This window comes from Cheilinus undulatus, linkage group 24 (assembly GCF_018320785.1).
Source record: "Cheilinus undulatus linkage group 24, ASM1832078v1, whole genome shotgun sequence".
Lineage (NCBI taxonomy): Eukaryota > Metazoa > Chordata > Actinopteri > Labriformes > Labridae > Cheilinus > Cheilinus undulatus.
Window position 1 is genome coordinate 26508615 of NC_054888.1, and position 72089 is coordinate 26580703.

The 72089-nt window shown below is 40.8% G+C and overlaps 1 protein-coding gene across 3 annotated transcripts; it reads left to right on the forward strand.

The window, feature by feature from the left end:
• Nucleotides 1-33176: 33176 nt before the first annotated feature.
• spry2 (sprouty RTK signaling antagonist 2) lies at nt 33177-48143 on the forward strand. 3 transcript variants are annotated; one of them, XM_041781506.1, is made up of 2 exons: nt 33177-34091; nt 46319-48143. In XM_041781506.1, exon 2 carries the CDS (start codon nt 46367-46369, stop codon nt 47408-47410), a length of 1044 nt encoding a protein of 347 aa, XP_041637440.1. In that variant the 5' UTR covers nt 33177-34091; nt 46319-46366; the 3' UTR covers nt 47411-48143. The 3 variants fall into 3 exon arrangements, with proteins under 3 accessions (XP_041637440.1, XP_041637439.1, XP_041637441.1); XM_041781505.1 differs by having other exon boundaries at nt 33177-33680; XM_041781507.1 differs by lacking the exon at nt 33177-34091 and adding an exon at nt 34099-34620.
• The last annotated feature ends 23946 nt before the right edge of the window (nt 48144-72089 follow it).

The following is a 72089-nucleotide window of genomic DNA, read 5'->3' on the forward strand; positions in this document are numbered from 1 at the left end:
CAGGCTTTCATTATCTTTAAACTGTTTAGCAATTTAATGAGTTAGAAGAACTCGATGATCAGCCATGCAAAGAGCATATCTAGACATAAACCAGCCTTTATGCTGCAGCAGGATGAGTGTGGACAACCTCAGAGAAGACTACTGCATGTGTAACAGGACAGATGAGGAGGAGGAGTTGGGATTGGATCCTCTGTTAATGCTTTCATAAAACAAAGTCACATACACATCAATGCAGCGCCTCCATAATGAGAGGATGAGAGAACTCCATTCATTCATGCAGCTTGTTTGAATAGGATGCAGCTCAGCTGGAAAAGGCTGAGATAATGGCCAGCACATCTGTGCATCAGTAACAATTAGGCAGCATTCAATTAAGAACTCATGAGTAGATATTGTTGGGCTAAATGGATATCAGCTAAGTGAAGGTCATCTCGAAGTCTGGTTTGCTGGGATTACAGCCACAGTTCTGAAAAAGTTGGTACGAAAAGGCTGGAAAAGTAAGTGAAAAGAGCTGGAAGAGCATTTCACAACTAATGAGGTTAATTTTCAACAGGTCAGTCACATGACTGGGTATAAAAGGAGCATTTTAGAGAGGAGCAGTCTCTCAGATGTAAAGATGGGAAGAGGATAAACAATCAGTGAAAAACTGTGCCAAAAATTTAGAACAATTTCAGAAAAATGTTCCTTAATGTAAAAAATCTCCCTCCATCTACAGTCGGTAATATCATCAACAGATAGAGAATCTGGAGAAATCTCTGAGAGCAAGGGACACGGCTGAAGGGGCCCTCCTGTTGAAAACTGTTCTGTGGTCAGACGAAACATGGAAAACTGTTCTGTGGTCAGAGGAAAACTGTTCTGTGGTCAGAGGAAAACTGTTCTGTGGTCAGAGGAAACATGGAAAACTGTTCTGTGGTCAGAGGAAAACTGTTCTGTGGTCAGAGGAAAACTGTTCTGTGGTCAGAGGAAACATGGAAAACTGTTCTGTGGTCAGAGGAAAACTGTTCTGTGGTCAGAGGAAAACTGTTCTGTGGTCAGAGGAAACATGGAAAACTGTTCTGTGGTCAGAGGAAACATGGAAAACTGTTCTGTGGTCAGAGGAAACATGGAAAACTGTTCTGTGGTCAGAGGAATGGAAAACTGTTCTGTGGTCAGAGGAATGGAAAACTGTTCTGTGGTCAGATGAAAACTGTTCTGTGGTCAGAGGAAAACTGTTCTGTGGTCAGAGGAAAACTGTTCTGTGGTCAGAGGAAAACTGTTCTGTGGTCAGAGGAAAACTGTTCTGTGGTCAGAGGAATGGAAAACTGTTCTGTGGTCAGAGGAAACATGGAAAACTGTTCTGTGGTCAGAGGAATCAAATGTGAAATTGCTTTGGAAACTACAGATACCATGTCCCGTGTACTTTTTTTGTGAATAAGTCCAGCAAAGAAGAACTAAGATTGTTGAAGAAGGAAGAATGGGACAACAGTCCTCCCCCTGCACCTGGTCTCCTCCCTATCCCAGACGTTTATTATTAAAGAAGGGTTAGTCTGCTGTCCTCTTTTGTCTTTTTGCTGAAATAAAGGGTCATTCTGTGAATTCCTGAGTCAGACTGATGTCTGTTTCTCTAAAAAGAGTTTTCCCGTCTGGAAAAAGAAATCCAACCAGGGAACTAGATTCATTAGAACAAACAAGGAGGCAAGATGTTTGTGTAGCAAAAGCAGAGTTCAGAGAAAAATGAGAGGAAGGAGACGGGTGAAAGTGGAAGAGACAGGGAAGACGTGATGAAGAGTAAATTCATGGAGAAGCACATCAACGCTGGGGGAGCGGGGAGAAACAGAAATGGAGGGAGACAAATAAATGGCAAGAGAACTAATGCAGCATAAAAAGCCAATTTCCTAAAGCTCTGAAGCCCCCTCCTGGGTGGAAACAATTACTGCTGACAGGGAGACACTTATGATTAAACAAGTGAACGCCTTGACAGAGGAGATAAACTTTAGAGAGGATGGGCTGACAGGGAATACGGTAGCTAATGCGGCACCGCTGAGCAGCGCCTGCAGTGAGGGAAGCAACATGCTATATGACAGATCACAACCCACTCACTCATGCAGCTCTGTACACACAACAGCCAGCGCTGAACTCAGGATGACTTCCTGCCCTTATCAGGGATGGCGCCGTCCCTCATAGAAACAAAAATGACGTTAATTGTGTTTATTTGAGTGCTGTGAAATGCGGCGTGGATTACTTACGCAAAACTCATTTGAAGGAGAGGACGAGGCTTCAGATCAAATTAGGCGTGATGGGTTGAGAGTTCTGAGCCTCTGCTGAATATCTCCATCCTCATTATCAGATTAGACAACCAGAGATTGATAAGACGGGGTTTCTAAAACTGTTAGCTGAATTAATGTAGTCAAAATGGATTGAAGCTCAGGAGAGCAGGGGGCCGCTCTGGTGGCACTGAGAGACCAGGACTGTCATAAAAACATCATGTTTGTGCAGAAAATCACCATAAAACCAGGCAGGGTTCTCTCATGGCAGTGGGTTCTCCATCATAATGAGACATGCAGGGTTCAGTTTGGCCTGGTGGACAAGTCTGCAAAACCAGGACTACTTACAGCAACCATCAAAAGTTTTACACTTTTACTGATTTTATAAATCAGTCAAGGTCAATAAAATTTGGCTTTATTGACAGAAAAATTTACAAAAAAACATCTCTTTAATATAAATAGATAAAAATATGTAATGCAAAATAAATGACTGCATAAATACAATAATAACACAATAACTTTATTTATCCATGCAGGGAAAGTCAATAAAAAGTGATAATAAATAAATAAATAATTTAAAATAATAAAGCTATGAAAAAAAAAATATATAATATATATATAATATTCTTATTAATTATTATTTATTAATTTAATTATTATATTTTATTTTTATATTATTATTATTATTTATTATTATATTTTATTATTATTTTATATTGTTAATTGAATTATTAATTATGTAATAATATATAATAATAAAATATTTAATAAATAATAATGTTTATAAAAATAAATTTAAATAATAAACATGTAAGAAAATAAAATAAAAAATATGCACCTAATTCAACAGGGGTCCAGCTAATTTTAGTGAATGTATAATATAAGTAAGTATCCCTGGCTACCATTACACCATGAAGACAAAAGAACACTCTAGAGTCAGTCAGGGGATGGAATCAAAAAATTTGTCACTGGACTGAACATCCACCAGAATTCAGTTCCATCCCTCCTGTGATGCTTGGTGGCAGCATCACGCTGTGGGGATGCTTCTCAGCAGCATCATGCTGTGTGGATGTTTCTCAGCAGCATCGTGCTGTGGGGATGCTTCTCAGCAGCATCGTGCTGTGGGGATGTTTCTCAGCAGCATCGTGCTGTAGGGATGCTTCTCAGCAGCATCGTGCTGTGGGGATGCTTCTCAGCAGCATCGTGCTGTGGGGATGCTTCTCAGCAGCATCGTGCTGTGGGGATGCTTCTCTGCAGCATCGTGCTGTGGGGATGCTTCTCTGCAGCCTGCCCTGGAAGGCTCGTAAAGGTAGAGGGTAAAATGAATGCAATGATTGCAGCCAAAGACAATTCTTCTCAATATTCACTTTAAATGGGGTGAATGTTTATGCAGTCTCTTATTTTACATCAAAGTCTTATTTAATTGACATTACTTTGTAGAAATCTGATTTCACGCTGACATTAAAGAGGGTGTTTTTAAAAATATGTTGACCATGATTGATTTATTAAATCAGTGAAACTGTCAAACATCCGAGGGTGTGCGTATGTTCTCTGTCTTCCAGACAGCGTTTAGGGCTGGCTCTATGGTCTGTTATGTTAGGAGAGTCTCCAACAACAACTCCTAAGTGTCTTCTCCTCCTCAGTCCTCCTGGTCTCTCGCTCTCTATAGATAGATTTAAAAGCTCGTCTCGTCTCCATCCAAATGTGCACCCTCTCTGTTTTCGGATGTGGAATTACATGTTGAGCAGGGAAGACGGTTGAGAAGGAAGTGGATGCTGGATTTCTGCTACTTTAAATGGAGGTCTATAAGCAGCAGCAGAGGGCAGGGAGGGGGGCAACCATTTCTGGAGCAGGATCGCAGCCTTTGGCTCTGAACTCATTACCGCTGAAATCAAAAGGATGTGGGGAAAAAGAGCCTGCTGCTGTCACTGAAATCTCTGCTCTCCTTTTAGAACGCAGCTCCTCTCTTCACCCCGACTCCAGCGCCACCACCTTCCTCCCCTTCCTTCCCTCGTCTGATCATAACAGGCAGCCAGACTTCACACGGTCGGGGAAACTGGGTCAGTAACAGACGGAGAGTGAGAGGGGAAGGAGAAGAAAGAGAGGAGCAGGCTGGGTGCTGCTCTAGTTTTGTGATGTGAATAATAAGAAGTGTAAGGAGGGTGATCTATCACATCGTTTGTTTTAATTGTTGCTCTCTCCTGCTGTGTGGGTGGACCAACAATAGGTCTGCTTCATAAACGTGCTCTTTAGCTCTGGTAGACGAGGAAGAGTCATGGCAGGGCTCCCTCTGCTGTCAGATCAGGCGAGTTAAATTTGCATTGTCACAGAGATTGGAGTGCAGGTGATGCTGCAGGATTAGCTCATGTATTCCTGCTAAAGACGAGGTTTTTAAACCATCCAAGCCTGGCCAGGGTGACTCTGTGGCTGCTGAGTGGTTAATCTTTGAACGGGAACCTCAGAGATCAACATCAAAATGCTGAACACCTTCTTTTCTCTTAGCTTAGGAGTCAGAATCAGATAAATTTGCACCCTGTCACTGTGGTGATGTTTCTATCATTCAGAACTTTTTGGACTTTAACTTCCATCAGTCCTAAATAATTCCACCTTAAATGCACCCCACATCAAAACCAGGTCTCTCTCCTTCCAGTCTATCACCACAGTCCCAGACTTTATCCTCCACCAGCAGCAGCAGCAGTGAAAGATGATAAATCAGTCATTTCAAGGACTCATTAACTAAAAACAAATGTGCATTTTTTTGGGTTAAACAAAACACAAAACAGCTCAGGTCAGACCTGCATAACCAGCAGGGTTATGTTGTCCTAATATATGCATAAACTCCCCCACAGTTAATTGAGGTGCCGGGCTGAACGCTGCACAACAAACACGTCGTTTGAAGTGAGCATTTGACGAGGAGGCGTGGGCGTCCTTTTGTGTTTACTGTTGTCTGCAGCCCGCTCTCCAAATGCTCACCTGTCAGCCGGGAAGGCACAGAGAGTATCGAACTTTTAGTCTGTGCAGGTCTTAGTCGTCGAAAATCAGAGGTTGAGGACAGGAAGGGGGGGCAGCAAGAACCCGCCGCTCCTCTGACAACTAGAGAAGATGACATCTCTGCAGGAGAACTCCTATCAGGCCTTTTAACCTGGATGGAGACAGAACCTCCTCTGACACCCCTGATAAACAGTCAATAGACAAGACTGAACATCAGAGCGGCCCCCTTCTGTCTCTGATAGAGCTCTAATAGAGGCACTGACACACTCAGGGGGGGTCGGGGGGGGTGACTGCCCTCTAAGTAGACTAAACTGGACCAAGTTCTTTCTTTAACCCTACAGAACCCAGCGTAACGCCAGCGCTGTGATTAGCATATCCATTTTTGATTGTGCAATTGTGACAGTTGTGCAATTTCTGTATTTTGAAATATATTTGAAAAAAAAACAAAACGAGTTTCATTTTTTTAGGTTTATTGCACTTTTAAGCAATTTATTGTAGTAGTTAAGACATCGGTTAATACATATTATTAAAACTTGGGATATAAGAGTTATATTGATGTAAGGCAGATGAAAATACTCCCAAAAATGTCACTACAGTGTGTAAAAATGTAAACATATGTCCTGTGGACTTACACAATAGTAGGTTTTAAAGGGTTCAGACTTTGACAGAAATCCTGTTTCCCTGTAAGTAGACAAAATATCAGACAAGGCCTCCTCTGATATCTGATGAACAAACATGCTCTCTTTAAAGCCGGACTGATTTAACGGACTATTGATGTTCATGTAAGCCCCGCCCACAGATCTGATAATTGGACATTTTGTGCCATTTGTCTCCATTTTTTGTCTCTTTTTGCTCATCTTTGGCACTTAAAACCAACTTTACTTACATTTAACCTCTTTGAGTCATTTAATTTCTGCCCATTTTTACTATTTTTATCTCTTAGGGCTCAACGGTCACACCAGCGTGATTTCATCATGCACTACTTTTGTTACAGCATGAAAACAAAGCCACACTGTGCATTACAATCATTTGTGCAGAAAGAATGATTTTTAAGCTTTCTGTCAGTTTTTGTTTGCTGTCAATAGGCCGAGTAAAACAGGAAATATGACCATTTTAATTTGATATAAAAATTAATGGGCAGTGGACCTCGCTGGACATGTAATTTCAGCATATTGTAATTTCTTTTAAAAAATAACAAACTGTTGTAAGTAACAATTTTTAAAATCAAGTTTTGTGGGGTATTTTGTTTTTTTGGAGGCCAAATATCTAATGCAGTAAATCAACCTTAAAAAATAGTTTTCTAATAATTAATAGTTTTATAAAGTTTAGGTAGTGCTGACAAAGATTAGACCAAACATGAGCACGGTTTACATTTTCTGAGCGCTTTATTTTGTCAAAAGAAAATTAACAAAACGGCAGACTAGCCAGTGGACCTCTAAGGGTTAAATTCTATTTCACCACCTTTTCCACCATTTTTGCCTCTTTTTTTCTCGCTTTTTTGTACATGTTTGTCCCTTTTGATGCATTTTTCGCAGCCCATCTGTTTACTGTAAACCCTTTTCATCATTGTTAAACCCATTTTTTGCCAGTTTGAACAAATTTTGCTGTTTTGTTTTGGCCGATTTTGCCACTTTGAACATGTCGTCGCCAATTTTAACCAGTTTTGCTATTTTTAAAATCACATTTCATCACCTTTTACGCAAATCTCACCACTTTAAACACATTTTTGCCTCTTTAACCCTTTAGGCGCCAGAGTTTTTTCAAGAAAATGTTCAATTGTGATATTGAGATTTCAAAAGGCTGTAGCTTGAAGGTGGTTAGCGATAAAGGCATACTGTAGATGAGAAAAATCTTCAGTATGACCCAAAGTTTGTGATGGGAGTAAATTCACTCATCCAATTTGCATATTCTGACATCACCAGGCAGCCTCCACAGCCATTGGCTGTGCGTTTTCTCCCATGGCTTCGACCACGTCTGTTGCTACTTCCATCACTATTTGCAGTGTTTTGACCATCCCTTCTACCCCCCCACCACCACGTCCCCTCCTCGGCATTCGCGGATTACTCCCACCCCAGCCACGATGAGGCAAAGCATCAGCTTTGGTATGTGCGCTGCTCACAGACACACCGTCAGTTTCAGTCTCACCGGATGACTGAACGTCATCGCCAGAGGGTAATAATATTCCTCTTCGGTGAATATATCTCAGCGGTGAGCAGACCTCCCGGCACTGTGAGTATTCTCGCTACAATTCACTCTCTTTCTCTGTTCACGCTCCGACTACAACCAACCACCGCTTCCTCGTCTCCTCGACCAGGGGTGCGTCTTTCAAACTCTATAAACTCCAAAACTTTGAATAGAAACACACCCACAAATGCTGCTGGGATTGAAGTTACTCATGTCCGCCACCTCCTGGTGGAAAGTAGCAACAACATTAGGTACCATATTTGCAGCTAGAGCCTGTTTAATTCAGCAACGTTGCTTGTCGCAATTTTTTTCCCCGTGTTCTTTTACCTTTGTTATCCAATTTTTGTCATTTTTAACCAGTTTTGCTGCTTTTAAACTATATTTCTCCACCTTTCCTGCACATTTCTGCCACTTTATACACATTACTGCTGCTTTCTAATCCCATTTCACCACATTTACCTGTTTGTTTTGCCTGTTTTTGCTACTTTTAACCCATTTGAAATCTGTTTTTTTTTTTTTTAAGAAATGGGATTCATACTTTTAAGAAGGCTTTATATTTTGGGACAAATGAATTTAAAAAAAATGTGTTTTGCCTTGATCAGAGTGGTTATTATAAGATTGTTAACACAGCATGTCTTTAAAGGGGTCATTCTGGCCTCCATGGCCCCCAGGTTTTCTGATGCTGGTCTCCATGGCCCCCAGGTTTTCTGATGCTGGCCTCCATGGCCCCCAGGTTTTCTGATGCTGGCCTCCATGGCCCCCAGGTTATCTGGGCCCCTGAGCTTTCTCCCCCCTTGTGTGCGGCCCTGCTGCGTGCCCTCAGAGACCTGATGAGGACCGTGCGCTCTGGTATTTTTGACAGGAATGGGAGAAGTGAGACCGGCCTGTTGTTTTGACCCCCTGCTGGGTTAAGGTGGGTTTTTCTGAGCGTTTGCGTGCAGCGGGGAAACAGAGAGGAGCTGATGATGTGTGCTACTGCAGGGTTAAGTGAGGGCCAATCAGCCTGCAGGAGATGAAAATAAAAATCTTTCCACTAAACTCTTTCAGCTTCAACATGAGAGCTGGTCTGAGAGAGCTAGATTTCCCCCTGTCTTTAATTATGAGGAGCTTGCTCTTCATGAACTCTCAGGTTCATCCAGGGACCCATCCTCAATGACCTCTGACCCCATTAGCCCCTCACTCTGGGGCCACACGGATGGCAGGTGTTCATGGGTCCTTAATGATGTCTGTCCCAGCTGTTGGAACTTTCCCGCTCTCACATTTTCACTACAATGACTCACACAGTCCTGTTTATTACATTTTAACTGCAAATAGATGCCAGGTCACTTTCTCCACCTCTGGCTGTCTGCAGGAACGACGACAGACTCATCACTGAGTGTCAGCTCTGCAGGATGAGCTGTCACAGCTGGGGCTGCTGTTTCTGATAATGAGGTATTACTTTAATAAGTCCTGATGTTATCTACAGTTCTGTTCTGGGGTTCCTCAGAAGAGAGAGAGTGTTTCTGCACCGTCTCTTTGGTAGTTAGTGCTCTTTTTTTTCTTTCTAAAAACGCCTTTGACCTCCTGTAGAAGATACTTAATGCAGAACTGTCCATTTCCTGGCTTTAAAATATCAGGTACAACAAATTTAACAAGTTTCAAATATGCAGTCAGCAGTAGAAACATCAAACATGTAGTCAGCTGTTGTTCTGGAAACGTGCACGTCAGTCAAACTGGACTTAGTTAGACCTGAGAGAGGCTGAGATCTGTCTGAGCCAACCTGGACCCCTAAAACAACTTCAGTTTTACTTTATTTACCTTAAAACCCCACAACAAGATGACAATTTTCCCAATAATTAATAGTAGCGATAAGGGGATTTGGTGGTGATTAGTGTTATGGATGTGTCAAAGATCAAGAACACATTTTTGAAGCAGAGCCAAATACTCCCTCTGGTCACCTTCATGGCCAAACATGCCTCATTGACTTAACCACATGTTTTAATCTCACTGCCATTACAGTATAAAACCATGCATTCTGTAATGTCAGCATTACATTTTGAATTTTTTTTATTATTATTTGTAATAAAAGTGAGTGTGTATGCAGCAGTAGACATCCTATTTTATTTGATCTATTTTTAGCTATTGATTTTTGTTTTCATCATCCTGGATGCACAGAATATGGCTGTTCTTTTTGTGCAATGACAATAAAGGTTGCATTGATTGAACTGAAATAATCACACTGGAATTTAGAGGGTCGAAATCCTCAAAATTATTTAATGTTTAGTACTCTTGAGCAAGTTTGAACTTGTGCAAGTGGTTTATGTTTTTGGTATGTGTAATTTGTTTTTCTCGAAGGTGTTTAAAGGTTGCAAAAGTCAAGTATAACTGATGTGTAAGAGTAAAAGACTCTAGATTTAGAAATAATACGAAAAAGAAAAGTCCATCCATCCATCCATTTTCTAAAGCGCTAATCCCGTTCGGGGTCGCGGGGTGGCTGGAGCCTATCCCAGCTGTCATTGGGCGAGAGGCGGGGTAAACCCTGGACAGGTGGCCAGTCAATCACAGGGCTGACATATAGAGACAGACGACCAGGCACGCTCACACTCACACCTACAGCCAATTTAGAGTCACCAGTTAACCTAACGAGCGTGTTTTTGGTGGTGGGAGGAAGCCGGAGTACCCGGCGAGAACCCATGCGTGCACGGGGAGAACATGCAAACTCTGCACAGAAAGGCGAAGAAGGAACCTTCTTGCTGTGAGGCAACAGCGCTAACCCCTGCACCCCCCCGCCCCCCCACCCCCAAAAGGAAAAATTCCTGCACAAAAATAGTACCACAAGCTGCAACAGCCAAAAATAACCAGATCAAATAAAGTTTAGGAAAATGTACAAAAATGCCTGGGGGGGGGGGCACAAGTGCTGTCAGACTGAATAAGATCACCCTCTAGGATTGTCCTTTAAGAGGGCCGGCTGCTGAGAAGCATCCCCACAGCACAATGCTGCTAAGAAACATCCCCACAATACGATACTGCTGAGAAGCATCCCCACAGCATGATGCTGCCACCACCGTGCTCCACAGTGGGGGTGGTGTGTTTGTGGTGATGTCGGTGTTTGGCGTCTTGTCTGATGGTCATAAAGCCCCAGTCTTACCCATCTCCAGTGTCCCTCTTTACTCTTGCTGTGCTTTTAGAACTGTATTTGTCTTTCTGCTGAGCCACAGATTCATTTTTGGATTCATCGACACAGCAAAGCTTCAAAAAGGGGTGAACTGAGCCGAGCCATGGGGACCTTCACTGTGACTGTACATATGAGGGAGAGAGACCAACATTAGGATCTCGGTCCAATCAGCCTCTCTCTGCCAGATCAGCCATACAGATGATCAATAACGTGTCTCTGCTCTGATTTAGAAAAGCATCATTATTTTTCATCCAACAGCTAATTATGAAACAGGAAATAAAAAGGCTGGTGTGCATTTGGCTGCTTAGAACTAGGAAATTACTTTACATATTAAGGATGGAGACGTTTCAAACTCTTTTATTTAGGCTGATAAATGGCCCCAGTTTCTGAGATAATAAGCATTTTGATTATGAGTGTTGGCAGAAAATTAGAAAAACACAATCCCATATTGGGCTCGGTGTGAAGTTAATGAACTGATAGTGAAAGGAAAACAGGGGAAATGATTCTCCTCCGCTCGCTCTGAATCTGGTTAACTGGGTTTCAACCAAGCTGGTGATGGATGAGGTGGAGGAAACATCCAGAATCTCAGCGCCAGAATGTCAGGATTTTGGCAGGAAGTGGAAACAACGGGCAAAGAACATCATTCAAACTCCGCCAAGAAACACGAGAACTCTTCCAAATAATTTAGAGACATCAAACTGAAGAAATATCTCATCTTTAAGGGTTTAAACGCTGAAGTCAAACCTGGAATATTCTCTTTAGAGGAGGAGTGAATCAGCAGTCCTTGGGCGTAAATACTTACTTTGTGGCTTTCTAAACAGCAGTCACGATTCGACACTTAAACGACGAGCCATCAGCTCTCCAGAGCTGCCACTTTGTTGAACAGAGTCCCAGTAGATCTGAGCGCACACAAAGATTAAGTTGTTGCCAAAGCTGAGCAGAAATAAAACAGGATTTGAGGTCACAGCAGGAAAAAAGAGCTTATTTCCAGACGGCGTGTGTACAGGAAAACACAAGTTGATTTTTAGCCTCTGCACCCTCCATTCAATCTCACAAATCTATTATTTCAGGGTCACACGAGGGGAGAGATGTGATTTTCACTTCCTGGGTGTGAATGGGCCCTGAGACGCTCGCTGCATACGAATCCCCCCCAAAAATAGCTGCGACTACATGTCTATCAGGGAGCATTATGTAAGCTCCAGTCTTCCTCTCTATGCGTCAGTCCCCCCACCTCCTGATAAATCCTCTTTCTTTGCAGCACAAAGGGGTCTATAGCGGGGCCGTCTGAGTGCAGGAAAGGTCTTAATGTTTTCAGGAAGCCCAGGATGCCTCAGACATACCCAATGTGCCATGAGCCAATGGTGGCGCTGCGTTAGAGCGGGCAGGGCGATCTGCAACGTGAGCGGACTGGTGAGCAGCGGGCTCAGAGTCAGAGACCAGCCTAACCGGCCGTGGATTCATATCCTAATAGTCTGGAGAAATGCTCAGCTCAGGTTGTTTTTGGAGAGGAGGAATGTTTGAATGTCGGTGCATTAACTCTTGGAACACCGGGAAGTTTTTACACTCATTCCTGGAGGAGAGGGACGAAAACACGGACAATGATCAGCAGGGCTGGGTAGATAACAGACACTTTAATGTGCAGAGAAAATAAAGAGAAATGGGGAAATTAGGGCCTTGGCTCTGTCCAACATCATGTTCTTATTATGTAAAACAATAGCCAGTATCCATGGCAACCATTACACTGCATCATGCTGTGGGGATGCTTCTCAGCAGCATCGTGCTGTGGGGATGCTTCTTAGCAGCATCGTGCTGTGGGGATGCTTCTTAGCAGCATCGTGCTGTGGGAATGCTTCTTAGCAGCATCGTGCTGTGGGGATGCTTCTTAGCAGCATCGTGCTGTGGGGATGCTTCTCTGCAGCATCGTGCTGTGGGGATGCTTCTTAGCAGCCAGCCCTGGAGGGCTTGTAAAAGTAGTGAATCCTTGAGGACGATCTGGAGAACTACAGCCCAAGAGCAGATTTATTTTCCAGTCAGATGATGAGCTGAAGCATCCAGAGAAAGCTGCACAGAAATGGTTTAAAGACAACAAGAATGTTCTGGAGCGGCCGAGTTAAAGCCCAGACCTTAATCCAATAGAGGATTAGTGGCTGGACTTGAAAAGGGCTGTTCACACCTAGTTCCTGTGCACACCGACACTCTCATTGATCTAAATCAAATGTCGCTAATAATGTTTGCACACAGACGTAGGAATAGTAAATAGAATTTTGTCCATATCATGATTTTATAGAGGACAGCAGCAGTCAAATTCCAGCTAAGACCCACACTGTTATGACTGCAGTTATTGTGGTTGTTGTCTCATCTGTTCGGGACCATGGTTAATTGCTCTGTCTTGATTTGACATATTCTACTAAACTGTTTCCATGGGACAGTGTGGGCATGAAGCCCTAAAGTGTGAGCAGGTTAATGAAGGCTGAGTCATTCAGAGGGATTATTGAGGCCAGACCATGAAGTCATTACGCTTAAACGAAATGTCTTTATAATATAATATTCTTTTTGGGTTTGCAGCACAGCCCCCGTGGTGCAGAGTCCATCTTTATTAGGAGACAGTATTTAAAAAGAGGGGGATAAAAAAGTCTAGTGGTGGTTTGAGTTTCTGTAAGAACCACTGACAGACTGGGCTCTGACTTTAGGAAGAAGAAACACCTGGTGATGATTGAGTTCAGGTGTTTCAGTCAGACCCACAGGTGTTTAAATCCTCTCCTAACCCTGCAGTCTCAAACCTCTGTGGTCCTAAACGGGTCGTCCTGAAGAGCTCAGAGACTTCCAGAGGGTTCTGTGATGATTTCATCTTTGAATCAGACGGTTGGTGAGATTTCATCCCATTAGGAAAGTAATGTTAGACTCAAAGCTAGGCCACAGATGTCAGGACACCAGGTAATAAAACAGAAAAACTGAGAATACTGCAGTGGAAAATCTGTGAAAAGAGGCAAAGAAAAGGCAAATAGAAAGACAAAAATCAGCAAAATGGATAAAAACTGGTAAAAACAGGTGGATTAAATTAGTGAAAAGCTACTTAGATGAGCAAAGATGGGATATGACACAAAGAGGTGAGTAGAACGGGCATGGAGCATCAAAACAGCAGAAAACAGGCAGAATGTGGGACAACGAGGGCGAAAGAGGCAACAGAGAAACATCAAGAATGGGTCAGAGCAGTGATAACGCCTGGCTCTTCAGCCACATGGGGCTCTTTCTCATGATTTGTGGCTCTTTTATGTCTTCATCTGAAACATTATTCCCCCAGAAAACCTCAGAAATCATCAACTGTAATTCACGTTTGTTTCCCACACTTACACTGTAGCTTTAACTGTCAGCCTTTATTTTTGTCTGTATATTTCCACTGCTCTTATTTGGAGCCTTTGCCCCTTTTTTCCATTTTTTTTTCACCACTTTTATTTCATTTTTGCCACTTTCATCCTGCTTTTTGCAAATCTTTCTTTTTGCCATTTTTTGCCACTTTTTCTCCATTTTTGGCACTCTCGGCTGCCTTTTGCTCCCTTTTCCCACCTTTTTGCTACTTTTTGACCAATTTTCCCACCTGTAACTCATATTTTGCCACTTCTCACCCCATTTTTAACATTTTCTGCCTATTATGTCCATTTTCCCCTGCTTTTGGCTATTTTTGCTACCTTTAACTCATTCTTAGTGCATCTTTAACTTTATTTTTGCCACTTTTCACCACTTAGATTGTGACTCTTTGGTTGAGCAGAGTTGAGTAACTCTGGGTTAGAGGTGTAAAATGGTTAAAATTTAGTGTAGAGTTTCAAAAATGAGTAACAATGGGGAAAACAGGAAAAAAATGTAAGGTGGCAAAAATGGGAAATACATGACAAAAGGAGCTGAATAACATGTAGGCACAAACTGACATAAAGTTAGAGAAATTAGTTAAAACTCACATGGGCCAAAAAGGAAAAGAAGAAATTAGTAAAATGTTGCAAAGCGGCTCCAAGAATTAGTGTATGTGGGGAAAATGAGTTCAAATCACCCAAAATAGGTTAGAATTGTCAAAAATGGGCCACAAAGTTTTGAAAAGGGTTAAAAGGCAGCATGAAAAAATATTTCCAACATTAGAACCCAGTAAGAGTTCACTCTTCAGGTCCAGAATGAGGGAACTGTTAGCATAAATGCTACTGATCAGAGCTGGGGAGGGGCCAGCTCCGTCATGAAGTACATGTATTTGTCATCACTGTCCCTGTTGTAGTGATGGTGAGGTGGCTGAATACTTTTGTCCATGTTCTGTCTGTGTGCCATAGTAATGCCCCGTTTACCCGACAACATTTTCAAGTGAAGACGCAAAAGTTTTGTAGCGTTTTGGCGTCCGTTTACATGGCAACGGCGTTTTGGTGCCTGAAAACTGAACTTTTAGGAAATGGGCTCCAGAGTGGACGTTTTTCAAAACGTCTCCGTGTAAACAGGGAAACCGGCACTTCCTGAAAACGAGCATGCACACTGCGGCTGCAGTAAATATCCATGTGCGAGTAGTCTTATAACGCATGCACGGACGGGAAGCCCAAAACAAAGATGGCTGACACCAGCGTACTGTTGGTGCTCCTCACTCTTTTGAATTTAACCGTACTGATTTACTTCACCTTCACTTGGATCAGCCGAGACGTATTTCGTGCCTGCACCAGATTCTGACTCGACCCATACGCCGTCGAAGGGCGCCAGAATCTGGTGCAGGCTCGAAAATCACACCGCCATCTACTGGCCTGGCAGGTGTACTACATCGTTTTTGGTGTTTCCCGCAGTCTCGTGTGAACGGAGATCGTTTTGGAAACGTTGCCGTCTGAACATGGAACTTTCTGGGAACGAAAAATGGAAAACGAAGCAAACGTTGTCGTATAAACGAGGCCTGAATCAGACCTTGTCCCCGTTGTTTTCCTCCTATAGAGTCCAGTCAGACTGTAGACCTGGTCCTGGATTAAGGATCGTTGAGGTGGAGGGAACTAAAAGCAGACACTCTTCGTCTCTTTGTTCTGGAACATTCTCCGTCCGGCACGCTGAGCCCCTGGAGTCCTGTGATACTTTATCTAAAGTTGAGTAAACAATCTCCAGCCTATGCATACAGGCACAGACCCCCCCTCAGCTGTGGCTGCAGAGAATAAAGTTCTGTGATGGACACCTGGCAGGGGATTATTCTGCCTCTCCATCCGTCCGCTCATTTCTTCTAGACATTTCTGTACCACCTGGCCTCCATCCAAATGACTCAGTGACGGCGCTGCAGCGTTCGTGGCTTTGCCTGAGGGAAAATATCTATTACCCCCCCCCATTCCTTGTTTTTCTTGCCTGGTGGAGGAATAACCGCTCCACGATTCAGGGCTTTCACCTCTACTCTGATAAAGGTTATCTTGGCAATTTAGTGCCGACGATATCGCATTATGGAGAGAGTTATGAGGCGGAAATCAAATTGTGCTGGCAGTGAGTGTGAGGAGAGGGAAGATGAAAGGTGTATAGGACTGCACGGTAATGATATGGAGGAGTGTTTATGTGTGTATCAGAGAGCAGGAGTGTGTTTGCTTCTCTACACTCCTCCATGAGAGTTAAAGCTGCACTTCCTCTATAGTGGAAAGGCTTTTAGCTTGGTAATTACCTCATTCCTCTGCAGGCTCGTATTAAACATGAAAGAACATCATGGGTAGCTCCATAGCTTTATGCTAATCAGTGCTAGCTGGGTTTAGCAGCTCTGCCTGTGCAGACGTTAGCAGACCGGGTCAGTTTTAGTTCCAATTTCTGCTCTTTAGATGCATGGTCAGAGGAAGACTGAGGCTGCAGTTTCAGTCAGACAGAAGGTTATTTCTGAGCTATTCTGCAGACAAAAACAGACTCGACACTTATTTTTAGATTTAGCGTGACTCACGCTTTCTAGGGATATCATTAGCTCTGATACGTTCATGCAGATTAACATCCAGACAGCTGGTCTGCTCAGGAACCTTCAAACTCTCTCTCAGTGTTTAAGATTTCAGCTGCAAGAAATCAGAGATCGCAACCCCACAATCCTCTATCTCCTACAAGACAGGGAGGTCAGTAGGTTAGCAGGGCAGGGAACTATAGAGCTATTCAGATGTTTGACCCTCGACTGATTTTATTGATCTGACATAGTCAACAAATCAACAGTGGGCTACAAGCAGCAGAACAGTGGCTAAAAGAAATAAAAAGTTTAAAAACATTGGCAAAAAAAAAATCACAAATGGGTGTAAAGTAGCAAAACATTGGCAAAAAAATCACAAATGGTTTAAAGTTGAAAAACAGTTACAAAAAATATCACAAATGGGTGTAAAGTTGCAAAACATTGGCAATCAATATAAAAAATGGGTTTAAAGTTGCAAAACAGTAACAAAAAATATCAAAAATGGGTTTGAAGTTGAAAAACATTGGCAAAAAATATTGACAATAGGTTTGAAGTTGCAAAACATTGGAAAAAAAAAATCAAAAATGGGTGTAAAGTTGCAAAACATTGGCAAAAAATGTCAAAAATTTGTTAAAAGTGCAGTGGGCATGCTCCTGAGCAGCATCGTGCTGTGGGGATGCTTCTCAGCAGCCCTGGGAGGCCTGTAAAGGTAGAGGGGAAATGAATGCAGAAAAATGAAGTAAAACATAGCTGCATCTTCTAAATCCTGACTTATAGGCGTGAATATTTTTGCAGTCGATTATTTTACATTACTGATTTTTTATTTTATTGACATTTTTGTAGAAATTTGTTTTCACTTTAACATTTAAAAGGATTTTCAAGCCAAATTATTTTGACCTGATTTATAAAATTCAATAAAAGAGTAAAACATCCTGGGGGTCCATCCTTCTTGTGGGCACTGTTTAAGTAAGAACCAGACTAGAGATGACATTTAGATTCTTTATCACCCATTTTTTTCTATTTTGAAGCATGAGGTGCAGAAACTCTCTGCCCATGTGAGTCTAAAACAGGGCTCTTTGGGGAGTCGGCGCCGTGTCCATTTAGTCGTCTGCAGCCTCTGAAAGAGCGTGGCCTCGTGGATGTAGAGTGCAGCGTTATTTTGTGTATCCCTCTTTTTTTACCACGCTGGTCTGAGAGAAATAAAAGCATTCTGGTTCTTTCCCTGCTGTCTGAAAGCCCTGAGTGTAGAGATAAGTAGAGTAGCACCTCCTCCACTGTTGAAGGAAGAGGAAATTAGAGAAACACATTATTGTCAGGGTAAACCTACAGAGCTTATCACACCTCCTGCATTTGTCACATGCATTATCACATTAATACGTTCACAGTTTAGCCGACTCCCTGAAGAGCACAGAAATATGCTGTAACAAGGCTGCTGCTGCCAAAAAGGTTGCCATGACAGTGAGCTTTCACTCTCTTCCTCTTAGTGTCGGTGAATTTAACCCTTCTCCTAATGCAGACTGTTAGAATATCTCCGTTCCCCCTGTGGGCCGCTGTGTTTAAGGGAAGAGAATTCTAGAAAAAGCTCCCACTGTCACACCTGGACGCTTGCTGTCCCACACTAAATTGGTTATGTGGTTGTGATGGTGTTCCTCCCACTGTCGGGGATAAAAATACTTTTCAGCAAAGCTGGGGAACATTTTTTAAGTTGCACAGCCTGGAGAGCTGCGAGGACACCATGGAGCGGGAAGGAGAGACAGAACGGTCCAGAATGTAGGTCAGAGGCAGGACCTCAACGGCCGGTTTAAAAACACGCCATCTATCTGTAAGAGGAGCTCTGCGGTTATAACAAACTTTATCAGCTACAACCTGAGCCTGACTCAGGAAAATCCAAGATTCACTTATTTTACCCAGAAGACGTCTGAAACTGAAGAACCAGACTTACTCAATTTATTCAAGATTTTTAATGATTTCAGTGTAAAATTTATATATTAACCATAAGGTGTATTACATTTAGAATACCAAATCTGAAGATGTGTAGACATGGCCGGTACGGTGGCCTGGAGGGCAAAAAGAGTTTAGTGCAGTAGATGATACTGTTGACCACTATGTAGAGCTGCAGTCCTCATCTCTGCAAACAAAGCCTGATTAAAACTCTGAACAACTGCAGACACTTAAAGACATCAGTGTTCACATCCCAGCAGATGTTTCATACAAACTCAGACTTTTATTTTGACTTCCTGTGCGGTCAATGGGGGTAATGGAGGCCAGAAAATCATGGTCCACTGTAAAGTTAAGCCATGATAATTATAATTTATCTTTAACCTGAGAAATAAACACTCTTATCTATTTATGCTGTAGAACAATCTAGACTTTTTCATATTAAAACAGAATAATTTTTTTATCTTCAATGAGCATGAACACACCGAACTATTAGAAAAGTAATGTCAGACTATAGCTGGGCCATGTGTGCACAAATGTCAGGATACCAGAGAATAAAACAGAGAAACACAGACAGCGTTAATGGAAATATAGTGAATAATTTAATAATGTGAAAAGAGACAAAAAATGTGTGAAAGTAGTGAGAATGGGTTAAATTAGTTGCAAGTGGCATAAATGGGTAAAAACTGGTTAAAAAAAAAAAGTGGCAGACATGGGGTAAGGTGGTAAAAAGAAGGCAATGCAAAATGGTTGAAAAGCAGCAGAAATGCACAAAAAGTGGCATAAAGTAGCTAAAATAGGCACAACGGTGCAAAATTCTGTTGTAGAAGTGGGCAAAAAGGGATTGAAAAAATAGGGAGAAAAGTTGCAAACGGGATAAAAGTTGAAAAAGAAAAAGTGGCCAAAAACAGATGAAAATAGACCAAAAAAAAAGAAGCAAATCTGGCAAAGGGTGGCTAATCTAGGAAAAGTTGCTGCAGAAATGGGTGTAAAAAATAATCAAAAAAATTGCCAATAAGAAAAAAAAAAAAAAAAAAAAAAGAGGCAAAAATGGGGTAGGTGGCAAAAAAAATGATGCAGAATGGGTGAAAAGTAGCAAAACTGGATTAAATGCAGAAGAAGCAGGCAAAAATGGACAAAAAGCAGCTAAAGTAGGCAATAATGGCACAAATGGGATAAACGACAAAACAAACAATAGACAAAAAAGAGGCAAAAATAGCAAAGGAGAAAAAGCTGTAGCAGAAATGGGAAATAAACATGCAAAAATTGCATGTGAGCAAAATGTGGTAAATAAAAGTGGCACTTTGTTAAATTCTATCCACGTATAGGACACTTTAAAGGGCACTTTGATAAATTCTATCCATTTAGAGGACACTTTAAAGGGCACTATATTACATTCTATCCACTTAGAGGACACTTTAAAGGGCACTTTGATAAATTCTATCCACTCAGAGGACACTCTAAAGGGCACTTTGATAAATTCTATCCATTTAGAGGACACTTTAAAGGGCACTTTAATAAATTCTATCCACTTAGAGGACACTTTAAAGGGCACTTTGATAAATTCTATCCATTTAGAGGACACTTTAAAGGGCACTTTAATAAATTCTATCCACTTAGAGGACACTTTAAAGGGCACTTTGATAAATTCTATCCGATTAGAGGACACTTTAAAGGGCACTTTGATAAATTCTATCCACTCAGAGGACACTCTAAAGGGCACTTTGATAAATTCTATCCATTTAGAGGACACTTTAAAGGGCACTTTAATAAATTCTATCCACTTAGAGGACACTTTAAAGGGCACTTTGATAAATTCTATCCACTTAGAGGACACTTTAAAGGGCACTTTGATAAATTCTATCCACTTAGAGGACACTTTAAAGGGAACTTTGTTACATTCTATCTACTCAGAGGACACTTTAAAGGGCACTTTGATAAATTCTATCCATTTAGAGGACACTTTAAAGGGCACTTTGATAAATTCTATCTACTCAGAGGACACTTTAAAGGGCACTTTGATAAATTCTATCCACTTAGAGGACACTTTAAAGGGCACTTTTTTGAACTCTTTTCAAGATGGCTGCCATGATGTGAGCGGGTGCTACAAGCTGCAGTCTGCTGGCTCAATTATCTGTCTATTGAGGTCGCTGGGATTTATATTTCCACTCTAAACTCTGCTGATGCTGATGAACCACTTGTGGTGAGCTAATAACGTAAACTATAGCAGCCTTTTGTGTCAAATCAACGAGTTATTCTTTTTACATTGAGTGGAAAAGTTTGCTGGCCCCACAATGAGTGACGCGCAAATTACTCTTCAAAGCGTCCTGGATATGATGCAGCAAATGAAGCTTGATATGATCACACACTTGGACACTAAAATGGATCAACTAGGAGCCAGTCTGACAAAAATAGATGGCTCACTTAGTATGCTTGGAGAGCAGGTAAACGAGCTTGAGCATAGAGTGAGCTCAAACGAGGATGACATCACAGACCTGGCCAGACGTGTAAAGGTGCTTGAAAAAGAAAACACTGACCTGAAGGCATGGGTTGAAGACGCCGAGAACCGGCAGACAGGCGCTCCAACCTACACGCTTCATCGGCATCCCCGAGAAGGCCGAGGGTAACAACATCCTTGACTTCATGAGTCGTCTGATTCCGCAGCTTCTAGGTGAAGCGAATTTCTCCACTCCTCCGGTGATCGAGCGCTGTCATCGTACCGCAGTCAAGGATACCTCCAGAGCCAAGGGTCCCAGGCCGATCGTGGTAAAGCTCCACTACTTCCAGGACAAGATAAAGATAATGAAACTCTCCAGGGAGAAGAAGGAGCCCCCTCAGTACAAAGGAGCTCGAGTTTACATCTACCCGGACTTCTCCGCTGGTCTGATCCAGAGACGCCGGAGATTTGATGCAGTTAAGAAAAAGCTTCGTGACCGTGACATCAAATATGCCTTGATCTTTCCCTGCACGTTGAGAGTTGTCCATGCTGGTAAGACACTTTTTCTTCGCACTCCCGATGAAGCCGAGTCATTTCTTGGTGAACTTTTTTCCATTGACTCCTCCATTGACTCTGATATGACAGCTTAACGCTAGTGGCTAATGACTAGTGCTAACGTCAGCACACAACTTTGTTGGCTAATGAACTTTACTTATCTTTTGGTTTATTTGCCCTTTCTATTACTACTTCACCGTCAGGTGAACTCTTTTGTCTATTTCCCTCCCTGTATTTATTTTACCGCTGGACCGGCAACTTTTTGTTTGTTTGTTCTGTCTTGATTTACAATGTGTTAGTTGGGCTGCTGTGATGCCTGCTGCTTTACTATTGTTTGCCGTAAAACGTGTCGCAGCTGCCGTAAAACTGTGTAACACTAAAAGAGTTCGGCTGTTCTTTAGTTGATGGGAAAGGATAGTTCCTCACAATAATTTAACATAATTGGGGAAAACTCTGAAAGTTGAAGTTAATAAATTTTGAAGCATCTGAGGTTTCTTTTATATTGCTTTTTCCTACTATCATGTCATCAGATGACTTCATAAAGGCCTACTATATTAATTAGTATTAATAAACTTACCTCTTAATTTTTTTTTTTTTTCTCTCTTCCTTTCTTCTAATAAGAATGAGCCATGCAGACTGAGCTAGGAACATGAGCTATGTACCCACTCTTATTACTTTTTATGTGTGTGTATGGTGTGTGTGGGTGTGTGTGTATGTGTGTGTGTTGCTCTCCTGCTTCTCTCTTCACCTGTCCCTGCTCATTACATATTACTATCAGTGGTGTTGATCTGTGTGCATTTTCTCTGCCACATTACGTGAATACTTATTCTTACTTCATCTCAGAATAATTAAATCTACTAAAGGTCTGCAAGTTATTCACTTGAACATTAGGAGTTTGTCACCTAAAATTGACTTACTGAGAGCCTGGCTCATCTATAATAAACCTCATGTAATTACTCTTTCTGAAACCTGGTTAAACAGCAATATATCTGATAACGAAGTCACAATTGATAACTATGTCCTATATAGAAAAGATAGGGGTTCAAGAGGAGGGGGTCTTTTGACATATGTATCCTCAAACTTGACTGCAGAACTTATCTCACCAACTGTGAAGCCCTTGTATTTTGAATGCCTTTTTGTTAAAATTATTTTACATGAGAACAAACAACTGGTCATAGGAAATATCTATAAACCCCCAAAAGCACCTGCTGAAACAACTGAATGTATCATGTCCACTATTAATTCTTTAGACTGCACTAATGAAAAAATCATATTAGGTGATTTTAACTCCAATTGGGCAGATCATTCATCTCATAATGATCGTAATCTCTTCAACAGCATAAACTTAACCCAACTTATAAGTGAACCTACCAGAGTTGGTCCCAGTTCTTCTTCTCTGCTTGATTGGATCCTAGTTTCCCATCCCGAGACACTTATACAATCTGGGGTATTACCTGATTCTTTCAGTGACCACTCTATGGTTTTTGTGTTTGGAAAATTAGGATGCATCTTCCTCCTAAACTTATCAAAGTAAGGAAAACTAATAATATTAACTCTGATCTCTATATTCAAGATATCTTAAACATCAACTGGGAAAGATTTCAACTAATACCATTTGTTGAAGATGCCTGGAATTTCCTCTATACTGAGCTTGTTGAGATAATTAATAAACATGCTCCCTGGAAAACAATTAAAGTCAAGCGTCCACATTTACCTTGGATAAAAGGAGATCTTATACATTTATTCAAACAAAGAGACAAGGCATGGAAAAAATACCGTGCAACAAATGATTCTGCTGACTTGAATGCTTATAAAGAGCTGAGGAATAAATGTAAAAGCAATACAAGAAATGCTAAGGCAAATTTCTACAAGGACTGTCTGTCAACTACTTTTAAGAACCCAAAGCAATTTTGGAAGAGAATCAATAGTATAACCAACAAACCCACAAAAAATAATACTACTCATATCAAAATGAACAATGAAACTGTCAGTGAACCATCTTTAATTGCAGCACTCCACCATAAATTCTATCCAGTCTAGTCAGGACACTTTGTAAAGGGCACTTTGACTCAGAACAGAGGTGACAGAGGACACTCCTTCTCCTTTAGAACAATCACACCAACTGATGTCCAACAGGTCATTGATGGTATAAGCTCTGGATGCAGTGCTGGTCCAGATGGTCTGGAGATTAAGTTCCGCATGTTTTATCATTTCTGATTTATTTAACTTATCTTTTCAACTGGTAAAACTCATCCTGGAAATGTGCACTTTGAGTAATTCCTATCCATTTAAAGGGGACCCCACAGACATCAATAATTATAGACCTATCTCAATTATTAATAGCATAGCAAAAATTTTTGAAAAACTAATTTTTAATCAACTATCTAAATATCTTACTGATCATAACCTATTATCACCTCACCAATCTGGTTTTAGACCAAACTACTCGACCACCACTGCTCTCTTAAAATGTACCAATGACATACAGTCATCATCCGATAGTAATATGCCTACAGGTGCTATATTCATTGACCTTGCTAAAGCATTTGACATGGTAGATCATTATCTCCTCTTAGATAAACTACATGCTATTGGTCTCTCCACTGACTCCTTGTTATTTTTCAACTCGTTTCTTAATTATAGAAGTCAGTGTGTTTCTTTTCAGGGCAGCCAGTCAGACTTTAAGATTATTGACAAAGGTGTACCGCAAGGTTCATCTTTAGGTCCTCTTTTATTCTCCATCTTCATCAGTGACCTCCCACAAGTCTGTTCTGACTGTCAAATTCATTTATATGCGGACGATACTGTAATATACTCCTCCAGTTCGGACATTTCACAAATTCAGTATTCATTACAATCTGATTTTAATCTAGTCCAAAAATGGTTCTTTGCCAATAAGCTTCTTCTGAATAAGAAAAAATCATATTTTATGTAGTTTTGCACTCAACCAAATTCTGTTCCTTTAACAAAAAACTGGTATATTAATTTCCTGGATGGAACAGCAGTAGAAAAAGTAGATAAATTTAAATATTTAGGCCTTTGGCTAGATTCTCAGTTATCTTTCAAACCTCATATCAAAAAATATATGGTTGTCTAAAGTCACTGTTCTGTTGAATGTTTTTCCCCGCAAGTCCGGAGAAGAATCGTGACCCAGTTGTTGCTGCCAATCCTTGACTATGCCGATGTTATTTATAGTAACACCCCGGAAACAAATCTTCGTCCTCTCAATACTTTATATAATAGTCTCTGTAGATTTGTTCTCAGGTGTCCGTACAGGACCCATCACTGTTTAATGTATGAGTCTTTGAATTGGCTGGCTCCCAAAGCCAGAAGGAAATTTCATTGGTTGTTATTTACTTTTAAATGTATTTATTTTAATTTTCCGTATTTGAAGCAATTCTTAATTCCTTTCAGTTCACAGTATAGCCTAAGGAATACAGATCACTTATTTTCTTTTTACTCCAAGAATCAGAAAAGAAATTGGTCGCCGTGCATTTAAGTTTAAAGCTCCATCAGATTGGAATAATCTACCTTACTCACTTAGATCTATCACCTCTTTTCATATTTTTAAATCATCTTTACTTATTCATTGTCAAACATCCTGCTCCTGCTTTTGACTCTTTTTCTTTGTTGGATTCAGTCTGTCTGGACTGACTCTCCTCTTGTTCATGCTTGTGTACCTTATATATAGATACATTAACTGTGCTTTACAATGTATCTTGATGTTGAGTACCCTATGTGTATATGAATTGTACAGTACGTATGAATATATATGTACATGTATATTGTGTATTTGGGGGGTGGGTGGCTAGGCTTGGGGGAGCATTAAGTGTGAGTGATTGTGAGTGTGTGTGTGGAGTGGGTGTCTTTACGTTTAAATGTTTCTGTATTGTGTTTTGGATTTATCTCTAATTATGATTTTGTACTACTGATGAATGTATTTGTTTTGTAAGGACCCCCTTGAAAATGAGATGATGCATCTCAAGGGGCTATCCTTGAAATAAATAAACAAATGAACAAATAAACTTAGAGGACACTTTAAAGGGAACTTTAATAAATTCTATCCACTTAGAGGACACTTTAAAGGGCACTTTGATAAATTCTATCCACTTAGAGGACACTTTAAAGGGAACTTTGTTACATTCTATCTACTCAGAGGACACTTTAAAGGGCACTTTTATAAATTCTATCCATTTAGAGGACACTTTAAAGGGCACTTTGTTAAATTCTATCCACTTAGAGGACACTTTAAAGGGCACTTTGATAAATTCTATCCATTTAGAGGACACTTTAAAGGGCACTTTGTTAAATTCTATCTACTCAGAGGACACTTTAAAGGGCACTTTGATAAATTCTATCCATTTAGAGGACACTTAAAAGGGCACTTTAATAAATTCTATCCACTTAGAGGACACTTTAAAGGGCACTTTGATAAATTCTATCCACTTAGAGGACACTTTAAAGGGAACTTTGTTACATTCTATCTAATCAGAGGACACTTTAAAGGGCACTTTTATAAATTCTATCCACTTAGAGGACACTTGAAAGAGCACTTTAATAAATTCTATCCACTTAGAGGACACTTTAAAGGGCACTTTGTTACATTCTATCCATTTAGAGGACACTTTAAAGGGCACTTTGATAAATTCTATCCACTTACAGGACACTTTAAAGGGCACTTTGATAAATTCTATCCATTTAGAGGACACTTTAAAGGGCACTTTAATAAATTCTATCCACTTAGAGGACACTTTAAAGGGCACTTTGATCAATTCTATCCACTTAGAGGACACTTTAAAGAGCACTTTGTTACATTCTATCCGATTAGAGGACACTTTAAAGGGCACTTTAATAAATTCTATCCACTTAGAGGACACTTTAAAGGGCACTTTGATAAATTCTATCCACTTAGAGGACACTTTAAAGGGCACTTTGATAAATTCTATCCACTTAGAGGACACTTTAAAGGGCACTTTGATAAATTCTATCCACTTAGAGGACACTTTAAAGGGCACTTTGTTAAATTCTATCTACTCAGAGGACACTTTAAAGGGCACTTTGATAAATTCTATCCATTTAGAGGACACTTAAAAGGGCACTTTAATAAATTCTATCCACTTAGAGGACACTTTAAAGGGCACTTTGATAAATTCTATCCACTTAGAGGACACTTTAAAGGGCACTTTGTTAAATTCTATCCACTTAGAGGACACTTTAAAGGGCACTTTGATAAATTCTATCCACTTAGAGGACACTTGAAAGAGCACTTTAATAAATTCTATCCACTTAGAGGACACTTTAAAGGGCACTTTGTTACATTCTATCCATTTAGAGGACACTTTAAAGGGCACTTTGATAAATTCTATCCACTTACAGGACACTTTAAAGGGCACTTTGATAAATTCTATCCATTTAGAGGACACTTTAAAGGGCACTTTAATAAATTCTATCCACTTAGAGGACACTTTAAAGAGCACTTTGATAAATTCTATCCACTTAGAGGACACTTTAAAGAGCACTTTGTTACATTCTATCCACTTAGAGGACACTTTAAAGGGCACTTTAATAAATTCTATCCACTTAGAGGACACTTTAAAGGGCACTTTGATAAATTCTATCCACTTACAGGACACTTTAAAGGGCAATTTGATAAATTCTATCCACTTAGAGGACACTTTAAAGAGCACTTTGTTACATTCTATCCACTTAGAGGACACTTTAAAGGGCACTTTAATAAATTCTATCCACTTAGAGGACACTTTAAAGGGCACTTTGATCAATTCTATCCACTTACAGGACACTTTAAAGGGCAATTTGATAAATTCTATCCACTTAGAGGACACTTTAAAGGGCACTTTAATAAATTCTATCCACTTAGAGGACACTTTAAAGGGCACTTTGATAAATTCTATCCACTTACAGGACACTTTAAAGGGCACTTTGATAAATTCTATCCACCTAGAGGACACTTTAAAGGGCACTTTAATAAATTATATCCACTTAGAGGACACTTTAAAGGGCACTTTAATAAATTCTATCCACTTAGAGGACACTTTAAAGGGCACTTTGATAAATTCTATCCACTTAGAGGACACTTTAAAGGGCACTTTGATAAATTCTATCCACTTAGAGGACACTTTAAAGGGCACTTTGGTAAATTCTATCCACTTAGAGGACACTTTAAAGGGCACTTTGTTAGATTCTATCCACGTATAGGACACTTTAAAGGACTTAGAGGACACTTTAAAGGGCACTTTGGTAAATTCTATCCACGTATAGGACACTTTAAAGGGCACTTTGAAGAATGGTGTCCATCACTTTTTCAAACATTGATTAGGGACCACTGGCGGTCAGGTTTAGGGGCATGTTTGGAGGATAAACCTGTTCTTATTTCAGGTCATTCCCAGCATAGCTGTCTTTGCTTTCCTCTGTCCTTCCCTTTAGTTGTGAAGCATCTCCTTTTTTGTCTGCCTTTGCTGTGGAAAAACGTAAAATCTGTCCTGACTTGACCTTTTCTATTCTTTTCACCAGAAGGGGATCTCAGAGAAATGTCTAAAACACAAACTTAGACTGATGCCTGAGGTTTTTGGCTTTTCAAATTAAAGCACCACTGATGAATAATAACTACTATGAGCATTTGTCAGTGAATTAGTGAGCCTCTCAGAGAGCCCATGGTTGGCCAGTCCGTCACTGGAAACAGAGAGTTACAGTGATTTCATTGTTCCATTAAGATAAACATGGAACCAGTGCTGCCGCCTCTACGTCAGAATGGTGTCTAAATGAACACAGAGGCTCCGTTCTGGAGCTGACAGCTGTAAATGCCCACTCATCAGGCTACAGGATCATATCAGAGCTACACAGCAGCTCCAGCTCAGCATGTGTGCCAGCGCCCGGGGATAGCCGGCGTTCTTTTGAGACTCCGTCCTTTTACAAAGCTATTTCAAACATTTTGCTGTGTCTGCTTGGCAATCTAGACACAGTTCATCCCCCGCAGCAGAAGTGCTTTTAGGTACCATTTCAATTTTCTCCTTTTATGTCCAGGGCCGTCCGCCGCGGCTCCACGGGAGAGAGATGCACTGCTCAGGTATATTCTCCAAAAAGAAAAGAGAGGTCATTTCTCGTGGTGCAGGAGGAAAACTTTGGGAATTGCTGTCACTCAGCCATCATTAAATTCACAGTTTTTCAAACCCTGCTGGCTCCACAGTTAATGGACAATTGTCATGCTTGATTCAGCAGCCCTAGAGATAGCCCAGCATCCAAGGCCAGGTCTCCAAGCTAAATTCAATAAAGTGGTCTTTTGTTGTCAAGGTGGATGAACACACTTTCTGGGACATGATGACAACAGGAGAAGCTGGAACAGCATTCTTTTTCAGTAATACATTTAGAGGTCAGACTGGGCTGTACACACTTTTATTTCAGCTTTTTCTTATGCACAGGCATTCAGTTCAGCTCAGACAACACAGTAATCACACTCCCCAGCTTATAAAGACAGAATACAAACACTCAAGGTGTCTTCATTTCATGGTCATGAGGTATTTGTACCTCAGGGTGGAGCAGGAGTGCAGCCAATAAAGAGCCTTCAGTGTTAGACTGCTGCAGCAACACAGCTCTGATTGAAAGTTCATGTTGCACCCTAAGTAGCGAGGGAAATGAGCTGTGTCTGTCCACTTAAGTGTGAGTTTCCTGGCCAAAAATACAAACTCAGGTGTTTACGTAATCAGCAAAGTGTAAGGGTGAGTGAGAAAGAAGAGGGAAATGAGTCTAAATCTTCACCCTTCACTCACAGCTGCTTACAGCTCATCAGCAGAAGTGCGTCTGCAGGGATTACTTCCAAATGTTGTTCCACTGCATCACAGGACGACCAAGCTCACCTCATCCAGCCTGTGTAGACGACAGGCAACAAGAATGAGGGGAGGGCACTGCTGAAGCAAAGAGGGGCTGAAAACAGCTCCTCTCAGGGACCTTTATTCAGGAGGTCTGGGCTCACCTGTGGGACGACCTGGTCCATGGAGCAGGGAGCATCGTACTAACCCTTATTGGTGTTTTTTCCTTAGTTTCTATTTTGTAATTTTTAATCCCATCCCTCCTCCTTTATAGACTAAAGCTCAACCTCCTCCACCCCAGCCTCCTCCTTTATAGACTAAAGCTCAACCTCCTCCACCCCAGCCTCCTCCTTTATAGACTAAAGCTCAACCTCCTCCACCCCAGCCTCCTCCTTTATAGACTAAAGCTCCACCTCCTCCACCTCAGCCTCCTCCTTTATAGGCTAAAGCTCCACCTCCTCCACCCCAGCCTCCTCCTTTATAGACTAAAGCTCCACCTCCTCCACCCCAGCCTCCTCCTTTATAGACTAAAGCTCCACCTCCTCCATCCCAGCCTCCTCCTCTATAGACTAAAGCTCCACCTCCTCCACCCCAGCCTCCTCTTTTATAGACTAAAGCTCCACCTCCTCCATCCCAGCCTCCTCCTTTATAGACTAAAGCTCCACCTCCTCCACCCCAGCCTCCTCCTTTATAGACTAAAGCTCCACCTCCTCCACGCTAGCCTCCACCTTTATAGACTAAAGCTCCACTTCCTCCACCCCAGCCTCCTCCTTTATAGACTAAAGCTCCACTTCCTCCACCCCAGCCTCCTCCTTTATAGACTAAAGCTCCACCTCCTCCACCCCAGCCTCCTCCTTTATAGACTAAAGCTTCACCTTCGTTATTGGTTTTATTTTCCTCTGGAATAAAGAGGATAAATACATTTTATTAAATTTTAACACCATGAACAATAAGGTGAATAAACAGCAGCGCATGTGCTTGGAAAGAAAAGGTAAGAAGTTAATCTAATGATTCACATGCAAGGTTGAATGAACCGACTGCCTCCAGTCGTGACTCTGTATGTGATTCTGTTTTAGAGGACAAATGAGAGCTCTATTTATGAAGGTCTTCTCTTCATTAGTGTTGCTAATAAACCAAACACATGATAATTGGTCTTTTCAGAACTTGTAGACAAGGTTTAGTTGAGCAAAGACGCTGTTTTTCTGTGAATATGTGAGAGACAGCCCGAACTTTTCACTGACTTCTTCAGTCTAATTAAACTTTCCCTCATTTTAGTTACCCTTCTGCAGTTTCTCAATCTTTGACTCTATCTGAATATCTTTATTTTAGCTTTTCTGCCAAAAGTTTGAGAAAAGGCCATTTCATCTCAGGTAATAAAAATATTAATTTTTGTCATAATTTATTTATTTATTTTTCATTTAAATCAGAATTATGTGTTTGACAGCATCAGGTGGAAAAGCATGTGAGCTGTAGTACCACATAAAGTCCACTGGGGGGTGCTGCTCCTCCACTGTTATTCATAACAGCTGGCAGAGACTGTAAACAACATGAACCTGCTTTTGCACTGACTGCTTCAGTTTTATCGTCCCCTGAGGGAAATGCACTTCCCGGTCAGGTAGAGCTCTGAAACAGAGAAAACACAATCACACCGACATTTAAACATTCACAGAGAGGATTCAGAGCCTCTTCACTTTACTCAGTGTTCTTCTGTTTCAGCCTGACGCTGCAGTAAAAAAAAAGATCATCTTTTTATTCTCATGAATCTACACTCAGTACTCCATCATGGCAACGGGGAAAAAAGAATTTTACAAATGTTGGAAAATTCATGAAAGTAAAAAGCTGTTAGTATTCAGAGCCTTTACAACAGCACAGTAAATTTAGGGAAGTCCTCCAGGAAATAACATTTAATGTTTAATCTCTGATATTGTGTTGGTTAGAATAGAGCAGAGGTTCCCAAACTTTTCAGCCCACGACCCCTAAAATAATGGTGACGAAAACTGGGGACCCCCACTGTCCTGAAGATTGGTTGTGGCACAGTTGAACACAGCCATGCACATCTAAGAACCGTCATGTGCAGGAGTTTTTTTTTTTTTTTTTTTAAATCATTGCTTGGATTTCAGCATAAATTTCAACAAATACCCCCCCCAAAAAAATATTTTTGTTTTAAATTGAACCTTTTTTATGCATATATTTTGTAGAAGTGTGCAAAAGATACAATTTTAACCCATTTAAAAATTCTCTCTGTTTCTTGGGAGGCATCTAACGACCCCCATTCAGTGTCTCACGACCCCCCAGGGGGTCCGGACCCCAAGTTAGGGAACTACTGGAATAGAGGATGGTTTACTGCTTGTGTCTGTTTTAAAATACATCAGGTAAAGAATTTGAACATTAATTGTATGTCAAATCACAAATGCAATATGTGATATTAACAGAGGCCTTAATAGGGAAACGAAAAGTGGGTTAAAAGTGGCAACAAGAAAGTTAATGGCCAGATAAGGAAGTAAAAGGGTTTAAAAAAAATGTGGTAAAATGGATTTAGTAAATTCAAAAACTGGTGGAAAATGTTTTTTAAAACAGTTGTTAAAAAGGGGCGAAAAAATGTTTCAGTAGCAAAAATTGAAAAAAGGGGAAATTGGTCAGAAAGACAAAAAAAAGCAAAAATGTGAGGTAATAAACAGTCGTTAAAAACTGAAAAACTTCTAAAACGTGGCAAAAATGGCTTTCAAAATGCAAAATGGGTGGAAACTGTGAGAAGCAGTTTAAAAGAGGAGGAAAAAATATAAAAAAGTAGCAAAAATGTGCAAAGAATGGCAAAAAATTGGCCCAAAAAAATAGAGTAAGAAAGGGTTAAAAAGTGATAACGTATTAAAAATGGAGTTAAAAACTTCAAAAATGTATTACAAAAATTTAAAATGTATTACAAAAATTCAAAAATGTGTAATAAATATTTTAAAATGTATTACAAAAATTCAAAAATGTATTACAAAAATTTAAAATGTATTACAAAAATTCAAAAATGTATTACAAAAATTTAAAATGTATTACAAAAATTTAAAATGTATTACAAAAATTCAAAAATGTATTACAAAAAATTTAAAATGTATTACAAAAATTCAAAAATGTATTATAAAAAATTTAAAATGTATTACAAAAATTCAAAAATGTGTTACAAAAAATTTAAAATGTATTACAAAAATTCAAAAATGTGTTACAAAAAAATTAAAATGTATTACAAAAATTCAAAAATGTATTACAAAAATTCAAAAAAATATTACAAAAATTTTTAAATGTATTACAAAAATTCAAAAATGTGTTACAAATATTTAAAAATGTCATACAAAATTTCAAAAATGTATTAAAAAAATTTAAAAATGTACCACAAAAATTTAAAAATCTATTTCAAAAATTCAAAAATGTATTACAAAAAAATGGGGAAAGCAGCTAAAAAGCGATGACAAAAATTGTTGATTAGCCACAAACTTGGGTTAAAAATGCAAAAATGGGCCATTAAAAAATTGGGTTAAAGGTGGAAAAAGTAGCTAAAAGTTTCCAGATAATAATGAGGGGTGAAAAAGAAGTAAAAATGTGGAAAAATGGAGGTAAAAAGCAGGGGCCATTCTCTGTGTTTATCAGGAAGTCCTCAGGAGGACCCCTGACCCCAGCAGCAGGGTCCATCCCCTTTAAAACCCCTTGAACATCACTTTATCAAGCAGTTTCCTGGTAAATACATGTAGAAACACAAATGCATGATTTCTAGCTGAATATATTTTTCTTTTATTTTGAAAGTCCCAGCATGCCCACAGACATGTCTAGAGTGGTGAGCTGGAGCTCTGAGTCCTGTCTCACTGATGCAGACTTGGGCTCATACCTGGTACTCTGGGTTGTCCCGTTAGCTAAATGGAGAGGGGCCTCGTGCCCTCTGGCTCCGCCCCTGGACCAGGATCTCTCCCAGCCCCGGTGCGTCCGCAGATGCCCGGCCGTGTTTGGCTCCCTTGTTCTAATTGATCGGACTGCTGTGAATGGCCGCTCTCGAGCAGCCAATGGCTGAACACCGGATGCGAGATATCCGCTGCAACAACAAGCGCTCTGTTCCCCCTTCAGCTTGACGCCATTTACAGCCCAGACCCCGACCTCCCCTCCGGAAAGAGCGAGAAAGCCCTCCATAGAGCAGAGGAGCTGGATAAACAGCGCGAGGAGGAAGGACGGAGGGAGCAGACTTCAGAAGGAGACAGGAGGCAGGAGCAGACTCTACCGACCTGCTCACCACACTTTTCGCCTCGTGCTCTTGCGCAAAACATGGGATTTACGTCTTAATGGGAATGTGCTCGCGCTGGAAACTTTCTCAATGGAATTTATCGACGACTTGGCAGACTGAGCCTCTGAACCAGAGACTCCTCTCTCTCTCCAGCTGGATTATTTTCACCTAAGTGGGGGCTAAAGCATCGAGAGTAAGGTACGGAGCTTCACTTCTTCAAGAGCGTGCGTAAGGAAACTTTGGTGCAGACTGTGCACGTTCCTAGCTCTCTGTTTTCACCCTAACTCTAACTTCAGTCCCAGCTCGTGTGTGTTCTGCGGGAGGAGGGTGCTGTGTGCCATTTGCATCCTCATCCTTGGTGTTTCCCTCCGTGTAAAGCCCTGTTTTACTGAGGAGGACATTCTTACACATGCTGAGGTCCTGTCTGGTTAAACCGAGCCCACAGCTGGAGTCAGATCTGCTCTAAAACCTGCTCCACCATGAACCAGTCTGCAGTCACTGGTTTAATTCTGACTCTTCAGGCTCAGGTCCACTCTGATGATTGATGGGTTCGCTCCACTCTACCTCTCTCACCCCCACTGAGGCAAACATGGCCAGCTAGAAGGCCCTGTGAGTAAATGAGGGGCCTCCTGTCCCCCCCTCTAACAGCTTTTAATTTCCCTACAAGCCCTTCATGTTGGTGCAGATAAGGCTCATAAATCCCAAAGGACCCCCCCCACACACACACACACACACACACACACACCCACCTCTCACACTGTACATGCTCTCTTTCACACTCCCACCTTTTTGCTCCTCAACAGTGTCACCATGTAAATGTGTTAGAATGGGACAGGCCAACAAACAAAGCCCTTCCTGTATTGTCATTGAAGGGGGTGGGCACAGCCCCAGCTGAGGCATTTGGAAGCTAATTACCTCCAGGAAGGAGAATTAAGGCCACTACTGTCACTGTCTCTTCTCTGCTGGTGAAAACATTTAAATATGTTAGCATACTGCTCTGTCAGCCTGCCTTAGCCTCCATGAGACCAAAGAGGGACCTGAGAACTGGACCAGGCTGCTGAGGACCAGGGGAGGCCTGGGGAATGAGTCTAAATCCAGATTAAACCACCACAAGTCCTTCTGCAGTTCTCTAATCCAGGTCTGAATGACTTGCAAAAATCTAACTGCAATTTTTTCCTGCAATGTTGAGATTTAAAACGTGATTATTTAGGTTCCTCTTTTTTCTGTCGTTCAACAAACATCAGCAAGAAATGATTTTATATTCTACTAAGAACAATATTAGAAGTTAAACAAGGGCTAAATTTAGAATAAAATAGCTCACTGCCATTTTGGCTCAAAGAGCAAATTAGATATGAGTAGTTTTATTGCAGAGGACGATCATTTCTCCTATTCTTCCCATTCTGATGAAGAAAAATAAATGCATGAGCAAGAAAAGTAAGATTTCTGTAAAAAAATAAGATAAAATAAAAAAGATACTTGAAGGTTTGAATAACGTGTAAAGTAGTGATGCTCAACCTGTGGCTCTTAAGTCTTAATTTTAAATATTATTCCACCAGAAAACCTTAAAAAGGAAACTTTTGTGCACATTTTCACCCATTTAAGCTACCGCTGTTGAGCACCACTATTTTCCTACTTTTTTGCCAATTTTGACACTTTTTTTTTGCAACTTTTTACCCATTTTCTCTGCATTTTCATCCATTTCAGCTTCTCATTGACCTTAAATACCACTTTTTTCCTAGTTTTTGCCCATTTTAGTCACTTTTCTCTCATTGTTGTTGCTTTTTTACCATTTTTGCCACCTTTAACTGATTGTTATTGCTGCTTAGGCTGTTTTTGCCACTTTTCCACCTCTTAGATCGCGGCTCTCTTCAAAGGTACTTTTCAACATTTGGCTGTTTGGTTGAGCAGGGTGGAGTAACTCTGGTATAAAACACGATAAAAGAAACAAAGATTGTATCAACCTGGTGTTTTACACGTTTCAGGTTAAAGAAATATTGCACTGTCTGCGATTTGAAAATTGCACCATGCCATATTGCGATTTCACCTAATTTGCGATTAATTGCCAGCCCTATTCTAATCACATACACTGTAAATTTACCTGAGTGAATTTTACTCAAACTGAATGAAATGTTACTCTTGAAAATCTAACATTTGGTCCTCGTCTATTTGGAGTAAAACTGACTCTGCTTGCAGAGTAATGTTTTCAGAGCTGTTTTTACTCTAAAAGTGTTTTTATTGAACTCTAAATGATGATTATTTGCTCCATAATGACCAAAATAAAACAACTCTACAGTGCATGTACTCACTAGAGTCATACAGACCTTAGTTTCCTCTTTATAGAGCTGGTTCTCCTTAATACTGTGTGATATTTAGTCCTTTCAGAGCTGCTTTTCATTCCTTTTAGAAATGTTTCCTACTCATTACAGAACGATTCCTGCTGCATTTACAACTAACACTGCTGTATCTTGCTCTAAACAGATTAATCTTCCTCTTTATAGAGAGCTACATTTCCTCTTCATAGATAATTCTGCCTTTCCACCTACAACAATCCTGGTTATTGATACCAAATATTCATGAATCTTCAAATCTTCTAACCCTTTAAATGTCAGTTTTTTAGCCATGATGCCACCATCCTTTTAGATTAGGGGTGTCAAACCCAAGGCCCTGGGGCCGAATCCGGCCCGTGGTACAGTTACACCCAGCCTGCAAGATCATATCTTATTATGATATATATATCATTTATTTTTAATTATTTTTAAATTTATTTTATTCTATATTATATGTCATATTGCTTATTATAACTGGCCCTAAAATTTGAGGTCTGCAGATTTCCTCCAGTCTAAAAATGTAAACATAATCTTGATGATATCAAATATCCTTAAATCATAAAAATGTTTTTAAAAAGATAAGAGAGAGTAAATATAATCAGATGAAAAGAAATGTGGGAAAATAAATTAATTTGTGTTTTCATTTAATATTTTCAATTTTGCATTGCACAGTTAGAACTTCAACTGATTCTTTGGGCTTTTATTTCATATTTTGAACTTTTTCATTTATTATTTTAACTTTTTATCTCATATTTTAACATTTTCAAATTATAGTTTTGACTTTATCTAATCATTTTGGCTTTTTCAAGTTTTATTTTGACTTTGATGTCATATTTTGACCTTTTCAATTTATTATTTTGACCTTTATCTCATATTTTGAACTTTTAGGTGCACCATTTTAAATTATCAGTCATATTTTTGCCTTAATACATAATTGTGAAGTTTTTTATATATCCGCCTTTTAAAAGCATTATTTTAACATCTTATTTTGTGTTTTGACCTTTTGAACTAAAAAGTTTGACTTTTTATTTCAGATTTTGGGTCTTTTAAGTTATCATTTTGACTTTTTAAATCTTGAAATCATTTACCATCAGTGCTAATTTCTCCCCATAATTAATTACAGGCTAAAATGAGGTTGGCAGTTTGGTTAAATGTGGACCCTGTTAGGCCCTCAGGTTAGACCTTAATTTAGAATCCAGCTGAGTTTGACACTCCTGCTTTAGATGAAAATACATAAAAATGAACTATTTTCAATCGCTGCGTACAAAGTATTTTTGTGTTGAATTATTACAGCCTGGGGTATGTTGATGATTAGCAGCAGCATTGATTTTTATGCATTATTCTTTTTTTGTGTGTAATGTCAAAGACTGACTTTGAAGCTGCTCAGTGCAGAAAATGCATTTGCATACAGTCCTGAAAATATTATACTTTAATGTTTTCTTCTACAGTCATTGAGCTATTGTTTTTCACTGATAACTGATCTGATTATTGATCTGAAATATTTATTTATTTTTTAAGATTTTAACCTTTTGATTTCCTGTTTTTTTTTTCATGAGGCCTCCGTGTTTATGATGAAAACAAGAACAGAATTTTTTTTGTTTTTTTTCTAATATGCTACATTCAAAGTAGTGTTTCTGTGTTTGATTATTACAGCCTGTGATATGTCAGTGATTAGCAGCAACACTGATTTTTATGCATTATCAGTTTTATCAGTTTTGTACACAGACAGTCTCAGAGTCTGAACATGTATGACGAGGGTCCTGACGACGGTCTCAGAGTCTGAACATGTATGACGAGGGTCCTGACGATGGTCTCAGAGTCTGAACATGTATGACGAGGGTCCTGACGACGGTCTCAGAGTCTGAACATGTATGACGAGGGTCCTGACGACGGTCTCAGAGTCTGAACATGTATGACGAGGGTCCTGACGACGGTCTCAGAGTCTGAACATGTATGACGAGGGTCCTGACGACGGTCTCAGAGTCTGAACATGTATGACGAGGGTCCTGACGACGGTCTCAGAGTCTGAACATGTATGACGAGGGTCCTGACGACGGTCTCAGAGTATGAACATGTATGACGAGGGTCCTGACGACGGTCTCAGAGTCTGAACATGTATGACGAGGGTCCTGACGACGGTCTCAGAGTCTGAACATGTATGACGAGGGTCCTGACGACGGTCTCAGAGTCTGAACATGTATGACGAGGGTCCTGACGACGGTCTCAGAGTCTGAACATGTATGACGAGGGTCCTGACGACGGTCTCAGAGTCTGAACATGTATGACGAGGGTCCTGACGAAGGTCTCAGATTTTGAACAAGTATGAGGAGGGTCCTGGCAGCGGTCTCAGAGTCTGAACATGTATGGGAGGGTCTGACGTCTCAGAGTCTGAACATGTATGACGAGGGTCCTGGCAGCGGTCTCAGAGTCTGAACATGTATGACGAGGGTCCTGACGACGGTCTCAGAGTCTGAACATGTATGACGAGGGTCCTGGCACGACGGTCTCAGAGTCTGAACATGTATGACGAGGGTCCTGGCAGACGGTCTCAGAGTATGAACATGTATGTGAGGTCCTGCAGATCAGACGGTCTCAGAGTCTGAACATGTATGACGAGGGTCCTGACGACGGTCTCAGAGTCTGAACATGTATGACGAGGGTCCTGACGACGGTCTCAGAGTCTGAACATGTATGAAGGGTCCTGGGTCTCAGAGTCTGAACATGTATGTGACTGAACATGCTGAAAGATAGCTCAGTAATAAAATATGTAGAACTGAATTTCAGCAGATATCTGTGCCAGTACATTCCTGCAGATCAGAGCTAAAACCTCAGCCCCTAAAACCAAAGTTTAAGGACGAAGAGATGAATAAAAACCTGAGGCTCCTGCCTGAAACTTTGATTTCATATTGTGGTACATTTTTTTAATTGAAAAAACAAACAACTGCTTCTGACCCTGAACTTATTAAAGCTTCAGTGTTTTATATCTAGTTTCACACTGACAGTACCTGGGCAGGTCAGGTATGACAGCCACTAGATAAGAGCAGTAACACAGTCATATATTTAACGATAGCCCAGTTCCATAGAGGCCAGGAACGTTAGGGTCCATTATAACGTTAATGTGTGATATTTATACCTGAATAATATTCACTCTGATCATAAAACCCCAAATAAATGTTATTTATCTGTGCCTTAATGGAATCTAGCATTTTTCAGAATGTAAACATATTTTATGACCCTTTTATTCTTAATGTGGACAAACGCACTGAGGGAATAAAGTTAAACTGAATCCACTTCAGGGGAAAATAATTATATAATAGCTAAATTAAGGTGAAAATTGGCAAAATGGATTAAAAGTGGAAATCAATTGGTGGGAATAAGTGGTGAAAAGTGGTTAAAAAAGTGGCAAAAGTGGAGTAGGAGTGGTGAAAACTAGTGGTGTAAGTGTGAAAAAGAGTTTAAATACTGCAAAAATGTTAAAAATGGCATTTATTGGTAATGAGTGTCAAAAATTAAAGGGGCAAATAAAGAATAAATAAAGACATCTCAAGGTGAAAAATTGGCAAAAATAGACTAAAAGAGGTAAAAAATGGTGAAAAGTGTCAAATTTGGGATAAAAAAAGGGGCAGAAATGGTTGGAAATGTTGAAAAGTGGTTATAAAGTGGCCACAATAGGTTAACTGTGGCAAAAATGGATGAAAGTGAGACACAGAGACAAAAATGTAAAAATAAATGGGTAGAAAATGGTGAAAAGTGGTTAAAGAGTGGCAAAAAGGGATTGAAAATGGGGGAAATTGGTGGCTAAAGAAGTAAGAGTTTCAAACATAGAAAACATAGGCAAAAAGAGGCTAAACTGAATTAAAAGGGCAAATAGAAGCCAACAATGTGAAAATAAATGGGTAGAAAATGGTGAAAAGTGGTTAAAGAGTGGCAAAAATTGGTTATAAGTGGCAAAAAAATAGTTTGATAAAGACAGTAGAAGGTCTAAAATGTAAAACCTGGGTTAATAAATGCAGAAATGTGGGTTAAATAAGGGTAAATTCTCACACCTGTGCTTTCACCTCTCATGTCAACAGAAGCCTTGTATGCTGTCACTTAAACATTATCTTTGACTTCCTGCTGCAGATATCCCGTAGAGGAGGACGATGGTTGCCATGGCGACCTCATCAACAGTAAACCATCACACATGATGCTATCTTTATGTAACACCTTGCTGATGAAGGCTAACACAGAATATTCAGAGTACAGGAGGAGCTCTCTGCCTCTGAAGTTTAGAGTTTTTCAGTGAGAAACACTCGTGTGTTCTTCTCTAATGCAGTTTTACGGTTTCATTGAGTCTGGTGTGGTAGTAGGGATGTCGGCACGCCTCCTATTCCTTATAAAGAGGCCATCATTCCAGCCTCCACTCCAGTCTAAGGAGCTTTAAATCATTATTTAACATTAAAAGATAATAAATATGTCAGAGATGATTCTTGTAGTGTTTTTATCAGCTGGAGGCAGTCATGTGAACCCATAAGGTAAAACCTAAAACTACAATGAGATTTATTTTTGCAGCTATTATAAAATTATTGAATACGAATTAGTGCTGTCAAGATTAATCGAGTTAATCAGGATTAATTCAAGTATCCTGCAGACACAGTGATGTGAAATAAATGCACCACTGCTCCTTAATGTCTCTTTGAAATCTCAGACAGCTCAGTGGACGAGTCAGAGTCATCAGAACCTTTGAATGATCTCCTATTTCATTTTCATCCATAGCAAGTTTGTTTTCCTGTGATTTGATTATTAGAATATTTAATCTAGCTCTAAGAGCAGCTCTGTATCCAAACAGGAAGTCAGTTACCCATAGTTTGAGACGATGGAAAAATCTAAAATGACACAAAAACAGTTTAAAATGTCAAAGAGTGGGATTTAAAATGCGATTAAAAGGACTCACTTAATTGCGATTTAATACAGACATTCTGAGATTATTTGCAATTTTTAAAAATTAATCTTTTTCCAGCACTACTATGAATAAAATGTGTTTGTATAAGTTAGAGAAGTTTTAGTAAAAAAAAAAAAAGATCATAAATCGTACAAAGCAGGTGTTATGGTTAAACTAGTTACCGTCTTAACTGGTGACTTTTCTGTTTCAGTGGATGTCTTAGTTATAATATAATATATATTTACAGTATAAACCACACCCACATTTGACTTGTACCGGTCGTGGTGGTGAAGCAGAAAGATCCTGATGTTTTTGTTGTCCTTGTTCTACCTATTTTTAAATCTAGATAAAAGAGCCTGGCGGATCTGGATTTTTTTGGAGGTCGATGCCAGGGAATAATAAAACATTTATCAGATGATTTCATTTTGTTGAACATTTTTTTGGATTGAAAAAACAAACAACTGCTTCTGATCCAATGAATCTAGTGCAAACAGTTTTACAACGACATGAATCAAAGGGAGAACATTTGACTTTTCTCAATACTTCCATCATCAGAACAAGAACTATCATTAACAAAATACAGTTATGTCTGGGAATGAGGTCCATCAGGGTCCACTCTCTGGGTTTATCAAGGTCCATTCTCTGGGTTTATCAGGGGCCAGTCTCTGGGTTTATCAGGGGCCAGTCTCTGGGTTTATCAGGGCCCATTCTCTGGGTTTATCAGGGGCCATTCTCTGGGTTTATCAGGGGCCATTCTCTGGGTTTATCAAGGGCCATTCTCTGGGTTTATCAGGGGCCATTCTCTGGGTTTATCAAGGTCCATTCTCTGGTTTATCAGGGGCCACTCTCTGGGTTTATCAGGGGCCAGTCTCTGGGTTTATCAGGGGCCAGTCTCTGGGTTTATCAGGGTCCATTCTCTGGGTTTATCAGGGGCCATTCTCTGGGTTTATCAGGGGCCATTCTCTGGGTTTATCAAGGTCCATTCTCTGGTTTATCAGGGGCCACTCTCTGGGTTTATCAGGGGCCAGTCTCTGGGTTTATCAGGGGCCAGTCTCTGGGTTTATCAGGGTCCATTCTCTGGGTTTATCAGGGGCCATTCTCTGGGTTTATCAGGGGCCATTCTCTGGGTTTATCAGGGTCCATTCTCTGGGTTTATCAGGGTCCATTCTCTGGGTTTATCAGGGTCCATTCTCTGGGTTTATCAGGGTCCATTCTCTGGGTTTATCAGGGTCCATTCTCTGGGTTTATCAGGGCCCATTCTCTGGGTTTATCAGGGGCCATTCTCTGGGTTTATCAGGGGCCATTCTCTGGGTTTATCAGGGGCCATTCTCTGGGTTTATCAGGGGCCAGTCTCTGGGTTTATCAGGGGCCATTCTCTGGGTTTATCAGGGTCCAGTCTCTGGGTTTATCAGGGGCCAGTCTCTGGGTTTATCAGGGGCCAGTCTCTGGGTTTATCAGGGTCCAGTCTCTGGGTTTATCAGGGTCCAGTCTCTGGGTTTATCAGGGCCCAGCTGATCCTGTGGTTGAACAGTATTTCTGTCAGAGATAAACTGGCCTTTTTTGCTGTTGCAGATGTTTTCAGCTTTTTTTAAAGGACAGGTTTTGGTCCTATCACATTTCTAAACCTATATATGAAAAGACTTAAACGTATTTATTGTCCCAGTCACTGGTGAGGGATAAACGTGTATCAGAACCATCACCACTGGTTTAATTTCTTCGATTGTGCTTTGCTGCACTCGCGAGGCTTAACGGCTCCCACTGATGGTGGAACAGTGATTTGTGACAGTTTAGTCTGAGTCCAGTCCTTGGCATCTTTAACTCCGTGAGCAGCCATGTAACCAAACATCAACCACTTGTGTTGTTGTAATTGAGCACGGTAAACAGGTAGAGGTGTTCTCTCCTCTTCCAGCATGGTGAGTGTCAGTGTGCCATGAGCCCAGCGCTGCAGTGATTCATCTCACAGCTGTTTACAGGTGTGTTTAAACCCCTGACTGTCTTTATTTGGGTCCATGTTGAGTCAAAGATCCACGCTGTGGTGTTATTGTGAAGGCCCTCATCAGGAAATGTGCTTGAGTTAATAACAGCTCAACACCTCAGCTAGGTAGAGATGAAAAACTGAGTTCAGTGAGAAAGAAGTGGACAGATAGAGGCTAGACAGTCCTTTTTCTGTGATCTTCTGCTCAGACATCAGTCAGTCTGCCATCACAGGCTTGGCTCTAACACCACTGGCTCATGGGAAATGACAAAAAACCAGAGGAGTAGGCATGAGCCAGCGACCCCTTCCTGGAGCAGTGTGCTGTGGTTTCACAGATGTAGTTGTTTCACAATATTCCTGTCTAAAGATTTGGTGAGCAATTAACACAAGGATGAACTCTTCCTTTAAAATCTGCGGTACAGAACAACTGGTCTACGACAGGATTTAATTCTATCACTTGTTGCAACGTGGGTGAAAAAGACTAGTCAGGAAGATCGATATATTAAAGGTCCAAGACCAGTGTAGTAGTTACAGTTGGCTTTAGAAGAGTTCCTGTTGGTCAACTAATTATTTCTCTTCACTTAAACGGGTATTTAAATATTGTTTTCTAAAGTAGAGAAAGCATTCAGAAACTAATCTGGTTCATCACAGTTTTATTGTATCAGTGGGTGACATGAGGCTGGTGTGGTGAGAAGAGGATGGCTAAAGTTGGCAGCTAGCTCAGCAAGTCCTTATTTTCTTTGTAGATTAACAGCATGCTAATATGGCTACTCTTCACTTTGGGTGGTTAGTTCTACATGAGTGTTACCCTCAACGGCCTACATACAACTTTTTTTCAGCTGTAAATATCAGTCTATATCAGCTGTAAATATCAGTCTATATCAGCTGTGAATATCATTCTATATCAGCTGTAAATATCAGTCTATATCAGCTGTAAATATCAGTCTATATCAGCTGTAAATATCAGTCTATATCAGCTGTAAATATCAGTTTATATCAGCTGTAAATATCAGTCTATATCAGCTGTAAATATCAGTCTATATCAGCTGTAAATATCAGTCTATATCAGCTGTAAATATCAGTCTATATCAGCTGTAAATATCAGTCTATATCAGCTGTAAATATCAGTCTATATCAGCTGTAAATATCAGTTTATATCAGCTGTAAATATCAGTCTATATCAGCTGTAAATATCAGTTTATATCAGCTGTAAATATCAGTCTATATCAGCTGTAAATATCAGTCTATATCAGCTGTAAATATCAGTCTATATCAGCTGTAAATATCAGTTTATATCAGCTGTAAATATCAGTCTATATCAGCTGTAAATATCAGTCTATATCAGCTGTAAATATCAGTCTATATCAGCTGTAAATATCAGTCTATATCAGCTGTAAATATCAGTCTATATCAGCTGTAAATATCAGTTTATATCAGCTGTAAATATCAGTCTATATCAGCTGTAAATATCAGTCTATATCAGCTGTAAATATCAGTCTATATCAGCTGTAAATATCAGTCTATATCAGCTGTAAATATCAGTCTATATCAGCTGTAAATATCAGTCAATATCAGCTGTAAATATCAGTCTAGATCAGCTGTAAATATCAGTCTATATCAGCTGTAAATATCAGTCTATATCAGCTGTAAATATCAGTCTATATCAGCTGTAAATATCAGTCTATATCAGCTGTAAATATCAGTCTAGATCAGCTGTGAATATCAGTCTATATCAGCTGTGAATATCAGTTTATATCAGCTGTAAATATCAGTCTATATCAGCTGTAAATATCAGTCTATATCAGCTGTAAATATCAGTCTATATCAGCTGTAAATATCAGTCTATATCAGCTGTGAATATCAGTCTATATCAGCTGTGAATATCAGTCTATATCAGCTGTAAATATCAGTCTATATCAGCTGTAAATATCAGTCTATATCAGCTGTAAATATCAGTCTATATCAGCTGTAAATATCAGTCTATATCAGCTGTAAATATCAGTCTATATCAGCTGTAAATATCAGTCTATATCAGCTGTAAGTATCGGTCTATATCAGCTGTAAATATCAGTCTATATCAGCTGTAAATATCAGTCTATATCAGCTGTAAATATCAGTCTATATCAGCTGTAAGTATCAGTTTATATCAGCTGTAAATATCAGTCTATATCAGCTGTAAATATCAGTCTATATCAGCTGTAAATATCAGTCTATATCAGCTGTAAATATCAGTCTATATCAGCTGTAAATATCAGTCTATATCAGCTGTAAATATCAGTCTATATCAGCTGTAAATATCAGTTTATATCAGCTGTAAATATCAGTCTATATCAGCTGTAAATATCAGTCTATATCAGCTGTAAATATCAGTCTATATCAGCTGTAAATATCAGTCTATATCAGCTGTAAATATCAGTTTATATCAGCTGTAAATATCAGTCTATATCAGCTGTAAATATCAGTCTCTATCAGCTGTAAATATCAGTTTATATCAGCTGTAAATATCAGTCTATATCAGCTGTAAATATCAGTCTATATCAGCTGTAAATATCAGTTTATATCAGCTGTAAATATCAGTCTATATCAGCTGTAAATATCAGTTTATATCAGCTGTAAATATCAGTCTATATCAGCTGTAAATATCAGTTTATATCAGCTGTAAATATCAGTCTATATCAGCTGTAAATATCAGTCTATATCAGCTGTAAATATCAGTCTATATCAGCTGTAAATATCAGTCTATATCAGCTGTAAATATCAGTTTATATCAGCTGTAAATATCAGTCTATATCAGCTGTAAATATCAGTCTATATCAGCTGTAAATATCAGTTTATATCAGCTGTAAATATCAGTCTATATCAGCTGTAAATATCAGTCTATATCAGCTGTAAATATCAGTCTCTATCAGCTGTAAATATCAGTTTATATCAGCTGTAAATATCAGTCTATATCAGCTGTAAATATCAGTCTCTATCAGCTGTAAATATCAGTCTATATCAGCTGTAAATATTTGTCTATATCAGCTGTAAATATCAGTCTATATCAGCTGTAAATATCAGTTTATATCAGCTGTAAATATCAGTCTATATCAGCTGTAAATATCAGTCTATATCAGCTGTAAATAGCAGTCTATATCAGCTGTAAATATCAGTATATATCAGCTGTAAATTTCAGTCATATGCATGAATGAGGTTGTGGAGTTTTAGGCCCCAGACCAGTGTCGACTGATGTATTTTTCTTCTTTCCTCCTCATCTCGTAACTTGAAATGTGTTCTAAGTATTTTCCAAGTTTCCGCTGCAATGCCTCCCTCTCTAGTTTTACAGTAGTTAAAAACATGACTTGTCTGCCGTTCTAATTGTGTGATTTGTGATTTGTGTGATGTGATTTGACAGCAATGCTACAGAAGCTGAACAGTAATGCACCCCTAAACCCTCAGACTAGCTCCAAACATGACATCAGCTGTTCATAAAAGAGTACCATTCTCTCTCCAGCACTGAGAGGTGTTTGTCTAGTTTCCATAGAGGTGCTGGGACAGATATCAGTTATGATTTGCATGTCATCATTTGCATGGCGTGTCACAGTTGCTATAAAAACAGTCTTTTCTCTTGCAGGACTTCAGATGTGTCCCATGCCAGCCCGAGCAGCCCTTCAGTCCCGAGATGGATTCCAGAAGTTTGAACGACAGCGATGGGGGAGGAGGACACCGCGGTGGGTCTCCTTCGCCAACCAGGTCACCGAACAGGCAGCTTGGAGAAGAGAGACCGCAACCCCAGCCTCCACCAACCCAAGATAGCCCATCAGGTTCTGGACTGACCAATGGACAACCCCCCCATACTCCAGCAGTGCTATCCCTGGATCAGATCAGGATCACGGGGAGTAGTAATGACTATACAGACGGGCCCACCATTACTCAAAGGTCCCCAGCCCCTCTGCAGAGGCGGCAGAAGAACGACCTGGTTACTTCAAGGACCAGCGGGCAGCCAGAGACTCAGGAAGAAAGGCATAATAATCTCCTCAATCTGCATTCTCTGACTCATGGGAATGCTTCCATCTCTTCTATGGAAGGTGTGTTACAGTCATCCGGCGTCGATGACTCGCAGAGTAACATCAGGACCAGCGAAGGGGGCGTTTCTTCAGGCCAGAGGCTCGCCATCAGCCCGGCAGGCAGCAGCCAGATAATCAGAACCCAGCCGACACGTACAGAGACGAGTTCAGAGGAGCTGAAACCTTTGAACAGCGAGTCCAGAGCGGTGGTTGCCATACCAGGCAGCCGAAGCTCCAAAAACCAAGCTGTCCACTCCAACAAGTGCCGAGACTGCAGCAGGTGCTGCTGTAGCGAGTGCAGGCGCCCACGGGTGCTCCCCTACTGCTGGATGTGCACCCGCCGGTGCATGTGCTCGGCGCAGAACGTGGTGGAATACGGAACGTGCGTTTGCTGCATCAGGGGGCTCTTCTACCACTGCTCCAGCGATGACGAGGACACGTGCTCAGACAAGCCCTTCTCGTGCTCGCAGCAGCACTGCTGCGTACGCTGGACTACCGTGTCAGTCCTCTCCCTGTGCTTCCCTTGTCTCCTGTGCTACCTCCCAGCTAGAGGATGCTTAGCTGTGTGCCAGAGCTGCTACGACGGAGTGTCGAGACCAGGCTGTCGCTGCAAGAACCCAAACCCTGTCCACTGTGAGGATTCTGGCAAGCCAATATAAACGATGAGGATGCAGAAGGATGGAGAGACTCTGTGCTGACTAAACTCATCTAGTCCTGAAGTTTTGTTTTAGGGAGCAGAGGATGCTGGTTAAGTTTCTGGTTTTATGATGAGATCTTTTTGCCTGTCAGATCTGGTCACATGTCCTTCAGACTCACTTGAAAGGTAAACCAAAATAAGTCAAAGGTATGAAGAATTATTCAGACATCATGTTGTTGCTCTGGCCGGCTTTTTTAACCTTTAATCCATGGTCTATGCTAAGAACAGAGTCCTGTTACTAACTGTGAGGTAGTAAAAACCAAGGGTATGTACAACAGGCTTACAGAGATGTTTTATTTTTGTACATACGATAATATTTCAACTGTGAAAAGTTTCTGCCACACAGTGAGAACCTCCACGACTCCACCTTTCTATGAATCAGTCTGTGTACATTCACTCAAATGTATATCAATCATTTCATGTCATAAGGAAAAGTCTTATCCTACCTGTAAATTGTACAGTGACCCTATATGAAAATTTATTTTCTAATTCTGACATTAGTGTAAAGTTTTAAAAAGTCTATATTTATTTGAAGGTTTATTATTTTATAATGAAAATATTTATTTTGAGCAAGCATCACCTTGTATGGGGCTTTTCTGATCCCGAGGTGGCCTGTCTGAGCTGATGAATACTTTACTATGAATTAGAAGACAAATATATTAACGTTTGGAATTAAACAACCTGGAAGATTCACACTGTCTTTTTCATTTTGTTCTGGTTTTTAACATTTTAATGGCTGGTGCAAAGGTATTTAAAACAAGTTCATAAGTTTCACATAACAGCAGCGCTTTATTGTAGTGGGCCCTATTTACCTGAAAATGAACAAGTATTAACTAAATATATCCAAATAATAACGTGGTAATATAAAGGAAGTTTTAACTTTGTAATCATGTATTAATTATCAAGTAAAGCCTTGTGATATTGTGGCAGTTCCCTGGAAATAAGGTGGTATTTTGCCTTAAACCTGACAATTGTTATATTTCTGCAGTTCTCCAGTGATAAGATGTTATTTTTCCCCGAACCCAACCCTCATGATATCGTGCCTTTCTCTGTTAATTACAATGTAGTTAACCCTAATCCTGATTATATTATGACAATTCTCTGGTAACTCTCGCCCTCTCCTTCAAGATTCCCGAGTAGTTTTAGGTTAATTTCTGCGTAACAGCCCACTAAGTTAAAGTCCTTTCCCGTGTAATTTTTAGCTAGTGTCTTAATGTGTGCCCTCCACATTTTTAAGTTTATCTTTAAGTGCATTCTGTCACAGTTCATAGTATGATTTGTGGGTATGCATTCTGAATATTTCTAAATACTTACAGTAATATGCACACCAGCTAGATGGATAAAAAAGTTGCTTTAAGAGTGACAAAACAGTTGCAAACATGGGTTCAAAGTGGTTAAAAAAATAAACAGCAAAATGGGCATAGACCACCAAAAACGAGTTGAAAGTTAAAAAAAAAGTGTCAAAAACTGTTTAAATTGGCTAAAAAGCCGAGATGGGTTAAAAAAATCAAAGACATTTGCTAAGTAGGGTAGAAAAAGGGTTTAAAGATAACTTGAATAAGTAATTCCAACATCAGAACCCAGAAATGGTTTAACAATTTTTAGTGACAACATGAAGGAACTGTTAGCCAGGATGCTAACACCAATGCTACACATCCAACACACATGATTGATGTCATCAATACATCACAACTGCAGAGGGTCCAGTCTCTGGGTTCATCAGGTCCAGTCTCTGGGTTCATCAGGTCCAGTCTCTGGGTTCATCAGGTCCAGTCTCTGGGTTTATCAGGTCCAGTCTCTGGGTTTATCAGGTCCAGTCTCTGGGTTTATCAGGTCCAGTCTCTGGGTTTATCAGGTCCAGTCTCTGGGTTTATCAGGTCCAGTCTCTGGGTTTATCAGGTCCAGTCTCTGGGTTTATCAGGTCCAGTCTTTAGGTTTATCAGGTCCAGTCTCTGGGTTTATCAGGTCCAGTCTCTGGGTTCATCAGGTCCAGTCTCTGGGTTCATCAGGTCCAGTCTCTGGGTTCATCAGGTCCAGTCTCTGGGTTTATCAGGTCCAGTCTCTGGGTTTATCAGGTCCAGTCTCTGGGTTCATCAGGTCCAGTCTCTGGGTTCATCAGGTCCAGTCTCTGGGTTCATCAGGTCCAGTCTCTGGGTTCATCAGGTCCAGTCTCTGGGTTCATCAGGTCCAGTCTCTGGGTTTATCAGGTCCAGTCTCTGGGTTTATCAGGTCCAGTCTCTGGGTTTATCAGGTACAGTCTTTAGGTTTATCAGGTCCAGTCTCTGGGTTTATCAGGTCCAGTCTCTGGGTTCATCAGGTCCAGTCTCTGGGTTTATCAGGTCCAGTCTTTAGGTTTATCAGGTCCAGTCTCTGGGTTTATCAGGTCCAGTCTCTGGGTTTATCAGGGTCCAGTCTCTGGGTTTATCAGGTCCAGTCTCTGGGTTTATCAGGGTCCAGTCTCTGGGTTTATCAGGTCCAGTCTCTGGGTTTATCAGGTCCAGTCTCTGGGTTTATCAGGTCCAGTCTCTGGGTTTATCAGGTCCAGTCTCTGGGTTTATCAGGGTCCAGTCTCTGGGTTTATCAGGTCCAGTCTCTGGGTTTATCAGGTCCAGTCTCTGGGTTTATCAGGTCCAGTCTCTGGGTTTATCAGGTCCAGTCTCTGGGTTTATCAGGTCCAGTCTCTGGGTTTATCAGGGTCTTCCCTCAGTGTTTTGCTTACATTAATTTTATACACATTCCTCTGGATCCTGCAGATCCCACCCCCTGTTCTTCTCCTGTGTGTTTTTTTAAATCAGAGGTGTGTTGAGGAATTCTCTGATTGTGAACGTCCCTGCAGGCGAAAGCTGAGCCTGAAACCTAAGCCCCTGACACTTGTTGACAGCATACGGACGTGTTTGCGGCGCGGTATGCATTCAGAGCTGTGGTTGAGGCACCCTGAGCCAACCTGCGCTCACTTGTTTGTTCTCCAGCTCCAGCCTGCGACTGACGGGGTTGGCTTTACATAATGATCAACTTTCACCTATTTCACAGCGCAGAGACGGACGAGTTTAGTTTTGATTTTTCACTAGGCCACCTCTTCCTCCTTTGTCTCATCTGTGAATGAAGATGGAAGGAGTGGGTGCCGGGGGGGGGCTTTAGGAAGAGGGAGCGCAAAGGGTTAAAAGCATCGCTTTGAATGACAAAGACCTAACAGTTTACCCTGGTATTCAGCCCGGCATGCATTCATCCTCTCCTCAATAGTGGGGGGGTCATTCTGGCTCCTCTCTGCTACCTGCTCCTACTTGGTATTCCCACAGGGAGATGGGGTGGGGGGGTGGGGGGGGGGGGGTCAGTGGATGAATTAAAATGAACCCTGTCTGTTAGATATGTACTCAGAATAACAGTTATCCTCAGACGATGAAAGTCTGACTCCTCTAAGAGGCTTCAGCTGGGGTTCACTTCCTTTTCCTGTTTTTAGAGTTTAGAAAAGTTTGATTAGAACTGAGCTGCTGAAAATCCTGATGACCAGAGATTAAGGAGCAGAGTCTGAGAAAAATAGGATTATAAAGATGGCGATGTTCCTATGGAGGATGATAAAGGCCCAAAAAATTTTTAAAAAATTAAAGCTTTAAAATCCAAAATCCAACTTTTATTCCTATCCTGATATTATAGGGCAAAATTCTGAGATTTAAATTCTGACATCAAAGTGAGAATTCTGGAATTAAATCAGAATTCTGAGATTAATTCAGAGTTTTGAGATTAAATCAGAATTATGGGATTGAAATTGGAACTGTGAGATAAATTTCAGAAATCTGACCTAATCTCAGAATTCTAATCTTAATCTCAGATATTTCAAATTAAAATCAGTGTTCAGAGATTAGATTCAAATCTGAGATTGAAGTCAAGACTTTGATATTTAATTCTAAATACTCTGATTAAAATGAGAATTATGTGATTATTATTAGAAATCTGGGATTATGACTTTAAAATCAGATTTGTGAGACTGCAGTTAGAATCATGAGATTAAATCAGAGATTAATCAGAAATCAGATTTCTGAGATTAGAATCTGAGTTATGGGATTAAAATTGGAAAGGTGAGATAAATATCAGATATCAGACCTAATCTCAGAATTTTAATCTTATTTTATATATTTTGAAATAAATCAGTATTCTGAGATTAAAGTTAGAATTCTTATCATTATCTTGGACTTCTGAGATTAAAATCTGTATTCTTAGATAAAAATCAGTGTTCTGAGATTAAAATCAGTATCCTGAGATTAAAATCAGTATCCTGAGATTAAAAACAGTGTTCTGAGATTAAAATCAGTGTTCTGAGATTAAAATCAGTATCCTGAGATTAAAATCAGTATCCTGAGATTAAAAACAGTGTTCTGAGATTAAAATCAGTATCCTGAGATTAAAATCAGTATCCTGAGATTAAAAACAGTGTTCTGAGATTAAAATCAGTATCCTGAGATTAAAAACAGTGTTCTGAGATTAAAATCAGTATCTTGAGATTCAAAACATCGTCTGAGATTAAAATCAGTATTTTGAGATTAAAATCAGTATCCTGAGATTAAAAACAGTATCCTGAGATTAAAAACAGTATCCTGAGATTAAAATCAGTATCTTGAGATTAAAATCAGTATCCTGAGATTAAAAACAGTATCTTGAGATTAAAAACAGTGTTCTGAGATTAAAATCAGTATTCTGAGATTAAAATCAGTATCCTGAGATTAAAAACAGTGTTCTGAGATTAAAATCAGTATTCTGAGATTAAAATCAGTATTCTGAGATTAAAATCAGTATCTTGAGGTTAAAAACAGTGTTCTGAGATTAAAATCAGTATCCTGAGATTAAAAACAGTGTTCTGAGATTAAAATCAGTATTCTGAGATTAAAATCAGTATCCTGAGATTAAAAACAGTGTTCTGAGATTAAAATCAGTATCTTGAGATTAAAAACAGTGTTCTGAGATTAAAATCAGTGTTCTGAGATTAAAATCAGTATTCTGAGATTAAAATCAGTATCCTGAGATTAAAAACAGTATCCTGAGATTAAAAACAGTATTCTGAGATTAAAATCAGTATCCTGAGATTAAAAACAGTGTTCTGAGATTAAAATCAGTATCTTGAGATTAAAAACAGTGTTCTGAGATTAAAATCAGTATCCTGAGATTAAAAACAGTGTTCTGAGATTAAAATCAGTATCCTGAGATTAAAAACAGTGTTCTGAGATTAAAATCAGTATCCTGAGATTAAAAACAGTGTTCTGAGATTAAAATCAGTATTTTGAGATTAAAATCAGTATCCTGAGATTAAAAACAGTGTTCTGAGATTAAAATCAGTATCCTGAGATTAAAAACAGTGTTCTGAGATTAAAATCAGTATCCTGAGATTAAAAACAGTGTTCTGAGATTAAAATCAGTATCCTGAGATTAAAATCAGTATCCTGAGATTAAAATCAGTATCTTGAGATTAAAAACAGTGTTCTGAGATTAAAATCAGTATTTTGAGATTAAAATCAGTATCCTGAGATTAAAATCAGTGTTCTGAGATTAAAATCAGTATCTTGAGATTAAAAACAGTGTTCTGAGATTAAAATCAGTATCCTGAGATTAAAAACAGTGTTCTGAGATTAAAATCAGTATTCTGAGATTAAAATCAGTATCTTGAGATTAAAAACAGTGTTCTGAGATTAAAATCAGTATTCTGAAATTAAAATCAGTATTTTGAGATTAAAAACAGTGTTCTGAGATTAAAATCAGTATTCTGAGATTAAAATCAGTATCCTGAGATTAAAAACAGTGTTCCGAGATTAAAATCAGTATCCTGAGATTAAAATCAGTATCCTGAGATTAAAAACAGTATCCTGAGATTAAAATCAGTATTCCTAGATTAAAAACAGTATCCTGAGATTAAAAACAGTATCCTGAGATTAAATACAGTATCCTGAGATTAAAATCAGTATCCTGAGATTAAAATCAGTATCCTGAGATTAAAAACAGTATCCTGAGATTAAAAACAGTATCCTGAGATTAAATACAGTATCCTGAGATTAAAATCAGTATCCTGAGATTAAAATCAGTATTCCTAGATTAAAAACAGTATCCTGAGATTAAAAACAGTGTTCTGAGATTAAAATCAGTATCCTGAGATTAAAATCAGTATTCCTAGATTAAAAACAGTATCCTGAGATTAAAATCAGTATCCTGAGATTAAAACCAGTATTCCTAGATTAAAAACAGTATCCTGAGATTAAAATCAGTGTTCTGAGATTAAAATTAGTGTTCTGAAATTAAAAACAGTATCCTGAGATTAAAAACAGTATCCTGAGATTAAAATCAGTATCCTGAGATTAAAATCAGTTTCCTGAGATTAAAAATAGTATCCTGAGATTAAAATCAGCATCCTAAGATTAAAAACAGTGTTCTGAGATTAAAATCAGTTTCCTGAGATTAAAAACAGTGTTCTGAGATTAAAACTAGTATCCTGAGATTAAATCAGTATCCCGAGATTAAATCAGTATCCTGAGATTAAAATCAGTATCCTGAGATTAAAACCAGTATCCTGAGATTAGAATAGAATTTTTTCCAAGGCACTGTAAAATGAAACATCTGAAAATTAAAACAGAATCACCTGTCTGCCTTTAACCTTATTTTTCCTGTCCCATGTCCTTATATGGGCTCAATAATTTGTGTTTGTCCTGAGTTTTCCTGTTTTCCTGTTCGCCATGTTAAACAGAGATTTTCTAGCTAATACAGATCTTTAGATACAAACTTTGGATCCATGCAGAGAGATTCTCTCCTCAGTCAGGTAAATAAATAAGAATAAAACGTTCCACAGAGAGCTGCAGTCCCAGGGGTAAGGGGGGCAGAACAAGGAGGAGGAGGGGACGTCCCGGAGCAGCTTTCTTTGTTGGTTTTAGCCGCCGTGGCCCCCGTGGCTCATGGCGGCTGTGGGGCAGAGCGGCCTATTCAGCCTGCTCATCAAGGCAGAACGCTGCACAGGAAGACAGGAAGGAAGCGAGGCTGTTCTTCATGGGTGCATTGTCTGTGAGTCTGACGGCCCGGCTTAGGCAATCAAACAGCTCTGCTGGTGGGGGGGGGGTCAGAGATGAGGGGTCACAGAGTAATATGGGTATCCCCCAAATATAGATATGGTTCTAATCTAAAAGTGACAAATAGATAATGAGAGTTTTCTCTGTTTATCTCAGTTACCTATAAACCAGCTGTGTGAATCTCCTACAGAGTTCTTCTCAGGTACTAAAGCTGCCCTCAAACTCCAGCCTAGTCTCATTATACAATAATTAATGCTCTATTTTAACGTCTGGAATATTTCTAGACAAGGCCACTCATAAGGGGGGGTAAAGAGGAGATTTCTGGGGGCTATGGGGGTCAGGAAGCCATGGTCCATGTAAAGCTAAGCTGTGGACCCAATACTTTATTTTTAACCTGAATAATAAAACGTGAATTTTATTGATTTATGCTGGAGTATAGCACCTTTTAAACACATGTGGATGGACACACTGAACTACACCACTGGGAAAGTAATGTTAGATTCCAGAGACAGGCCATGATGTTCTCAAATGTCAGGATACCAGAGAAGAGAGAAGAAACTCAGACAACTTTAATGGGAAAGAACTGGAAGGTTGTCAATGTGGCAGAATGGGTTGAAAAAAGGCAAAAAGTGGAAAAAAAAAAAAAGGGGGGGGGGGGTGATAAGTGGAAAAAAAAACTGCAAAATGGGTTGACAGTGGAATAAAAGAGAAAAAGTTTCCAAAGTTGGCCAGAAAGGCAGAATGGGTAAAATGTTGCAAAAACAGGCAGAAATGTGTGGTGAAAAGTGGTTAAAAAGTGCCAAATATAGGTCCAAAAGTTAAAAAAAATGATTGCAAAAATTAGAAAGTAATGGTGAAAAGTGGTTAAAAGGTAGCCAGGTTAGCCAGGATGCTAGCACCAATGCTAATGATCCCACAGTGAGGGACTGTAAGCCAGGATGCTAGCACCAATGCTAATGATCCCACAGTGAGGGACTGTTAGCCAGGATGCTAGCACCAATGCTAATGATCCCATAGTGAGGGACTGTTAGCCAGGATGCTAGCACCAATGCTAATGATCCCACAGTGAGGGACTGTTAGCCAGGATGCTAGCACCAATGCTAGCCAGGATGCTAGCACCTGGCTAATGATCCCATAGTGAGGGACTGTTAGCCAGGATGCTAGCACCAATGCTAATGATCCCACAGTGAGGGACTGTTAGCCAGGATGCTAGCACCAATGCTAATGATCCCACAGTGAGGGACTGTTAGCCAGGATGCTAGCACCAATGCTAATGATCCCATAGTGAGGGACTGTTAGCCAGGATGCTAGCACCAATGCTAATGATTCCACAGTGAGGGACTGTTAGCCAGGATGCTAGCACCAATGCTAATGATCCCACAGTGAGGGACTGTTAGCCAGGATGCTAGCACCAATGCTAATGATCCCACAGTGAGGGACTGTTAGCCAGGATGCTAGCACCAATGCTAATGATCCCACAGTGAGGGACTGTTAGCCAGTTTAGATGGCCTGAATGAACTTAAATATTTATTGTTGTTTTTTATATTGGCGTTGTTAATGTGGATGAAAGCATATTCTCCTCCTGAGCAAACATTAGATTACTAAGCTGTTAGCTGTCAGACAGCTATGGCTGCTCACAGATCTGATATCTGGTAGAAATAGTGCTGAGTCAGCTCTCTTTTCTCACTAATATGTCAGAAATATAAATGTATTTTTCTACAAACACCAGAAGTCTACATAGAGGCTGACACCATGTGTAGCTACGCTCTTTTTCAAATGTAGCACAGGTTTAACAACACCTTTTAAAGAGTCAACCACAGAGAAGCAGACCACTGAGGGGAAAATCTTGGTTTGGTACATTTTGCAGCAGTCAGATTTTCTTTCAAACATTTATCGCAAACATGATCAGAGAGGTTTTTGTCTTTGTGGTCAGTCTTCTTCCTGACAGAGGCCGCCGCTTTGACTCTAACACTGAGGAGAACACAGAGACTCTAGTTACACCGTTTTATTACCTAAATCAGAAGATTCTTCAGATTTTACCGGGAATTTCATCCATTTTGCTGCATTCATTTAACCCCCAACCTTCCAGGGCTGCTGAGAAGCATCCCCACAGCATGATGCGGCCACCACCATGCTCCACAGTGGGGATTTAACTGAACTCTGGATGTTTTTGCATCCATCCCCTGACTTACACTTTTCAATACCCCTTTCTCTGAGTTGATTCGGATGTTCTTTTTCCTCCTGGTGTAATTGTAGCCAGGAATTCTGATTAACTAGCAACAGTTCTCTCTGTTGAATGAGGTCAGTCCCTTTAAAGGGGATGAATATATTTGCAGTCACTTCTGTTACATGTAGGTGCTTTAACCATCAGCGTCTCTTTTCAGAAAAGTGGGTTTGACACCTCAGCAGGTCTGAGAGAGGCTACGATAAAAAAACATGTAGGTGTTAAAAAAAGTCACCCACCTTTCCTTTGTCTACCCATGTTTTCTCAGAAGCTGAACATTTCTTTCTTGTTTTCCGATGTGGGCGGCTAGAGACTGCACACATGTAGAGCGCCCCCACCCCCCCTTCACCTGACTGTGGTTAAACTTTCCATCGACTCTGTCCTCTACCACTCATCACTGCGTATTCTGAAGAATTACATAAAGATTACAGCATGTTAACCTGCAGGTTTTAAAACATTTAGAGACACACTCTGCAGCTGTGGCCATACTGTACATTTAGAACAGCAGAGAGACATTCAAAGCCTTCTGGAGCATGCAGCTATATAAGGAGAATTACACGGCACACCTGCAGTCAACAGTCTTATGCAACCCAGTTTTATCTCACTGACAGCTGAACTACTGTTATGGCTTAAAGAAGAAAATTACAGCTGCCAGGAAGCCGAAGGGAGCAAAAAGAACGAGCACCAGTGAGCACTAGAGAGAGTGAGCGCAAGAGAGAGTGAGCGCAAGAGAGAGTGAGTGCAAGAGAGAGTGAGCGCTAGAGAGAGTGAGCAACAGAGAGTGACTACTAGAGAGAGTGAGCACCAGAGAAAGTCAGCACCAGAAAAAATGAGCATTACAGAGAGTGAGCACCAGAGAGAGTGAACGTAAGAGAGAGTGAGCACGAGAAAAAGTGAGCAACAGAGAGAGTGAGCATTAGAGAGAGTTAGCATTCGAGAGAGTGAGCACGAGAAAGTGAGCAACAGAGAGAGTGAGCATTAGAGAGAGTTAGCATTAGAGAGAGTTAGCATTCGAGAGAGTGAGCACGAGAAAAAGTGAGCAACAGAGAGAGTGAGCATTAGAGAGAGTGAGCACTAGAGAGAGTGAACACTAGAGAATTAGCATTAGAGAGAGTTAGCATTAGAGAGAGTGAGTGCGAGAGAGAGTGAGTGCAAGAGAGAGTGAGCACTAGAGAGAGTGAGCATTAGAGAGAGTGAGCACTAGAGAGAGTGAGCATTAGAGAGAGTGAGCACTAGAGAGAGTGAGCACTAAAGAGAGTGAGCATTAGAGAGAGTGAGCACTATAGAGAGTGAGCATTAGAGAGAGTTAGCATTAGAGAGAGTGAGCATCAGAAAGAATGAGAATTACAGAGAGTGAGCGCAAGAGAGAGTGAGCATTAGAGAGAGCGAGCACGAGAAAAAGTGAGCAACAGAGAGAGTGAGCATAAGAGAGAGTGAGCACTAGAGAAAGTGAACACTAGAGAATTAGTATTAGAGAGAGTTAGCATTAGAGAGAGTTAGCATTAGAGAGAGTTAGCATTAGAGAGAGTGAGCATTAGAGGGAGTGAGCACTAGAGAGAGTGAGCATTAGAGAGAGTGAGCACTAGAGAGAGTGAGCACTAGAGAGAGTGAGCATTAGAGAGAGTGAGCACTAGAGAGAGTAAGCACTAGAGAGAGTGAGCATTAGAGAGAGTGAGCACTAGAGAGAGTAAGCACTAGAGAGAGTGAGCATTAGAGAGAGTTAGCATTAGAGAGAGTGAGCATTAGAGAGAGTGAGCACTAGAGAGAGTAAGCACTAGAGAGAGTGAGCATTAGAGAGAGTGAGCATTAGAGAGAGTGAGCACTAGAGAGAGTAAGCACTAGAGAGAGTGAGCATTAGAGAGAGTTAGCATTAGAGAGAGTGAGCATTAGAGAGAGTGAGCACTAGAGAGAGTAAGCACTAGAGAGAGTGAGCATTAGAGAGAGTGAGCATTAGAGAGAGTGAGCACTAGAGAGAGTTAGCATTAGAGAGAGTTAGCATTAGAGAGAGTTAGCATTAGAGAGAGTGAGCATTAGAGAGAGTGAGCACTAGAGAGAGTGAGCATTAGAGAGAGTGAGCACTAGAGAGAGTGAGCACTAGAGAGAGTGAGCATTAGAGAGAGTGAGCACTAGAGAGAGTGAGCACTAGAGAGAGTGAGCATTAGAGAGAGTGAGCACTAGAGAGAGTAAGCACTAGAGAGAGTGAGCATTAGAGAGAGTTAGCATTAGAGAGAGTGAGCATTAGAGAGAGTGAGCACTAGAGAGAGTAAGCACTAGAGAGAGTGAGCATTAGAGAGAGTGAGCATTAGAGAGAGTGAGCACTAGAGAGAGTAAGCACTAGAGAGAGTGAGCATTAGAGAGAGTTAGCATTAGAGAGAGTGAGCATTAGAGAGAGTGAGCACTAGAGAGAGTAAGCACTAGAGAGAGTGAGCATTAGAGAGAGTGAGCATTAGAGAGAGTGAGCACTAGAGAGAGTGAACACTAGAGAATTAGCATTAGAGAGAGTTAGCATTAGAGACAGTGAGCACCAGAACGAATGAGAATTACACAGAGTGAGCGCAAGAGAGAGTGAGCAAGAGAGAGAGTGAGCACCAGAGAAAGTAAACGTAAGAGAGAGTGAGCACGAGAAAAAGTGAGCATTAGAGAGAGTGAGCATTAGAGAGAGTGAGCACTAGAGAGAGTGAGCATTAGAGAGAGTGAGCACTAGAGAGAGTGAGCATTAGAGAGAGTGATCTATGAAATGTTAGTGGAGACCGGGGTACTGCACACCAACCTGTCTGCCTGCATACATGTGTGCTAATGCTGATGCTTATATATGCATGTGTGCTAATGCTAACATATAAATGTGTGCTAATGCTAACATATAAATGCATGTGTGCTAATGCTAACACGTGCATGTGTGCTAATGCTTATATAAGCATGTGTGCTAATGCCAATGTGCAAATGCTAATATATGAATGTGCTAATGCTAACATATGCATGTGTGCTAATGCTAACATATGCATGTGTGCTTATGCTAACATATAAATGCATGTGTGCTAATGCTAACATGTGCATGTGTGCTAATGCTAATATAAGCATATGTGCTAATGCTAATATAAGCATGTGTGCTAATGCTAACATATGCATGTGTGCTAATGCTAACATATGAATATGTGCTAATGCTAACATATGCATGTGTGCTAATGCTAATATAAGCATGTGTGCTAATGCTAATATAAGCATGTGTGCTAATGCTAACCTATGCATGTGTGCCAATGCTAACAAATGAATATGTGCTAATGCTAATATATGCATGTGTGCTAATGCTAATATATGCATGTGTGCTAATGCTAATATATGCATGTGTGCTAATGCTAATATAAGCATGTGTGCTAATGCTAATATAAGCATGTGTGCTAATGCTAACATATGAATATTTGCTAATGCTAATATATGCATGTGTGCTAATGCTAATATATGCATGTGTGCTAACGCTAACATCTGTATGTGTGCTAATGCTAACATATGTTAGCATGTGTATTCTTGCATGTGTGTGTGTCTGTCAGCACGGTCGAGTCTTTCTCTGACAGTCGAGCCTGAGCCCTGAGCACCACTTAACTTCAATCCTGCACAGGAAGTTGGCTCATCTGCACGTGTGCACTTGCACCCACAGCGGGTCTGCCGCTGACAGCCAGTGGATATTTGTTGGCGACACCGTGGCTGAGAGGCTCTTTACAGCTTAGCAGCTGATTGTTGTTCACACACTCAGAGCTTAGGGCTTCAGTCGTTATCCTGAAAGGCAATCCCGATCCCGGTGCTACACAGTAGGACACACACACATAAAAAGAGGAATTAGTGCGGTCTGACAGCTCACTATACCACTGTGTGTGATGGTGACAATTATGTGTGTGTTTTAGGGAGGGCTGTGTGTAATCATTGACAGACTTAGAGAAGCAGAGACAGAGTAAAGGTTCTGTAGGGTGAGGAGGAGAAATGACTATTCAGCTTCACACACTCAGGACAGAGCTGAGGTGTTTAGTGACAATCAAGTAGAAGAAAATCTCAGATATTCTTCCTGCTCTGTCTCGACCGTCCTTTAGATGTGTGAAACAGTCCTTAAAAGTTCATGCATTTATTTAAATATATAACTCACAGAGAATCTTTGCTGCGAAGAACTTTGACAACGACCCTGGCAACAACTCCAGACATTTAAACCTGCCAGAAACAGCCATCTGTAATAATGATGGTCTGATTTAGTTTTACTGGTCATTGGCTTTAGTTTGGGTCTGTTCCAGGATGATTTAAGATAAATCTAAATGATCAGAGTCACAGAATATCTCTAAAAATGCTGTGAGATGACAGACAAGGCGCTAATATCTAGATCTGACTATTTTTATAATAAGGGGCACATTTGCAAGTGGACTTCCCTGTTTCTTCAGGTAGCCCATTGACCATGGTGATGTTATCACCTCTACCTGAATGGTGTCATTGAGACCTGGATAGAAATATTCAAACTGCCTCACATGCAGCGACGGAGAGGACATTTGCTAGTCAAATGGACACGGATGCATGCGGTGATGTGGACAGGGAAAGGATACAGTAGAGTACAATAACACACACTGTTCACACACTCAGAGGAGCTCTGAGTCAACTCAGGTGTAAAAAACAGGACGATGCCAACACAGGCATGAGCTCATATCTGTTTGCATGACTTTAATCTCCCCAGTGTGTGGATGATATCACTGTTTCTGTCCTCACAGTCATCCTCATTGGCCCTGCTTCTGCAGCTCCAGCAGCCTCCACGCGCCTGGAAGGCTTTCACCACTCTGGAGTGTTTTTGTCAGGATGTGTGTCCATTCATCCTCAAGAGCATTTATGAGGTCAGGCTCTGAAGTCTTGGACCACAATCTCTGATCCAGTTCATCCTAGAGATGCTGGATGGGGTTGAGGCCAGGTCGGGAGTTCTCCCACACCAAGCTCAAAAAAACTGGCGTCAACTGGCAAAAATGGGTTAAAAGCAGCAAAACAGTGGCGAAGAAGAGGAAGAAAGGGTTATAAATGGGAAAAGCACTGGATGAAAGGGTGGGGAAGTGTTGACAAGGGGTTAAAAAGTAGCTCAGATTCATAATTTTACCATCAGAACCCAAAAATACAAAAGACACACGTCTCAGCTCTAAAATCAGGGAGCTGTTAGCCACGATGCTAACGCCCATGCTACACATGAATGATATCATCTCATCAGCACAAATAATCTTTGTTGAAATTTACCATCTCATTAGCACAAATAATCTTTGTTGAAGTTTATCATCTCTTTAGCACAAATAACCCTTGTTGAAAGATATCATCTCATAAACACCAATAATCTTTGATGAAGTTTATCATCTCATTAGCATAAATAATCTTTGTTGTATTTAATCATCTCATTATCATCAATAATCTTTGTAGTAGTTTATCATCTCATTAGCACAAATAATCTTTGTTGAAGTTTCATCTCATTAGCACAAAAATCTTTGTTGAAGTTCATCATCTCATTAGCACAAATAATCTTTGTTGAAGTTAATCATGTCATTAGCACAAATAATCTTTGTTGAAGTTTATCATCTCATGAGCACAAATAATCTTTGTTGAAGTTTATCATCTCATTAGCATCAATAATCTTTGTTGAAGTTTACCATCTCATTATCATCAATAATCTTTGTAGTAGTTTATCATCTCAGTAGCACAAAAATCTTTGTTGATGTTTACCATCTCATGAGCACAAATAATCTTTGTTGAAGTATATTATCTCTTTAGCACAAAGAATCTTGCTGAGGTTTATCATCTCATGAGCACAAATAATCTTTGTTGAAGTTTATCATCTCATAAGCACAAAAATTTTTGTTGAAGTATATCCTCTCATAAACACCAATAATCGTTGTTGATGTATACCATCTCATGAGCACATATTATCTTTGTTGAAGTTTCTCACCTCATGAGCACAAATAATCGTTGCTGAGTTTACCATCTCATAAGCACAAAAAATCTTTGTTGAAGTTTATCATCTCTTAAGGGCAAATAAACTTTGTTGACATTTATCATCTCATGAGCACAAATAATCTTTGTTGAAGTTCATCATCTTATAAGCACAAAAAAATCTTTGTTGAAGTTTATCATCTCATAAGCACAAATAATCTTTGTTTACATTTATCATCTAATGAGCACAAATAATCTTTGTTGAAGTTTATCATCTCATGAGCACAAATAATCTTTGTTGATGTTTACCATCTCATGAGCACAAATAATCTTTGTTGATGTTTACCATCTCATGAGCACAAATAATCTTTGTTGATGTTTACATCTCATTAGCACATATAATCTTTGTTGAAGTTTATCATCTCATTAGCACAAATAATCTTTGTTGAAGTTTATCATCTCATTAGCACATATAATCTTTGTTGAAGTTTATCATCTTATTAGCACATATAATCTTTGTTGAAGTTTATCATCTCATTAGCACATATAATCTTTGTTGAAGTTTAAAGCAGAGTTTCTGATGATGAAATCTTCTTTCCTGTTAAATCTCAGCTTCACTCCTCTTAGAGAAGTGTTCCATGAAATCACAGTAGACCTATGATCCTAAAGTGTGTTGTGGCTTCTTCTTCTTCTTCTTCTGCTGCTGCTGCTGCTGCTGATTCCTCAGGATGAGTCGTTATAGAAGTGTGAACCACAGAGCAGGCTGCTCCATGCTGCAGAGGAAATGGGACGAGGTGGTGGCTGTTCCTCACCGTGTAAACTGATACTAAGATAAGTTTCATCATAGGACTGCTGTCTGTGTCTGTTGCTGGAATAAGGCGGTCTGTTCTCTTCTCTCTGAAGGAAATTGATCTCTTGAGTCTGTCAGGCAGCTCTGACGCCGCCGCTCTCGTTACCATTCTCAGGTGCAGCACGCTGACAGGCTGCAGATGACGGCCCAGCTGAGCGGGAATGTGTGTGTGCGTACATGAGAGCGAGCATGTTTGTTTCCCCTGCCTGAAGACAGAAATTTGTCAATGGCTGCAGAGATTGTCGGCATACCTGAGATTCCTCCACATTCCAAACAGACAGGAGCGAGAGAGAGAGAGGCTGTCAGCCAGAGCATGGACAGGTGCAATATTTCACAAGATAAAGGCTCCTCTGTTAGAGACACATGCTGCTGTACAGCCAAGGATAAGCAGAGGCTTAAACAACGGGAGGGCTATGTGAGAACGACTAAATACAGAAAAAGGCACGAGTATTAATAACATCTGCTCAGTTATACTAAATATGAGATGTAAAATAAGTGACTACATTAATATTCACCACTTTTACTGTGGCTGACTTCATTCAACAGAGGTCCAGTCAACTGGTGCTAATCACTGGTTTATCAGTATTCATGGCTACCATTACACCATAAAGACAAAGGGAGACCCAAGGCAACTCAGAGAAAAGGTTATTGAAAAGTTTAAGACAGGGGACGGAGACAAAAACATTTCAGAGGCTCTGAACATCCTCAGAGTTCAGTCCCATCCCCACTGTGGAGCGCGGTCATATTTCACATGAAACATTGCACATTATATGGAACAATAAGTCATATTGCACATGAAACTTTGCACATTATATGGAACAGATAAGTTATATTGCACATGAAACATTGCACATTATATGGAATAATAAGTTATATTGCACATGAAACATCACACATAATATGGAACAGATAAGTTATATTGCACATGAAACATTGCACATTATGTAGAAAATATGATATATTGCACATGAAACATTGCACATTATGTAGAAAATATGTTATACTGCACATGAAACATCACACATAATGTGGAACAGATAAGTTACATTGCACATGAAACATTGCACATTATGTAGAACAGATAATAAGCCATATTGCACATGAAACATTGCACATTTTATGGAACAGATAAGTCATATTGCACATGGAATGTAAATGTTATTGCAGCTTATAAAGACTGGAGAGCGGAGGTTAAACACTATAAAGTTGTGCATTAGTGTAATACAGTCTACCTATAGGGGTCTTGTTCAGCCAGTATGTTTACATGCTCCAGTCTCTGCACCAGGCTTTGACCCGGTCTGAGTCCACAGACTGTTCTGGTTCTGACAGCGCTTCATTTGGATACAAAGCCAATGTGGCCCAGCACTTTCAGCGCTCAACATCCTGACCTCAGCATCAGCTGTGTTCTGTTTTGTTGGGGTTTTTTGTTCAGCTCAAATCACTTCAACTTCTGAAACAGAGCTGCACTCATCTAGTCCCTTCTCCCTCACAGGCCAATCAGAATCAAGAAGGGGCGGGACTTATGATAATTGCAGAGAGAGTTTCCAGCTCAGCAGCTGCTGACTGAAGTTCTTTGCACTGTTTTCATGATTTCTTGAGCATATTTACATGAAAATATGAAATGTTTCAGGTGTTTTCAATAACAGAACAAAGATCTCTCCACTCTGCCGTAAAGCTCAGACCAGCGGCCGGCTGCAGTGACGGTTATCCTTCCACAACTTTGTTCCATCTCCTCACAGAAACAGTCATTTTAAGCATAAATGAATGTCTGTGGGACTCTCGGTGTGTTCCATCTGTGCTGTGGACCAGTGGACAGAGATTGCCTCATTGCAGGGACCCCAGAGCTAGAGAAAACAAGCTGCACACTTAACATGTCATTTCTCTGTGAGGCATCTTAAGAAGCAGCGCTGCAGCTGGCCCGCGGCCTAAATCAACAGAATTCCTTCAGCTTGGAATGCCTGCCTGATTAATATAGAAAACAGAGTCTCACTTCAGATCCTCTGGTTCAGAAGAGTGCCACTTTCCTGCTTAAACTTCCCCTCAAAACATCGAGGTACACTGGTCATGACACGGCGACGGACCTGACCTCCAGACCTACACGTGTGCCATAGTCCTCCATTTCTTCATGGTGGTTTAACTGAACTCTGGGGGATGTTCAGAGACTTGGAGATGTTTTTGCATCCATCCCCTGACCAATTCTCTCCAATAACCTTTTCTCTGAGTGTTCCTTTGTCTTCAGGGTGTAATGGTAGCCAGGTATACTGATGAACCAGTTACTGGGTCCCCAGAAATCAGGATTCACTTTGATATTAAAGTGGGTTTTGATGAAAAAGTCAGATTATACTGACCTGAGCTCTAAAACAGCCTTTACCCTGATTTTCTAACAGCGTCTACATAACCGCCATGGTCGTTCTCATCCTTCAGGAGTGTGTGTGTGTGTGTGTGTGTGTGTGTGTGTGGGTGTGTTTGCAGGTGATCGTAAAAGCATGCATGTGTGGAACTTTGTGTGTTTGCCCGTAGAGGAAGTTCCTGTGGTGAGACGGTCTTAAGCTGAGCACACATACACGTACCGCTGGAAAAGCTCTGGAAAACAACTTCCTGTGGTCACCTGTGCGCGGCGACCCTGGAGATAGAGAGCCTTACAAACCCAAACTTATTCTAAGTTTTTTTGCCCTTTTTATCCACTTTTTTCCTACTTTATCTTCCTTTTGCCATTTTTGGTCTATTTTTGTAACGTTTGGCTTCTTTCCACTGATTTTTCAAAACACTTTTTGCCACTTTTACCCCGTTTGTGCCTTTATTCGCCCATTTCTATAACATTTTCGAAACACGTTTGACCCCTCTAAATTCCTGCAGCATTTTGCCCAGTTTAAACTGTTTTTTTCCATTTTTTGTCCACTTTCTGACACTCTTCATCCATATTTGGATTATTTTTGCCCTTTCTTCTGCTACTTTACCCCATTTTTGCCATTTTTTCCCCTTTTTCACCCATTACTGCCACTTCAAATCAGATTCAAGACATTTTTGGCCACTTTTTGCCACCTTACCAAGTTTCGGCTACATTTTTGCCACTTGTCCCGATTTTTTACCCATTATTGCAACTTTTTATCCATGTTTGCCACTTTTTACCCATTTAAACAAATACTTGCACGTTCTTTTTGCCACCTTACCCCATTTTTTAGCTACATGTTTGCCACTTGTCCGCATTTTTTTTTTGCCAATTCTTTACCCATTATTGCAACTTTTAGTCAATTTTTGCAACTTTTTATCAATTCAAGCAGTATTTTGCATGTTCTTTTGCCACCTTATCCCTTTGTTGCCACTTGTATGCCCTTTTTCACCCATTATTGCAATTTTTAACCCATCCAAGATATTTTTTGGTCACTTCTTGACACTTTTACCCATACTACTTTATCCCATTTTTGCCATTTTTGCCCTCTTTCACCAGTTCTTGTCACTTTCAATCAGATTTAAGACATTTTTGGCCACTTTTTGCCACCTTACCCCAATATTTGCCCATTTTTTTACCCATTATTGCAACTTTTTATCCATGTTTGCCACTTTTAACCCATCCAAGATATGTTTTGGCCACTTTTTCCCATTTTTGCCTTGTTTTGCCACTCTTCACCCGTTCTTTGTTTCTTTTAACAATTGCTCACCATATTTCCAGAAAAGTTGTCTGAGTTGATCCTGTGTTATTTCTGGTATAGTGACATTTATGCTCATCATGGCCCAGCTATAACGTCTAACATTACATTCCTAATAGCTCAGTGCTTAGCTGTATCGTTAACATCACTACTATGAAGGTAATTCTGTTGTAATAAAAGGTTTTACATCCTGAAAAGGCGAGATTGAATCACAGCTTAACTTTACAGTGGACCGTGGTCCTGACCTCCGTGGACCCCAGAAAGCTGGCTCTCTTACTCCTTACTTTATGGGCGGCCTTGGGATGAGACATCATGCTAATGATTACCTGGAATTTGAGTTGAATGGCTAAAAACATGAATATTTGGGGACCATAGAACTTATAAAAGTCTACAACCATTAATGTGTCTCTGAGTGTTAGTGACCTTTAGCCTTTAGTCTTCTTATTTATGATCCTAACCCTCTCAGAGGAAGTTCCTCATCCAGACTCTGGTCTAACTGAGAGTCCAGTCCAGCCTCTTTAACCAGACCAGGATCCGGGGTGGTGTTCAGACTCACATACACAGTTCCTGTCATAGACATCCTGGCACACACCCACACACACACACACACACACACACACACGCCCTCAGAGTCTTTGAGGCTGCAGAGCCACAGCAGCAAATGATCCCCAAAAGTTTGCTGTTGCTATCAACAAAGCAGCCTCTGTTCTTTATTTGTGCCCCCTCCCCACAGACGCCCACCCCCCCAGCTTACCTCTCTGTTCTCGCTCTTCTCCATCTCTCTGTCAGCCCACCCCCCTCCATCCTCTCCTTCTTCTGTCAGACTCCTCCCTTTCTCCCTCCACTCTCGTCTTTTTCATTCAGCTCACTCCTCTCCTCTCTCTCCTCACATTCGGATGTAGGGCAGGAAGGAGGAAACAGCGCCAAGCTCTGTTTGACAGGATAGAGAGGGAGAGAGAGACTGCAGCGCAGGGAGCGCTTCAGTGTGAGAGCTGCTGTGTGGAAACCACAGAGAGAGAGAGAAGGGATAGACCTTCTGTCTGCTCAATAAATACATAAACAAACATTTTTAATGCACAAGAAGGATGTGGTCCTCAGAGTCTGTGATGTGGTCCTCAGAGTCTGTGATGTGGTCCTCAGAGTCTGTGATGGTCCTCAGAGTCTGTGATGGTCCTCAGAGTCTGTGATGGTCCTCAGAGTCTGTGATGGCCCTCAGAGTCTGTGATGGTCCTCAGAGTCTGTGATGTGGTCCTCAGAGTCTGTGATGGTCCTCAGAGTCTGTGATGTGGTCCTCAGAGTCTGTGATGGTCCTCAGAGTCTGTGATGGTCCTCAGAGTCTGTGATGAGGTCCTCAGAGTCTGTGATGTGGCCCTCAGAGTCTGTGATGTGGCCCTCAGAGTCTGTGATGTGGCCCTCAGAGTCTGTGATGTGGTCCTCAGAGTCTGTGATGTGGTCCTCAGAGTCTGTGATGTGGCCCTCAGAGTCTGTGATGGCCCTCAGAGTCTGTGATGGTCCTCAGAGTCTGTGATGTGGCCCTCAGAGTCTGTGATGTGGTCCTCAGAGTCTGTGACAGTCCTCAGAGTCAGTGATGGCCCTCAGAGTCTGTGATGTGGTCCTCAGAGTCTGTGACAGTCCTCAGAGTCTGTGATGTGGCCCTCAGAGTCTTTGATGTGGCCCTCAGAGTCTGTGATGTGGTCCTCAGAGTCTGTGATGTGGCCCTCAGAGTCTGTGATGTGGTCCTCAGAGTCTGTGATGTGGCCCTCAGAGTCTGTGATGTGGCCCTCAGAGTCTGTGATGTGGTCTTCAGAGTCTGTGATGTGGCCCTCAGAGTCTGTGATGTGGTCTTCAGAGTCTGTGATGTGGTCCTCAGAGTCTGTGATGTGGTCTTCAGAGTCTGTGATGTGGCCCTCAGAGTCTGTGATGTGGTCCTCAGAGTCTGTGATGTGGTCCTCAGAGTCTGTGATGTGGTCCTCAGAGTCTGTGATGTGGTCTTCAGAGTCTGTGATGTGGTCCTCAGAGTCTGTGATGTGGTCTTTAGAGTCTGTGATGTGGTCCTCAGAGTCTGTGATGTGGCCCTCAGAGTCTGTGACGGTCCTCAGAGTCTGTGATGGCCCTCAGAGTCTGTGATGTGGTCTTCAGAGTCTGTGATGTGGCCCTCAGAGTCTGTGATGTGGTCTTCAGAGTCTGTGATGTGGCCCTCAGAGTCAGTGATGTGGTCCTCAGAGTCAGTGATGTGGTCCTCAGAGTCTGTGATGTGGTCCTCAGAGTCAGTGATGTGGCCCTCAGAGTCTGTGATGTGGCCCTCAGAGTCTGTGATGTGGCCCTCAGAGTCTGTGATGTGGTCCTCAGAGTCTGTGATGTGGTCCTCAGAGTCTGTGATGTGGTCTTTAGAGTCTGTGATGTGGTCCTCAGAGTCTGTGATGTGGCCCTCAGAGTCTGTGACGGTCCTCAGAGTCTGTGATGGCCCTCAGAGTCTGTGATGGTCCTCAGAGTCTGTGATGTGGTCCTCAGAGTCTGTGATGTGGCCCTCAGAGTCTGTGATGTGGCCCTCAGAGTCTGTGATGTGGTCTTCAGAGTCTGTGATGTGGCCCTCAGAGTCAGTGATGTGGTCCTCAGAGTCAGTGATGTGGTCCTCAGAGTCTGTGATGTGGTCCTCAGAGTCTGTGATGTGGCCCTCAGAGTCTGTGATGTGGTCTTCAGAGTCAGTGATGTGGCCCTCAGAGTCTGTGATGTGGCCCTCAGAGTCTGTGATGTGGCCCTCAGAGTCTGTGATGTGGTCCTCAGAGTCTGTGATGTGGCCCTCAGAGTCTGTGATGTGGTCCTCTGTGTTTCTGCAGACAGGAAGTGCTTTGAGTAATGGCGCAAATTGAGCCAATACAAAAAGTCCAGGGGCTTTTATTGTAATAATGTGAATATTTTGTCACAGAATGATTATTTTTGCAGTTTTACAGTTTTGTTCAAACTTCAGACTTTTGCATATGTTCCTGTTCCTGTTTTATAAAAACAACCACTTCTTCTGTACCTTTAATTGGCTGAGAATTTGCATCACATCACTAAATAAATATTTTGACAATACAGACAGGAAGTGAAGGAGTCAATGCCAAGGGAGAAGGCAAATGTCTGGATGCTTTAATTGCTGGGTCTGAGGAAGAACAGGATGAGCGGGGGGGGGGAGATTGTAGGTCAGAATGTAAAGTTGGAATTAATCAGGGAGCATGAATGCTTCATTGTTGTCGTGGACAGACACTGAGGAGGAACAATCTCGGCTTTGTGCTCTGGGTTCACCTCTCTCTGCCTCTGCTTATATACGGCGATGTTCATGTTTAGAATAGAAGAGGAGAACTCACATACATGCAGAAAACAACTGCCAACATGCACAGACTTCATGTCAGGGTAACGTATGTGAGCAGCTCTGTTTGAACTCAGCAGAAGGGAGAATGGGACAGGCAGGTGGCTCTTATCTCTGGCAGACCGCCGCATGGAGACACTCACTGCATTGTATTCTCTCTCTCTCACCCTCACACACTAACACACTCCAGAGCACGCCGCCTGGCTCCGTCCCAACCATCTGCCGTAGAGGACAGGAGCCTCACACGCTCTCCTGCTGATGTACGGGGTCTGGCTGCCACTTCACCCTGCAGTCACCAGTTCAACACTTCTTCATATGGAGCAAAAGGAGGTCAAACTGCAGCGCTGATTGCTCTGAACGTCCAGTCACTGGTTCATCAGTATTCATGGCTACCATTACACCATGAATCGACTGCAGCCCTCCATTCAGTCTCAACTGTCTCCAAGCACACTGAAGGGCGTTTCCCATGAGTGTTTTTGCTTTTGTCCATCTAATGGGGATCTAGACATCAGAGAGTCTGTTAGACAACCCTTCCTCCCCACTGACATTTTGACAAGTGGAAAATTGGGCCTGGAAATGGAGCTGGAGAAGGTTTACGGAGTCTCCCTCCACCCTGTATGATTGCAGCCTTGGAGTTGGCCGTAATTAATCTTTGAGAAAACTTGTCAAATTATTAATAGGGCCCTTAAGTGATGGCCCTGAAAGGAGGCCACTGTTCAGACACGGAGGCGAGGAAGCGGGAGCTGCTGGAGGGGCTGTTTACTGTGAAAACACGGAGGAGCTGCTCTCCAGGAGTTTGACGACTCCACGTGTCAAGACTCTCCACACATGAAGGAGTTAAAGGGACTGTAGGTCCCTGCAGGAACCAGAGAGCTTAGACTCAGAACTTCAGATGTCCTCAGGATGAACAGGAGCTGCTCTTTACATTACAGCTTTTGGAGTAAAACAAAGAAAAGCTGAAGAATCACAAGCATGAATACATGCTCATCAACTTCTTCTCTCCTACCCAGCATCCCAGCTCCACGAGAACATAACAACCCCTGTTCACCTTACAGCAACCTGTTCACACTTCTGCATGTCTGTAAAACTCTAGTGATCTGTATGCATAAGGGCTGGCTTCAGACGAACGTAGAGCTGGGCATGTGTGCCATGCAGCACCAACATGTTCATGAAACATCATTTCTTAGATTCTGCAAACGAAACAAAGTGTAGCAGAAGTTGTGGGAACACCATTAGTCCTGTTTTTGTTAGTCCTGACCGTGGAAGCTGAGGGCAGCTTTCAGCACTAATTGCTTGGATATAAGCTCAATATCTGGGAAAACGGCTTTGTTATTCCAAGACAGTGATAAAAAGAGACTTTAGGACGACTTCAGGTGAAAACCTAATAAAGTTAGACCTGTTTTTTTAAATGTAGTACAATCAGAAAGCATTCTTTTGCTTCTGTCAGTTTTGTTATGTTGCAGCCTGATGCTCCTTAACCTTTAAACACATTGCACATTTTATCTTTTGAATGCAAAATTCTGTTGAACTTGGGAAGGCTCTGCTCTAAAGATGCTTCCTGGGTTAGTCAGCAGCATGCGTGGCTAAAAACTCCCATATGGAT

Bases quoted from the DNA above. Each gene is read 5' to 3' on its own strand.
- spry2 (XM_041781506.1), top strand. From the start codon at position 46,367: ATGGATTCCAGAAGTTTGAACGACAGCGATGGGGGAGGAGGACACCGC.